This window comes from Notamacropus eugenii, chromosome 1, assembly GCF_028372415.1.
Source record: "Notamacropus eugenii isolate mMacEug1 chromosome 1, mMacEug1.pri_v2, whole genome shotgun sequence".
In the NCBI taxonomy this organism is placed as follows: domain Eukaryota; kingdom Metazoa; phylum Chordata; class Mammalia; order Diprotodontia; family Macropodidae; genus Notamacropus; species Notamacropus eugenii.
In genome coordinates, this window is record NC_092872.1 from 364,415,654 (window position 1) to 364,482,752 (window position 67,099).

At 36.5% G+C, this 67,099-nt stretch overlaps 1 pseudogene; it reads right to left on the reverse strand.

The window, feature by feature from the left end:
- Nucleotides 1–54,686: 54,686 nt before the first annotated feature.
- On the reverse strand, nucleotides 54,687–60,743 carry LOC140517637 (4-trimethylaminobutyraldehyde dehydrogenase-like; annotated as a pseudogene).
- Nucleotides 60,744–67,099: the final 6,356 nt, after the last annotated feature.

The following is a 67,099-nucleotide window of genomic DNA, read 5'->3' on the forward strand; positions in this document are numbered from 1 at the left end:
CTTCTCTTAAGCTGTAGATGGTGCTGGAGAGCAAGGGAAAGTCTCCCTTCACTTGTCTGCAGAAGACTTTCTTCTCTTCCAACTAGCTCTTTTGTTTGTATAAAGCTTTCCTCCCATCAGATTAGCTTCCCATATCAACAGCAGAGCATCTAGTCCGTTTCTGTCTGCCTCTCAACTCCACTGGCTTCTCACTTCCACAGTTTTATGAGTTCTGTCTTCTGTAAACCAAGACTTTTGCCTCTTGTTGGCTTCTCTGATCTCTCCTACACATGATTTCTTTGGTTGCTAACTCTTGATGTTTTGATCTGGCTCCTAATGCATTGAATCAGCACCTCCTCATGAATAGTGACAAATTGTTCAGTTTTTCATATTTCTATTTCTATTGGGTCACCCAGGTTCACAACCTTGGCATTATACTTGACTGCTCACTCTCCTTCACCCCACATATCTAATCAGTTGCCAATTCTTTTTTCACTTTTACCTCTATATCTCTCTAGTCTGTCCTTTGTTTCTATTTACATGGCCACGAACCTACTTCAGATTTGCAACACTTCTCGCTTGTACTATTATAATAACCTCATTGATGTTTCCTTTTATAGAGTGATAAAAGTAATTTTCCTAAAGTACAAGGAAAAATATGTAATTCCTTTACTCAATAAACTCTGGGACTCCCTTTTATCTCTAGGATCAAATATAAACTTCTCCATTAAGTAAAGTCCTTCACAACATGTCCCTATCCTTAACTTTCCAGTCTCATTATACATTACTACCTTTCTTGCATTCTGTGGGTCAGGCAAAATGGCCTTCTTGCTGTCCTTCACATATAGAACTCTCTCTCTTTTCTCTGTATCTTTACACTAGCTCTCCCCAAGGACTAGAATACTTCCTCATCCTACCTCTTAGAAACTCTCTCTCTTCCTACCATGCAACTTTAGGCCCACCTCATTATCCATTAATATTATTTATACAAGATATATGTACAGATGGATAGGCTTTATGAGTTGTCCATATAATTACTTATTATCTTTTGAACAATAGGCATTCTTTATCCACTTAGCTTTTCTTGTTAAAAAATAATCATTTTTTTGAGTGACTATAGAATTCAGTTAGGATGTTCTATAGTGTTCTTGGCCTTGAAGCAAAATTTAACATGTCATAAACAGGAGCTTCAGGAGGATTTATCTCTACATGGAAACAGCCTTTAAATCAGACTAGATCTCCTCCATGACAGGGGTGAACACCTTGGTGAGACATTTCTTCCTCTTTTAGTTTTCGTTTGATTTTAAGGATCAGTGGGCCATCAAACATTATGTACCTGTTGTATTTTTAAGGAATTTTGTATAGTTTTCACATTTGTGGGAGATACTTTGTTGGAGCATGTTAAGGCAGCGTTTTGCTTCACCAAATCCAATTTTTTTTATACTCAACAATGAGCACCATAGGACTTTATATTCTTTAAGTATTTCCATTCATTTCTTTCAGTATGAGGTATGGTTGTGTTCTATTGCAAAAGAGGGAAAGAGTTTGGATCGGTGGATTAATTTGTATAAAGAGCTGCTAGGTGATGAGACTCCTACCAATAGAGATCAACACCTTCTCTACAACAGAGAAATATAGAAAATTACCTTAAACACTGAGAAGTTAGGCACTTGCCTAGGGTCACACAGCCAGTATGTGTCAGAGGAAGAATGTGAGCCCAGATATTCCCGGCTGCAAGGCCATGTCTCTATCTACTGTGTCATTCTGACTTTGCCATTATGGAATATTGCTTATAAAAGTCATCCTGTTTTCTTCTAATACCCTTGTTGAAGATGACCTTGATGTATGTGCTGATTATTTTCAGAAGCAACTTATTAAAATGGGAAAGCAAACATACAGGTTGATGCCAATTGATTCACTCAGATATGCATTTTCACAACTCCTCTGCAGCCAACCTTGGTCATTTTAATTATATAGCATTCTATTTACTTATTTCTGTTGTTGTTCTTTCCATTTGTGTTTTTGTAGTCGTCATGTATATTGTTTTCCCAGGTCTCTTTATTTCACTCTGCATTAATTGATAGAAATCTTTCCATGCTTTCTTGTCATTTCTTTTATGTCACAATAGGTATTTTATTGCATCCATGTGCCAAAATTTCCTTCACCATCTTACAGTCAATGGAGATACATTTTGTTTCCAGTTTTTTGCAAAAATTGCTGCTATTGATATATTGATATATTGGGAACATTTTTCTTTCTTTCACCTTGTTAAATAGTAGGATCTCTCAATCAAATTCTATTGACATTTTATACACTTTGCTCTTCACATATCCAGTTCCTCTGATCCCTATCTGGTCACTGGACCTACAGGGCTCTGGAAGAGAAAGTGAGGCTGGTGACTTTGCACAGCTTCCCTCACTTAAATCCAATTCATTTCAAGCCATGACATCATCTTCCTGCTGTCATGGTCCTCTTCAAAAATGAAGGAGAAACCACACCACCACAGTAGAATTATAAGCCACATTAATAATTCCACCATAAGGGTACTTGTGTGCTTGCCTTTCTGTATACCTTCCAAAATAACAGTTTCAATATGGTCAAATTGTCAAATTGTGGAGGATGAGATAAAATTTCAGAGTTGTTTTGTTATGCATTTCTATTACTTTAGGAATTTGGAGTCATCTTTCATAGAGTTATAAATACTTTGAATTTCTTTTGAGGACTGTTTGCTCATATACTTTGAGCATTTATTTATTGCTTGTACTGATTCTTGAAGTTTAATGAAGCAATATTGCTCATAATCTTCTAATATCTTTCCCCATGAGATTTTACAAACTAATTTAAATTCTAAATGACTGCTTTATTTCTCTTCTTGGCAAGAGATAAAATGCTTGCTAAGGTGATTTTTTTTTCAGTTCTTGATCTTTTGATCTTTTCATTATGGCGATGGATTTATATTGGTGCCATATCAAATCATTTGTGTAAGATGCTTCATTATCCATGCATTTCCCACTGTTTTACAACAGTAACTTATTTAGATAAATCAAAATTGAGTTGTTTTAACTGCATATATTTGCAATTTCAATTTCATTTTTATTCTTCTAGTTTTGTCTTTTGTTCCTTACTTAACAAGTCAGTACTCTCATTGTACACATACTTGCTATTCAAGAGTGGCTCCCACATCAGTGATGAATGGCTTTCTGTCTGTTCAAATAGAATCAATTTCTTTTTTTGTATTATTATTCCATACTTACCATGTTAAGAGTCTTTTCTCAAAGAAAATAGTAAGTATATGTAGGCTTCTGCTTCTTCTACATGCCTTTGGTCTCTTCCATGCTTTTTTCCTGAACGGTATTTTCCAACATATGTTTCACCACTCTCACCTATGCTCACATGTGCACTGAAATCACTGAATATCAAAGTATATGTTGATTAAATATTGAGATCTCATCAAGTTCTTGGTACCTCTCCATCTTTTCCGACAAATGTCTCCTAACCAGTAACTTTCATAAAGTGTCCCTTTTTGGGACCCTTATTATGAGATGGGGAATTATCCTATGAAGTTATTTTTTCATTTTTCCTTTATACATATCATAAAAATACACTATCAATTCCTCTATTTCTCTTTCAAAGGAGGACTGTAAGTTAGCCTTCCATTAAGCTGTAACTACCTTTTGTCTTTGATTTCATTTTAGAGTGATAAACAGCTCCTTTTCCTATCACTCTATAAAACTGGAAAACATCCTCCCAGTACTGAGGGTTATTATGCTTTTGTTTTATTTAATTTCACTTGAGTGCGACCTCCGCCAAAAAAAAAATCATCACCAAGTGGTCAGCTTTCTACTGATCATCTCTCCATACTCATTTAGATAGTGCTTGAAAATAAGTCCTTGCTGGGACCAAGCAACCTTACCTGCATGGTAGATCAAATCTGCCAGAGTCTGTGTTCTACTGGAATAACCTTTGAAAGCTTGGGACACGATGATGCCACAATAAGACATTAGAGCAGAACTTCATGGAATTACTGTCAATTTTATAATTTAAAAATATAGCTTAGCAAAAAACTTGACTTTAAGGTACATCTAAAGAGGTATACTACCTGGAATGAGGAAGTGATAGTTTTGTTTGTTCTGTCTGCTTGATCACATCTAGAGTATTGTGGTCATTTCTTGGTGCTACAATTTCAGAAGAATCTTTATCTAGAGGATGCTGACCAAATTAGCAACCATGGCATAGTAGGACCAATTTAAGGAAGTAAGGATGTTTAGCCTAAAAAGAGAAAACTTGTGAGGGGGCAGATAAATAATCACTATATTCAAGGGCTTAAGAGTTGTTCTATGGAAGAAAGATTAAGCTTATTTTGCTTAGCCCCAGTGGACAGACACAAGAGTTAAAAACTATAGTTGATTTTAGCTTAATAAGAAAGATCTTCCTAACACTTAGTGCTATCCAACAACAATTATATATCTAGTACTGAGTGAGATGACCTGTGGGATCATCCAGTTCAATCCTGGAAACTGAAACCCAGAATGTCTTACCCAAGGTCACATTGGTAGCAAGTATCAGGGTCAAAATTTGAACCCAGACCATTTGAATTGTGTGCCCCTTCTACCGCAAAATGTTAATCTGAGAAGTAGTAGAGTTCCCCCTAATTAATTGTCTTCAAGAAGTGATTACATTTATAAATGTTGTAGAATATATTCCTGCCTGTGTACAGGTTGGACCAGATGCCCTCTGTGTTCCTTTCCAACTGAGAAAACATGTTATGCTGGGCAGTGTGTTAACTTTTTCTGGAACCTTAGACTTAGCCAAAGAGTATGTTGAAAGAGTTAACATGCCTCCCACATTTCCTAATTAGCTTCCTGAGTGTTGCTTACAAAATAGGATCATCTGGATTAATGTTTTAAGTGCCTTCGTGTGCATGGCTCAAAAGCCATTTGGTTGCTGAGTGAATGGGGGACTTTGTTCTTGTATCCTATTCCTGCCGCTGCTTATGTGGGGCTATAATACACCAGCGTCCTCTATAGTTAATCCAATAATTGCAAGCCCCTTCCCGAAGAAACTGAAAGGAAAAAGTTCAGATCTAAGACATAAAAATGGACCAAACTATGGCAGAGGTAAAAATGTCATCTAAAATATTTGCAGGTACTTTATAGACTCAACATCCTGTTTCATCATAGGCATTGTTTCATTTCATTAAGTATTCATAGACTCAAAGAATCACAGACTGTTAGAAGTTCAAAGAGAGCTTAGAGTATAGAATGTTAACATATTTTTCTGTGTTTATACTCTTAGCATTTAACACAGTGCTTGGCACATAAGGTAAATGTTTTCTCATTCATTTAATCATAGAATTTTAGCATTGGAAAGGCTTTAGAATCCTAGTATGTCAAAGCTGGGAGGAACGTTAGATAATATCTAGTTCAAGCCCCTCATGTTGTTGTGCAGTCATTTAGTCATCTCTAACTCTTCATGACCTCCATAGACCATAGCACACCAGGCCCTTCTGTCTTGCACCATCTCTCAAAGTCTGTCCAAATTCAGGCTCATTGTTTCCATGACATTATTGTATCCATCTCAAGCTCTACCATTCCCTTTTCTTTTTCCTTCAATCCTTTCCAACATCAGGGTCTTTTCTAATGAATCTTGTCTTCTCATCATGTGGCCAAAGTATTTAAGCTTCAGCTTGAATATTGGTTCTTCCAATGAATAGTTTGCATTAATTTCTTTAAGTACTGACTGATTTGATCTCCTTGATGTTCAAGGGACTCTCTTCTGCAGCACCAGAATTCAAAAGCATCAATTCTGCAATACTCAGCTTTCCTTATAATCCAACCCTCACAGTCATACATTACTCCTGGAAAAATCATGGCTTTGAGTATAAGTACCTTTCTCAGTAAGACGATGTCTCTGCTTTTTAGCATGCTGTCCAGATCTGCCATGGACATCCTTCCAAGGAGCAAGTGTCTTTTAATTTCATGGCTGTAGTTGCCATCTATAGTGATGTTTGAGCCCAAGAATACAAAATCTAGTATTGCTTCCTTTTCTTTTCCCTCTGTTAACCAGGAAGCGATGGCACCAGTTGCCATGGTCTCAGTTTTTTTAGATGTTGAGCTTCAAGGCAAAAAACTCCTTTTTTCACCCTTATCAAGAGGCTTCTTAATTCTTCTTCACTTCTTGCTGTCAGTGATATTATCTGGATATCTAAAATTGTTGATATTTCTCCTGGAAACTTTAATTCTGGTTTTTGATTTATCCAGCTTAGCATTTTGCATGATGTATTCTGTATTTAAGTTGAATAAAGTGTCAATATGTAGCCTCATATTACTGACAGAAAAATTGTGGTTTAAAGGCAGTAAGTGACTTGCCCAAGGTAATAAATTTAATATGTATTAATTTAGCTTGTGGCCTCAAATTTCAGTTCTTGGTTCACACCAGTTAGGATTGTTGAATAAGGCAGATGGAGTTGTTAATCTCTTAGCTCGGAGGGTCTACATCTGCACACATCCATGAGTGTGGTATGGAGAATTCACTCATTTTTCCCTTCACTAAGGTGTGATTTTTCTTTCCTAGAAGGTCACTCCCCTACCCTTCTTGTAAGTATGACTTTCTTTTAAAGCCCCCGATGGCTCTGCTGCCTTCCAGGGCAAAAGGCGAAACAGATGCTTTCTTTTACTCACTCATATCTATGATTTTACTGGCTTATGTTTACAGAAGTTTCTAGTCTGAGGATAGTTCTCTCTCTTCCCTCCTCTCCCTTTTTGTCTCATTTCTATGAAATACATGACTCCAAATCTTCATTCAGTTTGCACTGGCAGAATCTAAATTGGACCTATAAACCCTCAAACATTTATATTTCCTCCCTTTTGGGTTTCCTCCCTTCCCTCCCAATTTCCCTGCATACATATAAGTAAGTAGAACTGGCACAGGTTTGGTAACTATCTGGTTTTAATACAATTTCAAATGCATAACAAGAAACCTCAAAAATACCACTTAAAGAAATAGCAGTTCTAAAACTGGCCACTCAGTCTGAAGCCAAGAAGGGGCTCTCTTTCCTCTCTCCCTCCCTCAATCCCATCTCCACTGGGATTGGTAAAAACAGAAAGTAGAAATGCAGACCCCACTCTCTTCCAGGGGAACCAAAAAAGACACCAATTTATTTCTGTTCAATGAGTTGCTATCATGCCCCTAGACTGGCCTTTCTCTATATCACAACGTCCTTGGAATTTGACTTCCTTCCTTTTGCTATGGTCAAGGGGGTGATAGACTCTGCCTGGGATACTTCAGCATAAGATCTTCAGCCAGACCAGGAATGGGGAACCTGTGGTCTTGAGGCCTCATGTGGCTTTCTAAGTCTTTTGACAGCTTTCTGACTGAGTCCAAGTTTTACAGAACAAATCCTTTTATTAGGGGGATTTATTCTGTGAAGTTTGGATTCAGTCAAAGGTCTGCACTTGAAGACCCAGAGGGCCACATGTGGCCTTGAGGATGCAGGTTTCCCATCCCTGAGCTAGACTCTAGAGTCTAGAGAGTTTGCCTTGTCCCATATTGCCACCATCCCCAGCCATCAAGGTCAAAGTCCCTCTTCCTTCTTAATATAGAAAAAATTTGTCATTCTACCATGCTAACAAGAATTAAAGGAATTAAAGTGCTTTCTCTCATCTCTTACTTAGGGGTGAGTGTCTATTTTAATTGCAAAGCCTACAGTTTCATTTTATTTGTTGCCTTTGCTTATATTGTCATCATTGTAAATATTATTTTCCTGTTGCAATGCATCATTTCAAAATCTTCCCACATCTCAGGGAATTTGTCTTTATTTTTCATTAGGTATAAAAAATTACTACATGTTTTTGAAAGAACTATTTTCTTCAGTAAGCTTTTGAACCTCCTTTTCCATTTGGCTAATTCTGCTTTTTAAAGCATTCTTCTCCTCATTGGCTTTTTGAACCTCTTTTGCCAGTTGAGTTAGCCTATTTTTCAAGGTGTTATTTTCTTCAGCATTTTTTTGGGTCTCCTTCAGCAAGGTATTGACCTGTTTTTCATGCTTTTCTTGCATCTCTCTCATTTCTCTTCCCAGTTTTTCCTCCACCTCTCTAACTTGATTTTCAAAATCCTTTTTGAGCTCTTCCATGGTCTGAGCCCATTGAATATTTATTTTGCCTGTTTGGGATACAGAAGACTTGATTTCTATGTCTTTCCCTGATGGTAAGCCTTGTTCTTTCTCATCAGAAAGGAAGGGAGGAGATATATGTTCACCAAGAAAGTAGCCTTCTATGGTCTTATTTTTTTTCCCTTTTCTGGGCATTTTCCCAGTAGGTTACTTGACTTCTGAGTGTCCTCTCCACCCCCACCTCACCTCCAGATCTGCCCAGCCAGCGCTTGGGGTCTGAGATTCAAATGCTGCTTCCCAGCCTCAGGGCTTTGGGCAGGGTCAGGGCTGCTATTCAGTGTGAGATTAAGTTCAGCTGCTCAGGTGGGGGCAGGGCCGCCACACAGGGCTTAGTTCCCTCAGGGGGTTTATGCAGAGACCTTCAATAATGGATCCGAGCTCCTGCCTGCTCTGGGAGCCCCCCTCCGCTGCTGCCTCCTGAGGGGGCCTGAGTTTGGGGGTACCCCACTCCCCTCTCCTCGAATTGAAAAGCCCCTCTCACTGACCTTTGCTGCCTGCGGGTGGAGGGACCTGCATGGCTGCTGGAGATTCTGTCCCTGAAGCCTGCTTGGATCTGCTCTTCTTGGTGCTGCACGGCCAAGGCAGGGCTGGGCTCCGTTCCAGGTCTGCTGTGCAACAGATCTTTGGTGTCGGTTTTTCAGGTCTCTCTGGAACAGAAATCTCCTCCACTCCCTTGTTCCGTGGCCTCTGCTGCTCCAGAATTTGTTGAGAGTTGTTCTTTACAGGTATTTTATGGGCTGTGGGTTTGGAGCGAGCATATATGTATCTTTCTACTCTGCCATCTTGGCTCCTCCCCTTTACATGTTTTTGTATGTCACAGTTTATCAGTGTCACCAACTGATGGCTGCCTTATTTGTTTCTAGTTTTCTACAGAGAACTTCAAGTTCTCCTATGGGTATTTTGATATGCATCAGATTTTTCTTTTTGTCTGTTCACCTGGAGGTATATGCTTCATAGTAGGATTTCAGGATAAAAGAGTATTCACACTTTAGTTATATTTTTAAAGACATAATTCCATTTTCCCCCCACAGTGGTTGGATGAATTACCAGAAGCACCAACAGGGCATTTGCTTGCTAATATTTCATATTCTTTATTTGAGAATTGCTCATATCTTTTAGCCACTTTTGGTCTTGTGTATTTTTGTGAATTCCATATATATCTGGGACACAGATCCTTATCAGGGTTATGTAATGAAAAATTTTCATTTTCCCCCTACCAATCAATAATTTTTATTCTTTTTAGTGGCATTGATTCTGTTCACTTCATATAATTTTGTTCAATTTCATATAATCAAAGTTGTCTGTTCTATCTTTTGTGATCTTTAGTATTCCTTTTTTGGTTAAGAATTCTCTTCTTAGTCATAGTTGCGAAAGGTACTTACTCCTATTTTCTTCTAATTTTTAAAAACCATATTGTGACCTTTATATATATTATTAAGTTGCATATCCTTTTAATTTTAATTTTTAAGTTATGAAATAAAACAAGCATTTCCATAATATATTACCATTAGAAAGATGATTGTGCATGAAACTACAAATCTGCTATGCACAACTTCTTATTCTTTTTATCATGTAATTTTCATGTAAATTTCTTTTTTCTTTTTTTCTTCCCTCCCCCCCTTAGAATGGTTACCATTAAACATAAAGAGGTGTTTATATATGTGTGTGTCTGCCTGTGTGTAAATGCATATATATATGTATGTATGTATGTATGTATATATATATACATATATATATGTATATACACATACACACACATATATATATATACATACAATATACATCTGTTTATCAGTTCTTTTTCTGGATGCAGATATCATCTTTCTTCATATGTTCTTTATAGTTAATTTGGGTATTTATAATAGACAAAATAACTTACTTGATGAAAGTGGTTCTTAAAATAATATTGCTGTTAACAATAAGCCATGTTCTCTTGTTTCTTCTCATTTTGCTGCTCATTATTTCATACAAGTTTTCCTAAAATCATTTATCTCATCATTTCTTATAGCACAGCAATATTCTATCACAATCATATATCACAACTTGTTCAGCCATTCTCTAATAATTGGCATCCCTGTGATTTCCAATTCTTTGCCACTACAAAGAGAGCTGCTATAAATATTTTAAAGTTTTTTTAAATAAATATTTTAATTTAATTTAATTTTAAATAAATATTTTAAAACATTCTTTCTTTTTTCCCTAATCATCTTTGGAAATAGACCAAGTAGTGGTATTGCTGAGTCAAAAAGTATAGGTAGTTCAATAACACTTTGATCATAATTGTGGATTGCTCTCCAAAATGGTTGGATCATATTACAATTTAGAATTTACTGTGGTATATAGTGTAAGATGCTGGTCTAAACTTTTTGTCAAGTTACTTTTTAGTTTTTTCTGTAGTCCTAGTCAAATAGAAAGTGATTTAACAAGTAGTTCATGTTTTATGGTTTATTGAATACTAACCTACTGAGTTTTATTGTTTCTAATTCTTAATTATTTATATTGTTCCACCAATATACATTTTTTGTTTTTTAACTGATACTAAATAATTTAGGTGATTATTTACTTATATTTTGAGATCTGGAAGTACTATTCCCTTTTCATTCCTATTTTTTCTCATGTTTTTCTTTGAGGTTCTCCATATTTTATTCCTCCAAATTAATTTTGCTATTATTTTGTCTAACTCCATATAGTAATTCTTTGTAGAAGTTCAATTAGAATGGCATTAAATCTGAATTCATTTGGGTAGTATAATTTTAATTATATTGGTGTGGCCCAATCCTAAGCAATAAACATCCCTTTAATTGTCTTCATTTCTACAAAGAGTATTTTTGGATATGTCTTGGTAAACTGACTCCCAAACATTTTTTATATTTTGGAGTTATTTTAATGGAATTTGTTTTTATTCTTTGCCCTTGGTTTTTGTTATTGCCAGATAGAAATGTTGATTTTTTGCGATTTTATTCTGTACTTTACTGGAGCTATTGTCTTAATACTTTGTTTTTGTTTCTCTTTTCTGATCTCTGGGATTTACAAAAGAGATGTTAATTACTTGGGAGAAGCAATAATTCTGTCATGGTTTAATTAATGGTCACGAGCATATCCTTCTACTGAAATGAGACTGAGTCAGAATTCAGACCTTCAACATATGACGTCAGATTGATCTGGTTCCCTGTCTTTAGTTAGTTCTCTATCAGGTAAATGTTGGATTTCAAGATGTATTTCTTCTTGTATTTTTAATTTTGTAGGTTTGTAAAAAGGCTGTTACTACAAGGAAACATGCAAAAGTTGTAGCTCCTAAGAAAGCATGCTTCAATGTCCATTAAATATATTGAAATAACGTTGGTGTGAGAACTCTAGCATTTCAAGGTTCATTCAAGCCTACTATGCAACAAGATAATTCACAATAAAAGAAAGTAGCCTTGAAAAAAAAAACAACCCAGAATTGACAAATCACTGCTGCAAAAATCATAGTTCATCCTTAGAATACAAATTAACCCTGTAGAGGGAACTTGCAGATGAAAAACGTTGCTTTTGCTTCCTGTGTAGAGTAGGGAAGTTTTCTTGAGCTTAAATGAACAGTGAAAAGATCACTAAAAACAAATAGCTGTTAACCATTGTAATAAAGAAAAACAAACACGTTATAGTCAATTCAATATAAAAAAATGGAGTATAAAAATTGGGAAAAAGTAATTCTCCTGGATCAAACGTACTTTTTCATTCAACTCTATTCTAAAATTAGTGTCAGAAGAAGCCAAGTGAAGCTATAATGTATAGGAATCTTCATCAAACTATAAAATATAGTTCACCTTCACCTCAAACATATTTTGGAGGTTTTTATTTTATTTCCAAGTCTTATCTTGATTATGGGAAATGATAAACTCAAAAATGTATTGATATAGTGAAAAACATAATTGTTCTGAAATTATAGAAATTCCAGAATGGCAGTGAAATATTGTAACATAAACTTGTACAATGCTACATATCATTGAAGGTTAAGAAACTTCTCTAGGGTTGGAGATAAACATTCTTCAATGGGCAAGTAACTCACTTGTTTTAAATTCAAGAAAAGTCTATAAGTTACTATTAAGATTAGACTGCTTATATGCTTAACACTCAATATGATAAAAATGTGACTTCCTGATGAACAATTAAAGAATGTGTCAAAATACTGTGAACACAATGCCAAATCATATTTTAAAAAGGTGATTGCATCAGGAGAGCATACTACCTATTAAAGTTTTGTTAAGATGTGAAAACTTTTATTTACTTTTTTGTAAAGAGTAAAAGCTTGTAAGTTTTATGTCAATAAATTTAACTGTTTTAATTTTATATTAAGCTACCATTTATACACCTATCACCAAATATTACCTCACTTGATCCTCACAACAACTCTGGGAAGTAAGTGCTATTATTATCCCTATTTTACAGATGAGGAAATTGAGTCAGACTGAGGTTAAATGACTTGCACAGGGTCACATAGCTAGTAAGTATCTGAGGCTGGATCTGAACTCAGATCTTCCTAACTCTAGCCCAGAATGCTACCCACTGAGTCACCTAGCTGACCACATATACTGTAAATAAATCATCAGGTTGCCTGCAAATAAATATAATTTTTGTCTCTTAAAATGCTTATGTCTTCAGTTTATTTCTCTTGCATTATTCCTATTGCTATGTCAAATAATATTAGTGAAAGAGAGCATTCTTTCTATACTCCTGTATCTACTAGGACAGTTAATAGTGTTTCTACATTGCAAATAGTGGTAACTTTTGATGTTAAATATATACTTCATACCACATTTAAAAATGGTCCTTCTATGCCTGATTTTTTTTGTTTCTTGGCATAATAAATGATTACTATTTTCTCAGACATTCTCTGTGTCTTGAAGTAATAATGTCGTTTCTAGTTTTTGTTTTTAATGTGATAAATTATTTCAATCATTTTTCTAGTATTGAGCCACCCTTGTCTCCCTAGTATAAATCCACTTTGAACAGAATGAATTACTTTTTAATATATTGTTTCACCCTTTCACTTCGAATTTAACATTTTTATATCAATACTCATTAGTGATAATTGTTTATAATCTTATTCTCTATTTTATTCCTTCTTATTTTTCTATTAGTACCATATGTATATCAATAAAAAATTCTATAGAGAATTTTGTGAAATATAGAGAATTCTATTTGTTCAGCATAGGATTATTAATTGCTCTGTAAATATTTGATAGTTTTTCTAATCCATTTGCAATAGATTCTCCCCATTGTTGGTACTTTCTTTACAGCTACTTATATTTCACTTTCTGAGATTGGGATGTTTAAGTTAGTTAATTTTTCAGTTTTTCATTGGAATATTTTATATTATTTGTAAAATATAAATTTCACTTAAGTTAAACTAAAATGTCCTTTAAATTCTAATTTTGATGATATAATTTTCTTTGTTTTGAATTGACTCTACTTACTTTTTTATTTTGGTAATTTGATTTTTCCTCTTTTTCTATTGTCATTAAATGAGTTAAAGGTTTATCAATTTTTGTCAGTATTTCCAAAGAACAAGCTTTTAGTTTTATTATTTCTATATTCTTTTTTTTCCTGTTTTGTCTATATCTTCCCTAATTTTCAAGACTTCTTTCTTGTGTTTACATTAACTGGTTTATTGATTATTTAGTTTTTAAAAATTATGTGTTCTGTTCACTAATTCTCTCTTTTTCTAGCTTCTTTATTTTTAAAGATATATCTATTTAATATTATATCTTGCCCAATTACAATAAAACATTTTTAACATTTTTTAAATTAAAATTTTGTGTTCCAATACTCTCCCTGCCTTCCAACCCTCCCCATCTCATTGAGAGGGCAAGCAATTTGACATAGGTTTTATATGCACAGTCTTACAAAACATATTCCCATATTAGGGCCATTAGAAGTAATACTACTCATGTTGTGAGAGAAAACAAAAATAAAAAAGAAAGAAATTTTTTTAAAAAGTATTCTTTGGGGTGAAGTCAGGAGGACCTTAGTTAAAATCTGGCCTCAGACACTTGACACTTAATAGCTGTGTGACCTCAGGCAATTCGCTTAACCTCAATTGCCTTGCTCTCAACTCCAAAAAAAGAAAGTATGCTTTGATTTGCATTTAGACTCCATCAATTCGTTCTCTGAAGATGGGTAGCATTTTTTATCACAAGTCTTTCAAACTGTCTTGGATCATTGTATTGTTGAGGCTAGCTAAGTAATTCACAGATGATCATTGTGCAATATTGCTGTTACTGTGTAGAGTATTCTCTTGATTCTACTTACTTCCCTTCATATCAGTTCATCTAAGTCTTTCCAAGTTTTTCTGAGAGCATCCTGCTCATCATTTCTTATAGTACAATTGTATTTCATCACAACCATATACCACAACTTGTTTAGGCATTCTCAAATTGATGAGCACTCCCTCAGTTTCCGTTTCTTTGCCATTAGGAAAAAAACTGCTCTAAACATTTTTGTATATATAGGTCCTTTTCCTTTTTGTTTTTTATCTCTTTGTGATAAGATTTCATAGTCCTTTGGGCATAGTTCCAAATTGCTCTCCAGAATGGTCAAATCAGTTCATAACTCCTTTGACAATGCATTATTGTCTCAATTTTCTCACATCCCCTTCAACATTTGTCATTTTTCTTTTCTATCATATTGGTCAATCTGATAGGTGTGGAATAGTACCTCAGAATTATTTTAATTTGCATTTTTCTAATCAATAATAGTTCAAAGCATTTTTCATATGACTATAGATAGCTTTGACTTCTTAATCTGAAAACTACCTGTTCATATTCTTTAATCATTTATCAGTTGAGGAAGGGCTCTTATTTTTAATAATTTGACTTAGTTCTCTATATATTTGAGAAATGAGACCTTTATCAGAGAAACTTGTGTAAATATTTTTTGGTTATAGTTAGTAATAATAAATGTTTATTTCCTTCCATTCTATCCCCACCATTTTGCCTACTCTGTCTCTCCTTTCACCCTGTCCATCTGCAAAAGTGTTTTGCTTCTGACTACCACCTCCCCTAAGTTACTTTCCCTTTTATCAGTCACCCCTTTTTTTCTATTTCTTTCCCTTTCTACTTTGCTATAGAATAAGATAGATTTCTATACCCAATTGAGTGTGTATGTTATTCTCTCTTTGTGCCAATTCTGATCAGAATAAGGCTCAAGTACTCCCCACCATTTCCCCCACCTCTTCCTCCACTGTAAAAGCTTTTGCACCTCTTTTATGGAAGATAATTGACCCCATTCTACCTTCCCCTTTGCCCTTATCCCAGTGCATTACTCTTTCTCACCCCTCAATTTTGTTTTTCTTAGATATTTGTGTCCTGCCTGAGTTTCATGCCTCCATTTTTTTATGTTGTCCCATTGTTACTATTTGTCACAGTTGTTGTTTCCCTTTGGTATTTAGTCTTCTTTACTAAGTCATTGCTAAGTTTTTAATTAGATCTTTACCTTTTATTTATGCACCCTTCATTAATTAATATTTTGTTGCATAATGGTCTGTATATGATTGGTTTCGTTTTCTTCTTATTTATTTATAACTGTCAATGGTTCCTTTCGGTGTGATAAAATTTCAATGTTTATACTGGGAATTTTTGTTTTTGCTTTGTTTGATAGCATGATTACAACTCTGGTTATTTTGGATTCTCCTGACAAATAGTAAATTTTGTTCTAGCCTCTCATCTTTGTTCTGTGTGTGTGTCTTTGTTATTTAGGTAGGTTTCCTTTTTAAAACAGGTAGTTTATTTATTTTTTAATTTTTAACATTTGCTTCCATGAGTTTTAAATTTTCTCCACTTCCCTCCCCTCCTTCCTCCCCAAGAGGACATGCAATATTATAGAGACTCTACATTTTAGCCCACCTGATATGTGTGAATTGGTTCCTTGGAGTTGTTTTAATTTGTACTTCTCTAATCCCTAGGGACTTAGAGCATTTTCTCATATGACTATAAATAACTTCAATTGCTTCCTCTGAAAACAGCCTGTTCATATCCTTTGACCATTTATCAGTTGGGGAATGATTTGTATTCTTGTAAATTTCACTCGGTTCTCTATACAATTTAGAAACGAGGCCTTTATGAGAGACACTGGTTATAAAAATCCTTTCCCAGTTTTCTGCTTCTCTTCTAATCTTGGTTGCATTGGCTTTGTGCCAAATCTTCTCAATTTAATGTAATCAAAATTATCCATTTTTTCTTTCATAATGTTCTCTATCCCTTGTTTGGTCATAAATTCTTCCATTTTCCCTTAATCTGAAAAATAAACTGTTCTTTGCTCCCCTAGTTTGTTTATAGTATCAACTTTATACCTAGTTGGGCTTTATTCTGGAATATAGTATCAGGCATTGGTCTATGACCAGTTTCTGCCATACTATTTTCCAGTTTTCCCAGTAGTTTTTGTCAAACAGTGAGTTCTTATCCCAGAAGCTGGTGTTGAGTTTATTACATTGTAGATTACTATCGTCATTGATTACTATGTCTTGGGTACCTAGCATATTCCACTGATCCACCGTTCTGTTTCTAGGCCACTACCAAGTAGCTTTGATGATTGCTATTTTATAAAACAATTTAAGATCTGATATGGCTAGGTCATCTTCTCTAGTATGTCTTTTCATTAATTCCCTTGGTATTCTGGATCTTTTGTTCTTCCAGATGAATTTTGTTATTATTTTTCTAACTCTATAAAATAAGCTTTTGGTAGTTTTATTGGTATGGCACTGAATAAATAAATTAATTTAGGTGGAATTGTCATTTTCATTATATTAGCTAGGCCTATCTATGAGCATGTGATGTTTTTCTAATTATTTAGATATGATTTTATTTGTACAAAAAGTGTTTTGTAATTTTGTTTATATAGTTTCTGAGTTTGTTTGGTAGGTAGACTCAAATATTTTATAATGTCTACAGCAACTATAAATGAGATTTCTCTTTCTATCTCTTGCTGTTGGGCTTTGCTCATAATATATAGAAGTGCCAATGATTTATGTGGATTTATTTTATGTCCTGCAACTTTGCTAAAGTTGTTTATTATTTCAAGTAGTTTTTTACTTGATACTCTAGTATTCTTGAAAAATATCATATCATCTGCAAAAAGTGATAACTTAGTTTCTTCTTTGCCTGTTCTAATTCCTTCAGTTTCTTTTCCTTCTCTTATTGCTAAAGCTAACATTTCTAGTACGGTATTGAATAACAGTGGTGATAATGGACATCCTTGTTTCACCCCTGATCTTATTAGAAATGTTTCTCTAGCTTATCCCCATTACCTACAATGCTTAATGCTGGTTTTAGGTATATGCTACTTGTCATTTTAAGGAAGACTCCATTTATTCCTATGCTCTCTGGTTATTTTTTTTTGTAGGAATAGGTGTTGTATTTTGTCAAAAGTTTTATCCTGTATCTATTGAAATAATCATATGGTTTCTGTTAGTTTTGTTATTGATGATCAATTATGCTGATAGTTTTCCTAATATTGAACCAGCCCTGTATTCCTGGTATAAATCCTGCCTGATCAAAGTGTATCATTCTCTTGATAAGTTACTGTAATCTTTTTGCTAATATTGTATTTAAAGTTTTTGTATCTATATTCATTAAGGAAATTGGTCTATAATTTTCTTTCTGTATTTTGACTCTTCCTAGTTTAGGTATCAGTACAGTATTTGTATAATAAAAAAGAATTTGGGAGGACTCCTTCTTCACCTGTTTTCCCAAATAGTTTATATAGTATTGGAATTAATTGTTCTTTAAATGTTTGATAGAATTTGCTGATAAAGATATCTGCCCTAGAGACTTTTATTCCTAGGGAGCTTATTGATGGCTTGTTCAATTTCTTTTTCTGAGGTGGAGTTATTTAAGTATTTTACTTCTTCTTCTGTTAATCTGGGCAATTTATATTTTTTGTAAATATTCATCCATTTCACTAAGATTGTCAAATTTATTGACATTCAGTTGGGCCAAATAATTTCTAATTATTGTTTTAATTTCCCCTTCATTGGTGGTGAATTCATCCTTTTCATTTTTGATACTGGCAATTTGGTTTTCTTCTTTCTTTTTTTAAAATCAAACTACCAAAAGTTTATCTATTTTATTGGATTTCATAAAACCATCTCTTAGTTTTATTTATTAGTTCAATAGTCTTCTTGATTTCAATTTTATTAATCTCTCCTTTGATTTTCAGTATTTTTAATTTGGTATCTACAGGTATGTTTCTTGTATCAATCTATCACTCCCTTTCATTTTTATTGTATTGTCTAATACAGGTCAGTTAAGTTTATATTTTCCTCAGTTAGTGTCTCTACAATTGCTTTTTTTTATGAATTACAATGATTTTGTTCCTCTTCCTCTTTTTAAGACGGCACTTGTCTTTTTTTTTGGTCATTTTTCCTTACTCTACCTTAATACAGCTGTATTCCCACAAGTTTTTTCCCCCATCCTCTGGCTTGTTTGTTAATATTTCCTCTAATTTTTGGAATTTTACTTAATGATTCCTTTTTCTTTCTTCCTTTTACTAGTTATCTAATTCTTCCCCCTTTCCTTTATCTCTCACTTAAATGGTTAAGCAAAATCTCCTCTTTTCTTCCATTTCAACTTCTTTTGTTAGGTTTTTGTCATTTTATATATCTTTTTCTAAAGAAATTTCTTCATCTTTTTCTCTTTATTAGCTCTCTTCTCTGACAACTTTTTTCATTAATTTCCCTCTCATTCTTACTGTTTTAGGCTGTTATTCTTTGTCTTCATACTAATTTGTTTCTTCTTTATTCTCTTTTGTTTCTCATGGAATTGTCTTCCCTGGGGACCCCTAATATGCCAGTTCTGAGTTTCTTTTCCTAAATAATTTCTGTATTATAGTCATGTAGATCTTATTTCTCTTCTCCATTTTTTTATACTGTTATGCCTCACACTTAGAAATATAGATTCTTGTAGGAGTTAGTAAAAATAGAGGTATTGTCCCATGGTTAAGTTTCCCTATTTCCATGCTCATGTGGTCCAATTTAACTGCCTGCCAGGCCCATGATTATTTTTGTTTCTATTTGCCATTCAATCCCACCCACTGAACTTATCCTACTGTCCTCACCACTACCACTTCCCACTTCCTGCACTCACAAGAACTGAAGAAATTGCTATTCCTTTTCTTCTTGCCTCCACTGTGGTTGGAGATTCATCCTTCTCTTCCCTCAGTCTTGTGCCTCCAATCTCCTTTCTTGATTATCTTTCCTCCATGTTATCTCCCCCTCCCAAAGGAGTCCTGATACACTAATAGTCAGTGGGAGTTAGTATGCTGAGTATTAACTCAGCTTTCTCTCCACTCATCCTGGATCTTTAATGTTTTCTTATATCTTTAATGCCTAAGATAACTTTTTGTCTCACAATGATCCCTGTTTGTCCTTTCTCTTTTTTAATCTATTTCTGAAAAATAATATTCTAGGAACAAGAGAAAATATTTCATTGCCTAGCTTTTAAAAAGAAAAATAATTACATTTTTTATCTTATGTTTTTCATGTTTAATGCATATCCAATATTCTATCCATTTCCTTTCTTTCTTTCCTTCTTTTTTTTCCTTTCTTCCTTCCTTCTTTCTTCCTTCTGTCCTTCCTTCCACCTATATTTCTTCTTTGTGGGAATATCTCCTGTTTTACTGAAGGTCCAGTTTTTGAAATTAATGGTTAGATTCAATTATGCAGCATATTATTCGGGGTTGTATCATCTTCTTTGCTTTTGAAGTTATTTCCTTCTTTTCTCTTATTTCTCATAATTGCTAAATATCCTAAATTATTTTAATTGTCATTCCTTTATAACAGAAGGCATTTATCTTGGTTGCTCCATCCTTAAAAACATTCCATGTAGGTGTAGCAAATAGCTTAACAATCATGCCTAATGTTCAAGACTTTATGTCTTCCAATGTCACACTCCTCAATCAGTCAGTTGACAAGCATTTATTAATCTTCTAATATGTGCCAGTACTAAATGCTAGGAACACAAAGGCCAAAAAAATCCCTTCTCTTAAGGAGCCATAGTCTAAGGGGTGGGGATGAGGTGAGAATATGTAAAAAGCTATATACAAACCAGATGTAGAGAGGATAAATTAGAGATAATCTGCAGAGAGAAGACAGTAGCATGAAGAGGGATCAGGAAAGAATTCCTGTAGAAGATGAGATTTTAGCTGGGTTTTAAAAGAAGGTGAGGAAGTCATTAGGTGGCGAGAAGAAGGAAGAGCATTCAGTGAAAATGCCCAGAATAAGAAGGTGGAGTGTTTTATTTGAGACCAGTGTTCCCAGATCACAGAGTTTCATGGGGGAATGTGGTATAAAATGACTGCAAAGTTCAGAGAGCATCAGATTATGAAGAGGTCAGAATGCTAAACAGAGGATTTTTTTTTTTATCCTGGAGGTAATAGGGAAGCACTGGACATTACTGAATGCAGGGAGATATGGTCAGATCTGCTCTTTGGGGGATTAGTTTGATAGCTCACTAAAGGCTGGACTGGAGTAAGGAGAAACGAAGCTATTGAATATTCCAGGCATGAATTGAAGAGGACCTGCACTAGGGTGGTGGCAATGTCATTGGAGAGAAGGAAGTGTATATGAGAGATGGTACAAAGATAGAATCAATAGGACTTTGTAACAAATTGGTTAATAGGGTGAGGATGCACCAAGGTTGGGAGCAGTTGGAAAATGTCCTATAGTTGGAGATGCTAGACTGAAGATTAGAGCTAGATATCTTGCACCTACCACTCATATGTCATCAGTACCTCCTGACCCCCAGAGACCCCTCCTTCCCTCTGATTGGAGAGGATAGAGGGTGGACCCTGAAGAGCTTTTCCCAGATCCTCTGTTTAAGGAGGGTACCCAGGGAAGCCTTCTCATCGTTTCCCTCTCAGTTGTGTTCAGCTGGACTTCATCCTGCACCTACCCCTCACTCCTATTTTTTATCTCTATAAAAAGTATTGTATTTTCCCATTGAATTGTGAGTTCCTTGAAGACAAGGGCTGTCTTTTGTCTTTACTTGTATTCTCAGTACTAAGCACAGTCCCTGGCATATATTGTAGGTGCTTAATAAATGTTTATTGACTAGCTTACTAATAAATGGATTTGAGAATCATCAACACAGAGATGGTAATTAAATCCATGAGAGCTTATTAGATCACCAGGTGAAATGATATAGAAGGAGAAGAAAAGAGGGGCTGGGAGAGAGGCTGAATACAGTTAGAAGTAATACCTAGTGGAAGATCTAGCAATGGAGAGTGAGAAGAAGCAGTCTGATAGGTAGGAAGAGAACCAGGAGAAAGTACTATCATGAAACTCTAGAGATAAAAGAATATCAAGGAGAGGGTAAATGACAGTGCCAAAAGGTGCAAAGATGGATGAAAAATGTTTCTATTATAGCGGTTAGGAATAGATTTGGGGGCGCCTGGGTTCTTTTCTGCATATTCATTGAAATGTACACATGCACATACACCTAAAGTGGGATGCAATTTAAATACCATTGAATATAGGCTCAGAGCTAAATAAAACACTTCTAATTCTCTTGGAATTTTATACAACTTTTTTCTCTTTACCTCCACCTAGATGAAGTGCTTAGTTGTATTTTTCATTTTGAACAAGTCTCTCACAGACCTTCCACCCTAGGTACAGTCCCCCATCACCTGTCAGTTGGACTACCTTAAAGAATCTTCAGATTGGTCTCCCCAAATCAAACCTTTCTCCACTAAAGTGCAAGTCTGACTCTGTAATCTCCCATCTCTATTCAATACCTTCCAGTGGTTTCAAGTTTCCTCCAAGGTAAATATAAAGTCCTCTGTTTAGGCTCTAAAGTTTTTCACAAACTGACCCCTTCCCACCTTTCTGATACTTTGCTACTTCTGTGTTGCCAGTGATCTAGCTAAACTGACCTATTTGCTGTTTCTCAAAAATAACATTCCATCTCCCAACTCTGAACCTTTGTGTTAGCAGAACCCTGTGCCTGGAATGCTCTGCTTCCTCACCTCCATCTCTCTTAGCTTCCCTGACTTTCTTTAGAATTCAGTCCAAATCTCACCTTCAATAGGAGGCCTTTTATATGTTCTCCTCATTAGAATGTGAGTTCCTTGAGGTCAAGAATAATGTTTTTGCCTTTTTTTGCATCCCCAACACTTAGCTCAGTGATTGAACATGTAACTTAGCATTGTGAAGTTTCATATACATTATCTCATTTTATTCTCAGAATATCTGTATGAGATAGGAGAAGGGTAGGGATTTATCACCCCCCCTTTGGCAATTAAGGGGACTGAGGCTAAATGATCTGTTCAAATTTTCCTCAATTACATTCAACTGAACAAATATTTATCATGTTAGGAGGTAACAGATCTAAGTCTGGAGCACAACTTGGTCATTCTCAAGCCAATGTTCATTCTTTCAAGCCAGGCTACCTTTCCATATTTGGAAGCAGTTGTGTCAGAGGGTTGAAGGTGTGGAGAAATGTGCTTCAAAAACACTTGTACTGTGTTTTCCTGCTCTGGGAAATTAAGGAAGCAGTATGGTATCATGGAAATATTTCTAAATTTGGAGCTGGAGGGTATGATGATGATGATGATAGCTAGTATTCGTATACTAGCTATATAATTAATTTATATACTATCTATAGAAAACCCTAAGGTTTGGCGCAGCTAAATGGTGCACTGGATAGATTACTAGACCTAGAGTCAGGAAGACCTGACTTCAAATCCAGCCTCAGACACTTACTAGCAGTGTGAACCCAGGCAAGCCACTAAACCCTGAATGCCTCTAAAAAACTCCAAACCCCAAAGCACCTTAAGGTTTACAAAGCACTTTACAGATACTGTCTCTTTCATCCTCACAATAACCCTGTGAGGTAAATGCTATTTCCATGTTAGGAATAAGGAAACTGAGACAGGTACTAGGTAAGTGACTTTCCTAGGATCATACATATACTAAATGAATGAGGCTGAATTTGAACTCAGGTCTTTCTCACTATAGGTCTAACATTTCTGTCATAGTACTGTACCATCTAGTGGACTCAGGTACAAATCCTAACTCTGACTCTCAGTAGCTGTGTAATCTTGAGCAAAATATTTTACTTCTATGGACTTCAGTTTATTCATCTGTAAAGTGAGTGGATTAGATTTAACAGTCTCTAAGGTTCCTTGCAGCTCTCAATTCAATCTACATTTTCAAAAAAAAATATTAATATTTTAAATCTAAGCACAAAATAAAATGGGCATTTCCATATATAAAGTAAAAGAAAAAAGAGAGTTGTCCATGAAATTGTAGATCTTTATTATATGCGGCCTTCTTTTCTTTTTTAAGTATATAAGAAATGCAAGTTAGAGCTTTCAAAGTTGATTTGTTTCTCTGTGTGTATTTCTGGCCTTCTTTCTCCTTTTTTTCTCTGAATTAAGAAAAAAGATGCCTCAATGACCATTTTTCTTTTTTTTCTTTTTCTTTGTTCCTTTCTTTTTCTACTACCCTATCCCTAATCTGTTTCTTCCTCATACCTTCCACTGCAATTAGAAAAAGAAAAAACAAAATCCAAAATCTTTATAATAAAATACACAATCAAGTAAAATGAATTCCCACTTCCATTTTGGTTATGTTCAAAAATGCATACCTTGTTTTGCATCTTGAGTCTGTCACCTCTCTGTCAAGAGGTGAGTAGCATTCTTTATCATGAATCCTCTGAAAATATGGTTGATGTATTGATTAAATATGAATGTATATGTACATACATGTGTGCATAAAATATACATATATGTGTATGTGTGTATATGTATATGTGTGTGCCAAGCCTAGAGGCCTGTATTGGGCTACCCGAGTCTTTCTTACCTGTCCAGGTCTTCGGCTGGCCACGCCGGATGCACGTATGAGAGAAAGGACGTTCCAGAGTCAAACAGGGGTTGAGCTTTATTACAGGGTTTCAGTTACAAATGCAGGGAGTCTTCTTTCTTAGGACGAAGAGGGGGAGATTTCCTAAGGAGGCTAAGTTTAAGGGATTGGAAGTAGAAGTACAAGCGGGGAGAGAGGGGGAGGGGAGAGAGAAAAGAAAAGAAACGGAGCCCTACTTTTCTCTTTGGCTCCACACGTGCTAAGAGAGCTTTTAGGCTTCCTCAATCCTACTTAATCTTCAGCCACACAGTTTGCATCTCAATACCATGCTGTTAGGTAACTAGGTGTGCTCCAATCCGGGACGACCTCGAGGGCAGGGAGACTCCACCCATCAGGTATCTCCGGGGGAGAGGCGGAAATACCCGAGCTAGCCGAGCTAGCTCGGTCTGACCTTCTCGAACCCCCGCTGTTCATGGAGGGCCTCGTAAGACTCTAAGATTTAGAAGTCCCACTTTTACCTGCCCGAGACTGTCCACACGGAATTGAGCTTCCAGTCCCAACATGTGTGTATATATTTTATATATATTATATATACGTATATATATTTACCATCAAGTATGCTTATACCTTTGGCCTTTACTGGTTTGGAGAGGCTCAGTTAGTCTCACTCCTTCCTATGGTTCTATAAAGATATAAATAGGCTTTCATTTGTAAAAGGTAATTCCAGAAGAAATGTCTTAACTTTGAAATGATATCAAAAATAAAAACAGAGTTTTTGCTTTGAGTCCTGTTTTTGCGTGTTGGGTGTTCAGCCTGCCAATAGCTGTAAGTTATTTGGAAGCTTCCTGTTCCAGAGGCTAATTAAAGCCCTACGAACTTTAACTTCTACCTAGGGTTATCTAGCTAAAATATACAGCTAGGGAGGCCTGTTCAAAGTCATTGCCCCAGAGTTTATCTGTGTGTATGTGGATGTGTGTGTGTGTGTGTGTGTGTGTGTGTGTGTGTGTGTGTTTCCTTCTCTTTTCAGACTGAGATACACAGGAGAGTTCCCAGTTTGGAATATTAAGTTCTGCTCCCCCCCCCAAGGGAACTTTAGGGGAAGAAGGGGAAAGAACCTGAATCAGAGCCATGACATATATGACTTATCCTTCCTATCCCCCTCCTCCACTGCATGCATCAGCTAAAGAACTGTTTTGTAAATGCATATTAGATTTCTGTGTTTTGTTCTGTCTTACAGATACAACTTTCTTTGTTTTAGAAAATCTGCACCTTGAGGTCAGGGTCTTATTTCATCTTTGCATCTTTCCCAATGCTTAGGACAATACCTTGCACAAACTAAATGATAAATACATATTAGTCAAAAACTGTCTTTGAGGCAATGTGATGAAAGGCTCACTGAACTTGGTTTTGACATGAGTTTAAGTCCTAGCTGTCCCATTTATTCAACATGCGATTAGAAGACTTAGAGTCAGGGAAATCTGAGTTCAAATCCTGTCTCAGCTGCTTATTAGATACATGAGCCTGGGCAAACTACTGATCTCTTTTAGCTTCAGTTTCCCCATCTATAAAATGGAACAAGCACATCTACGTCCCAGGGTTATTGTGAGGATCAAATGAGACAACATGTAAAGTGCTGTGCAAACCTTAGTGTTCAATATAAGGTATTATCATCGTCATCATCAAGACTCAGTTACCTCTTCTACAAAAGAAGGATCCTTGCCCTACCTCTTAGACAATGCAAAGCAATTTACTTTACCTTAAATCAACACCAATTTTTTTTGGTCAGAAGAGAAGGCTGAGAATCAAAAAAAGTGATGTGAGATGCCCAGTGTCCCACAGCTAGGAAGCAATGGAGTTAGAATCAAATCTTAAATCTTCGGTCTTCAGATTCTATCTTCTCGATGCTATAACCCAACCCTTCCAGTCACATGCTTGGTGATTGAAATAAGAACATACATAAAGTGCTCCACACTAGAAAAATACTGTAAAATTACCCTTGACTCTTCATTATTTCAAAGATTTGGCATTTTGTTAATATATGCCACAGACTTCCCTAGTATTGATTGCAAATCCTCCCTGACTTGGTACAAGGTTGTGGTAGGACAGCAGTTTCCAGATGTAGCTTCCATTGTCCTGATAGAGCTTTCTTCCCACAAATCTTCCTTCAGACTCAGCTTCGTTAGGTGCTAGGTCCTGGCCTAAAACCAATAAAAAGCCTAAACCATGTGAACTTCAAGTCTTTCAAACTTGGTGGGTTCCAGAGATCACTTGACTAGCTTTACTTTGATGTGTAACTGGCCAGACAAATTTCTACATGGAGACTATGGGGATCGGGTACAGAGAAACTAAGAGCTACTGTATTCTTGCTGTATATCTTTGTTGAATATCCTTTCTGGGTTAGAGCAAAATAAACTTCCTTTGTTAAAAATTTAGTGCCTAGTTTCATCCCAACACTGAACCTGAACAAAGGGACAAATTTAGAGCCATGCCCCTAACAAAAGTCTTTGAGAATTGCTATGACCCCTCTCACCCTCAATTTCATCATTCTGTGACCAACCTGGTGAAGAATACCTAGGAACTTAACTAGTCCACCTATTGTGGAAATATATTTAATATGATTATACATGTATAACCTATATCAGATTGCTTGCCATCTTCGGAAGAGAGGAGGGGAAGGAGAGAGGAAGAAAAAAGTTTGTAATGGAACTCAAAATCTTATAAAAGTGAATATTGAAAACTTTCCTTATATGTAAGCAGAAAAAAATAAAATATTATTTTAAAAAAGAGGGAGAACTTAACTAGTGTGATCCTCAAATGACAGACGTATTCCATCGCTGTGTCTATGCTTGATCCTTTTCAGCGTGATAAGACCACCTGGACCTTGTATTTCACCTTCCACATCATGAGAAGGCATTAGAGATTTTAGTAGAGATATATAATGACATATTACATATAATATATCTTTATATTTCTAATGTATGGTGACAATAATGAAAGGCTGAAGATAGGATGAATAAAGTGCTAGATGGACTTTTAATCAAAAAGACTGGGCTCAATTCCCTACACTGACATTTACTAGTTATGCCATCACCAGCAAGTCACTTAATTTCTCTGAATTTGAGGCAATTCTCCAAGATTGCAAGTTTTAGATGGATTTTGATTAGCTACCGTTAGAGAGATTCTCACATTAATGAAATCATAGAGAATCATCAGTGTATTTATATGTGAACTACACACATACTTGCTCATTTTAATTCTTATGATCACTCTGTGTTAAAGATAGAATGAATATTTTTAATATTCCCATTTTACAGACAAGGAAACTAAGACTAAGCAGTTACTAAGGTCATTCATTGCATCCTGGGCCATCACCAGTTATCTTGACCTTGTCTTGTCACTGAACTTTGATGGCTCTGGAAGAGAGAGTGAGGCTGACAACTTTGTGTGACTCTGTTTCATTTAAATCCAATTCATGTATGAGTCAAGACATCACCCTATGGCATCATTGGTCCTTTTAAAAAAAATTACCAACAAGTTACCAATTATTTGTTAATAATGATGATGATAACAATAAAAACAAATTCTTTCTAGTACCCAAAACTTCCAAATGTATTCCACAGTTGAATGACTGATTCTTTTTCTCATTACAAACCTATTTTTAATCCCTTCTCTGTCTCGTCCTTGAAACACTCAGACAGCAAACATATCCTTTACCTTGATTCATCTTCTATAGGAAAGTATGTTCCTGCATCCTGACAAATATGGAAAAGTTTTCAGTGAAATAGAGTGCTAAATGATGGCTGGAGTCAAAAGGTCGTGGTTATGGTCCTGGGATTCCACTCTTACATTTTCTATAATTAAAACATTTTTTTCACATTTTTGGTGTTTGATAAATAATGAAAAAGACATGTCCTGGGGTACAGGAATACCAGATCTGCCACTGAGTGACTATGTGACTGGGTAAAGCCATTCACTTCTCTGAACCTTATCAATACAATGAGAGGTATGAACTTTCTATAGTTTTGACATTTTGATTTTTCTTTTCAATTTCTTCTAAGCCTCAGTTTACTCACTAGTTAAATAAAGAAAATACATTTGCATTTCCCACCTTACAGAACTGTTATGAAGATAAGACCATGAAAGTTCTTCCAGTGAGAATGATGAGAATGATCATGTAAGTTCTTTGAAAACCATAACAATGTGAATGTGACAAGCCTTTGGGGAAGCTGAAATGGATTACCTTAGGATGGGACATATAAAATGTCTCTTTTGTTTTAGTTTTAATTGCATGGGAAAAGATGGACTGATTATCATAGTACTTGGAAATGGAGAGGACAGGGTTATCTAATTGTCCCTTTTAGGTTTGGTGGTTTTGATTTGCTTAGTATTAAACAGAATATTGATTTTTCTACTTCTATCAATAATTCCATATCTCTTTGAAGAAGCAGAACTATTAGGATTTGAGACTTTTCTTTCGCTTCTTGATATAAATGAATCTATTGTGTTATAAGGCAAGTTCCCTAGGAAACCAAGGTGGATGAGTCTCTGCGGCTAAGAATATTCCTCTCACACCCTTTTTCCACCCTCTCCTTTTTTTTCTCCCTACTGCTCATGCAGAAAAAGGTTGGTATTAGGGGATAGAAGACAGGAGAAAGCAGGGGTAAAGAAGAAGCCCCCTCCAAAGCTAGGGCTCTTTTTATGACCTGAGAGGATTCTACTCTTGACATTTTCTAACTGGGGGAGAGAGTCAGCTTGGCTCCAATAAGAAGGCTATTGTAATAGTCCTGGTGAGAGGTGATAAGGGCCTAAACTACCTGTTAGGTCTGTGAGTAGAGAGAATGGGGTAGATACAGGAGCTACTTAAGAGACAGAAAAGATGAGATTTGGCAAGTGATCAGATACGTGAGGTGAATGAGAATAAGGAGTCAAGGATTACATCACGGTTATGATCTGGGTCATTGGAAAGATGGTCATGTCCTCCACAGAAACAGGGAAGCTGAGAAAAGGAGTGGGTTTGGGGAAAAGATAATGAATTCTGTTTTAGACATGTTGAGTTGAGTTCATTCATTTTCAGTTATGTTTATTCATTTTCATCCCTTTTTTTAAAATGTTCAATAGGCCATTAGTGATGTGGAACTAAAGATAAATAATTTATAATTCATCTACATAAAGATAATAATTAAGCCTATGGGAATCAGTGAGATCATCAAGTTTAAAAGTATAGAGAGTTAATCAATTGACAAGCATTCATTAAGCACTTACTGTGTTTCAGGCCTGTGCTGAGTAGTTGGAACAGACAAAGTTGAAAGCATGGTCCTTGCTTATAAGGAGTTCACATTCTAATGGGGGAGACCATAGAGCACAGACAGAAGGTAATCCAGGAAGGAAGGCATTTGCAGTGGAAGCACGGAGAAGGGCTTCCCTGCAGGAAGTAGAATTGACTCTTTAGTTGACTCTTTACTTTTCTGAGAGGGGGAAGGCATGGCAATTGGGGTTAAGTGATTTGCCCAGGGCACATAGTTAGCAAATGTCAAGAGTCTGAGGTCGGATTTGAACTCAGGTCCTCCTGACTCTATTTACTGCTCTACCTAGGTGCCCCTGGAGTTAACTGTTAAAGAGGAGACAGCCTAGTGAAGAGCCCTGGACTGAATCCACAGTTAGGAGACAGGGTATGGTTGATGATAGAGCAAGGCCAACTAAGAAGAAACATTTGGACAGGAAGGAAAACTAAGAGAGAGGAGTGTAAGGAAAACTCAAAATGGAGAGAATATCCATGGGAAGGTGGTGATAAAGTGTCAAATGTTATAGAGATGTAAAGACAGATGAAAATTGAGAAAAAAATCTTTGGATTTAGTGATTGAGACCATTGTTATTTTTGGAGATAGCAGTTTCAGTTGAACTGGAAATCAGACTCTAAATTGAGAAGTAAGTGAGAAAAAAGAAAGTGAAGGCAATGAGGGTAGACAGCTTCTAGAAGTTTGACTGAGATAACTTGAGGGAATAGAAGAGTCTAATGAAGTAGACCCGGCCAACATAGGTAGTAAGCAGCACAGCTAGGATCTGAACCCAGATCCTTTTATTCTAAATCTTGAAATCTTTTTAAATTTTTTTTTCTGCTTATAGTTCTAACTTTCTATGTTTTTAGGACTCTTTTAGTTTTAACATTACATATTCTTAAGTTTCTTCTAGCCTTTATACTCAAAGTTCAATATTTTCTGTTCTGAGATCCTGTCTAACAGTGTAATCTATGTGCTTAGAAGACATAATGAATGATTTGGTTCAGGGATGCTCAGGTAAGTGCACAATAACCAGCTTTCTGGGGGAAAACATTTTAAAATTTAATCTATATTATTAACATTTTCCCCATCACTTTCTTAAGACTAGAAAACCAACAAAAACAATAACTCAAGTCCTGATTAATAGAATTTGTTCATTTTTGAAGTATAAATGCTCATGCTGAAAGTCAGATGATCAGTTCTCTCAAGCCGGTTCAAACTGACTCCAGAGCACCCCTGGTTTGGTTAGTGAGAAAGCTCTGGGGAAATTCCTTCGTTCTATTCAGTCATTTGCTGAATCAAGGTCTTACCGCAGGCAATTTGGGGGATACAAAGATGAATAATACAGGGTCCCTGCTTTTAAAAATCTACCTAGTCTATTAAGGGAGATAAGAAAGGGGCAGAAACAGCTACAGTAAAAGGCAATGTGTGATAAAATTATAAGAGGTACAGACAAAAATGCTACAAAGATTCAGAAAAAAATCACTTTTCTTTGGATGTAGTTTAATGGGATTATTCTTTGCAAAGTCATCCGAGCTGCTTTGCCAAGCTTCTCATTCCTGGTTTTTTAAAAAGAATGAGCCTAAGGGAAGTAGAGAATTTCAATCTTGTTCTACTTTATTTTCCTGCTGTTATTAAGTTTATAGGCCTTGCTCTGGCGCCACCTAGTGTTGGTGTGTCCATTTTGGTTGGAATCTGTTGCACCCTTTGTCTTTTTGAGCTTTTGGGAGCTTTAAAGGAACTGGCTTTCTTTTTCTTACTTCAGTGGGGCAAAGAACAGATGACACACAGGGCCTGAATTCAGTTGCCTTTTTATTCCTGTGTTAAAGAGAGGTTTCCAGGGAGCCAGAGAACCAGGACTGTTTCTGCCACTAACTTTCCGAGTCTCTAAGGTCTTTTCTAGGTCTAATATTTTATGTTTCTTTGATCCTAAGGTCTCTTCTAGCTCTGACATTCTATTGTTTTAGGAGTCATATTTTCTTCTTCAGTTTCATATTCCCCAGTTCTCTCCCTTCCTTGACTATTCAGGTAAATACCACTAGTGAATACAGTAATGTGAGTGTTGTCACATCCTACCAGAGGAGAGAGAAAGAAATTAATCACTGTCCTTCACTTTTGTATCGACGTAGTATTTTAATTTTCCAAGTGATTTCCCATACATGAACTCATTTACTCTTAATATAGTCAGTAAATACAATGCTGCATACATATGGTAGTAGTCTCCTAAAAGAAGATTGTAAAATTAAAAACCTTAAATGGTAGACCAGACAGGTTTTATTATCATTTTACAAATGAGGAATGAATGAGGCAAAGCATATTTAAGTGATTCTTCAATGTTACTCAACTAGAACTCAGGCCTGATTCATGGTCAGTTGATCTTTCTACTATATTAATTTTATACAATACAAATATATGAACATTCACCATATATAAGGTACTAGGATAGATATTTTATGGGATATGCAAATGAGTAAGGCAATTCCTTGATCTCATGGAGATGACAGTGTAGGAGAAGTGATAAATCAAGCTAACAAAAACTATAGTGAAATACATGCCTACGGTCAAATCCTAGCTCTGCAACTTTATTACCTTTGTGATGTTAAAAAAATGTCACTTAACCTCTTTGGGTATCATTGTTTTCATCTTTAAAATGAAGGAATTGGTTAGAAATTCCTGGTATATGGAAACAGAAAGGAAAAAGTGGGATTGCACATAGCTGAATTGGAAAGAACTAGCAGCCCAGGGACAACTGGCCAAAGGGAAAAAGAAGGGTCAGAGCCACATTGGCTGAGCTCTCCCTCACAACTCCTCCAAATTGATCTAATAAACACACCAGAGTGAGTCCTGTTGGGGAAATCCAAGAAAAAGTCCCAGTGAGTCATTTTTCCAGTGCAGTTATACATGGTGAGACAGAGATTTGTGGACAATGGGGTTGGTATCTAGCCAGGAACTGTCACATAGAACATTACAGCACAGAAAGGAAATGTACCAGAGCAATATGAGGTCCCAAGTCAAGTAAAGAGGGACCTAAACTTGTTCAGGGTGCAGGAATAGATGCCACTGATAGCTCCATTGCCCATTACCCAACAATGAATGAGGAGCTAGTACAGAAGCAAACAGCAGTTGTGTGACTCTGACCCCCAGAAGCTGAGTGATAGTGTTGGTTCCAGCTGCCAACCCAGTCCAAAGCCTGCAGCAAAATAACCAAAGAAGAAAACCTAGACTGAACGAAAACGTACAGTTCTGTCACTCTGAACCAGCAGAGATGTCCAGCTAGCCAATAGTGGCAACAGTCAACAGCAGTCTACTGGAACTCCTCCATGGTCAAGCCCACAAAGATATTGGTCAAACCTAAACTCTGGTCAAGAACTTGAAGAACTCAGAATGGGAGGGCAGTAATAGGACTTCGCCCTGGAGAAGAGCACATTGGGACCACTGAAGGGGGGGGAGGGAACCTGTGACCTCAAGGGCACATATAGCCCTCTAGGTCTTCAAGTGTGACCCTTTGACTGAATTTGTTGATGAAGTTTGGATTCAGTCAAAGGGCTGCACTTGAGGACCCAACTCCTGCTAGCCTGAGGTGGTTCCAGATATCTAGGAATAGCTCAGGAAGCACAAACTCAAGTTAGACACTTCCTCTATAAATTTGAAGAACTTCAACAAAAAATAAGCTCCAAATTCAGAAAATGGGTTGAAAGAATGCGCAAATAAGAAAGAAAACCACCATAAAAATCCCAGATAAAATAAATAAGGTAAAAATCCCAGAAGGAAACAAGTCCTAAACATCTACAAGCAAAGCACCAAAGGAAAATACATCTGGAGTACAATTTCAAATAGAGTTCCCGTTAGAAATGAAGTAAGAATGTTTAAAAAGAGTTAAAAGTGGGTTTATAAATGCAATGAGAACACTAGAAAATAATGGAAAAGATATGAGAGCTATAGAAGAATTGGAAAGGGGATTAATAACTTGGCACAAGAGATATAAAACTTTACCTTGAAAATTAGAATGTACTAGATAGAAAATAGTAACTCCATGAGACAATAAGAAATATTAAAACAAAGAAGACTAAAAAAAATAAGAAAATTAAAATATCCCATAGCAGAAACAACTGACTTAAGGAGAGATAATTTAACAATCACTTGACAACCTGAATACTACATACAGAAAAAGAACCTAGGTTTCATATTTCAAGAAATATTTTTTTTTATTTGACTAGATCTCTTAGAACCAGAGGACAAAGTGAAAAAAAATTTAATGGTCCCTTCCTGAAAGAAAACCCCAAGTGAAAAATTCTAGGGACATTATTGACTAAATCAAGAATTTTCTGGCTAAAGAAAGAAAAAGACGCTACAAGCACCCAGAAAGGGAAATTTCAAGAACTGAATTACTACAGTCATGATCATACATGACTTAACAGCTCTACTACAAAGAGGGGACTACCTTAGTGATATAGTGAATAAAGCACTGGCCCTAGAATCAGGAAGACCTGAGTTCAAATCCGGTCTAAGACACTTACTAGCTGTGTAACCTTAGGCCACTCATTGAACCCATTTCTTCATCTACAAATTATATGGAGAAGGAAATGACAAACCATTACAGTATCTTTGCCAAGAAAACCTCCAACAATGTCGTGAAGAGTTGGACAAGACTGAACAATAACTATAAAGAATTAGAGATCCTAAACAGCATATTCCAGAAGGCAAAGGATATAGGCTTACAACCAATAATCATTTATCCAAAAACACTAAGTTTAATTTTACAGAGGGGAAAAATGGATCTTTGATGAAATAGAGAATCCCAAACATTTCTGATGAAAGCATCAGAGCTTCATAGGAACTTTAAAGTACAAGGACAGAAAACAAGAAAATATAAAAAAGTAAACATGCATGTCCCCTCGGAACCCTATCATCATTGAGGGAGACTATTTAGAGGGTCTGAGAGTGGCTCTGATCTTTTTTTTTCTCTCCAAGGAGCATAAAAGAAGAAAAATCTGTACTCTCTGCCTTAGAATAACAAGATCTAGTCAAGAAGACAAGATTCCTCTGACTTCAGGTTCAGCTCTTTCCGTCATTATATACTGTCCCCTGAGAAACTGGGTCTTGAAAAAGAGACAAGATTCAAAAGGGAGAGGTGACAAAAATGTACTCTGTGCATTTTAATATGATAGGTCAGATTAGAATTCATGATTATTTCCCTCTCTAAATCATTTGGGAAGCCTAGTGTATCTAAACCATATCCCCATCATATGAGCATGTTGGCAGATTATCAATTTTTCTGTCTCTGTCTCTCTGTGTCTCTCTCTCTTTCTCTCTCTCTCTCTTTCACACACACACACACACACACACACACACACACACACAAAATCTTCCTGAAAACCTTTTTCCTCCATCCTGCCCTCCCTTGGGAACTAGAATCTGATGCAAATATGAAGTTCTGGTATGTCTGAACAAGACTGAGCTCTCCCTGATTTCCTTTGAGCTTAGAACCAACCAGAACTAAGACAGCAGTTATGGACTTGAGTACTCACTGGTTGGTTCTCCCATTGTAAGTGACTTATGACCAAAACCTCAGTTCCATCTAATCACTTAACATCAGGTTAACTTTGGAAAAAAATGTTCACTTCAAGATATAGCAAGAATAAGTAGGTGTACATTTCCTTCACCACTGAGGGGATATATAATCTTTTCTATACTACCTTGGTCACTGGGGGGAGGGGGCAGGGGGGAAAATTGAGAGAGAGACTCAGCTCAATAAACATTTATTAAGTGACTACTATGTGTCAAGCACTGTGCTAAGCACTGAGGATAGAATTCAAAAAAGAAAGACAGTCCCTGCCTTCAAGGAGCTTACAATCTAATGGAGGGTGGAGGAAGGAGCGATATAATACACAAAAGGAGACAGCAAAACAGGTGTCAAGGGCAGAGCAGAGATTACGTGGTGCAGGGGTGTCTTGTTCCATGGAGTTGAAACCAGACAGCAGCAGATGCAAGAACTGAGAGTCCAGGCTCTGCCTTCTAGAAAGGAAAGCATTGGGAGAAGTTTGTTATTCCACCTTCCAGCCCTCCAACTAGAGGGGAGAGGAGGCTGAGAGAGGTGGTGTCAATCAAGGCTTCAGTCAGTAGCATGGTGAAGAGATTAGAAGTGGTGAACTTATCCTGGGAGGGGCATCTTTTCACATGGAGTTCAAATCAGGCACAGCAGCAGATATAAAGTGGAGTGGCTTCCTACACAACATTAGTCTAAATTTTTGTCTAGATGTGGCATGAGGCATAATTACCGGGTGAGTTCTTCTACTGGGCAAGTTTCCCAAAAATCCCTCCCAAAGATTGTTTCTTCCTCCTGTGGGCATTGATGCTGCATTGACTACAAAATCTGATCTAGATTCCAACTACTGGATTCAGGCAGCTAAAGTCTAGAGGCTCTACTCAATGATACTAAGTTCAGCACTAAAGTCTACACTTCCTTCATGTAGAATAGAAATGAATGAACAGAAAGGTCAAGGACTAAGACCTGCTCCTCAGGGCCTTATGGCTCTTTTCCTTATAGAATTATCTCTTACCATATGCTCTGATTAAAAGAGCAACTGAATCAAGTGAAGAGGGGCAAAGACAAAGTAACTGGAGCTGATGGGACTTTTCGAATGCTTCCAAAGTCAATCAGAAAGTCTCCTATTCACCACCTGATGATTAGCAGACCAGAACCAGTTACTGAATTCTACTCATGCTCCACTGTCTCTCCAAGGTACTTCCTTATATGTCTTCATCATTCTCTCAGAAGCAAGTTCCCAAGCACACTCCATATATAGAGATTACATCTGCCAACTAAGATGGGATCTGTCCATGCAGTAGACTCCAATTATATGAGCTGAAGCATGACTTGTAAAGAGTTTTTCTGCCTGAGAGCCTTGCTGTTCCCCAGATCAACTTAATTAGTCAACTGAACATCTACCTCAGGTTCTCCATGCAGAAGTTGAGAAACAGAGAGGGTACTTTGTCCCTTTTGTCAATTGGCTTGTCTCTATATAGACTGCATTGAAGTGGAAAGGGCACTGTGCTAGGATTCAGGAAATGTGGTTCAAGTTCTATCTTTGCCAGTAACTAACTGAGGGACTTTGAGCAAGTTGTTTCTTTTCTCTAGTCCTTAGTTGTACCTTCTGTAAGGGTCATGTCAGGGAGATAGAGCTGACTTTGGAGACTTGGCTTATGTCTTTCATTTTGCCTTGCTGGTACTCTTGAATCTTTGTCCTCTCTGTCCTGAAACAGAAAGCTAGAGAAGTCATAGCTATTAAATTCCTACTCTTGACTTGCTATTCTCACCTAATTCTCCATCACATAACCCCTTTCAGGAGAGTGGAACAGAAACATCTGGAAGAACATCTGGACAGAGCTCTTATGGATCGCTCTCTTATACAGAGTTAGTAACTGCAATGCATCAAAGGTCTTTATTACAGCTGTGAATAATGTAGATTGCTTGGCCAATTTATTTTTTTCCATTATATTTCTCCTTGGTCAATTAAGCTACAAATCATGCTGGAGTAATGGGTAGATGACTGAGATTGTTTTTGTCAGGATGCCCTGGTGAATAACAGTCCTGGAAGATGTCTTCTGCTCCCTAAGTACCAGAAAGCATATGTGCATCAAGACAAATCATATTCCTTCACCATGATTTTCAGGCTAATGTGTGCTGTCTGCCAGTGTTGGTAACACTGGCCGGGCAAATTCTTCAGCCACCTGGCTATGCTTTCTGACTTGCAGCTGAAAGTAACACCCTTATATAGAATGGATGAGCATGCTGCCAGAGTCAGCAAAGATCTGGTCTTCCTCCCTCTGACTAATGACCACTGGTCTTAGGCAGAGTTTACTTAGAGTCAGGAAGAATTAGTAACCTAATCATACCTGAGGAGCAAATGAGGAAACTCTCGTGTTTGCAAGTCTGGTTTCAGGGTTTCTTTAATGTGTATTTTTGTTACAAAATTCTGGAAAAATAGACTTGGAGTCCAAAGATCTTGGAGGCTCATGTCTCCCACTTACTGCCTGTATTATATTGGGTAAGACATTTAATCCCTTTGATTTCAGGGGTTTTATCTGTTAAACGGGAAAGGCAATAAGTCTGGCATTGAACAAGATGATCTCTAAGGTCCTTTCCAGCTCTAACATTCTAGGTTTCATTTTCTAATATTCTGTGGCTTAAATGTCCTTTCCAGAATTGTGTGGTTCTGTGATTCTATGAAATTCCTTTTGCATGGATGCTTTTACATCCCTTTCATTACTAAGAAAAGAAGCACTCTGAGGGCAGTCATTGCCTTCCTCTAGGCTTTGTGCTATGCCTACTATCCTATATCTCTTTATAGTATATTTATAAATCCATCTATAAATAAAATATGCTGTATACTGATGTAGCATATCATTTATCAACAAGAACACTGAAATGTGAATAGAGTGATAGGATTAGCATCAGGAAAATAGTTTTCTTAATGTACTTATTAATACATTTTTGCCTTAATGTGGTTAATAAAAAATAGACACACCAACAAGCCACAGAACATACTTAGAATCATAGGAAAATAGATCAAGAGCTAAAAGGGATCTAGGAGGTTATCAAATCCAACTTCTTTTTTCCATTATATTTCTCCATGGTCAATTAAGCTACAAATCCTGCTGGAGTAATGGGTAGATGACTGAGATTGTGGGAGGGAGAATACTGGGGCCTTTGGAGGTTAAGTGATGCCCAGGGTCACACAGCTTATAAGGAAGGGTCAGAGGCAGGATTTGAATGTAGGTTTCCTTATTCCAATTCCAGCACTTTATTGTACCAAGCTACAAAATATTAACCAATAAATAAAATAAAACCTAAAACCTGATAGATTGTATCCTTAATAGTATGTACACTTTTATAATTTACTATTTTGTATTTTCATAATTTATTGAAAACTATGCACTTTACCTTTAAAAAAGCAGTACCAACATATCCATTGTATTTAACCTGAAGTTTATTATAATTTAATGCTTTCAGTTGCTTAGTTGTAGGTAGTGTGTATCTGGTTCTTTTGGTAATGGTTTCTTCATTCTGCATCACTTTACGGATTCCTTCCCATATTTTCCTCTTAATCCTTCATATTCATTGTTCCTTGTGGAACAATACCATTCCATTCCATTCATATACGAGAATTTATTCAGTCATTTCCCAATCAGTTAACACCTTATACATTTCAAACATTTTTTTCCTATTCTAAGTTATACTACTCTGAATATTTTTGCACAAATAGGTGTTTTCTTATTGTCTATAACCCTCTTGGATGTAGCCCAACTTCTGGATCAAAATGCACCAACAATTTTCTAACTTTTATTGTATTATTACATATTTCTTTCCAAAACGGAGTCCTTGGCTTAAATGTCAGCTCTGCTGCTTACTACCTGTATGACCTACACACAAAGTCACTTCCTCTCCCCAGCCTTTGGTTTCCCCATCTATAAAAATAAAGGGTTATAATCCCTTGCAGTTTTCATCCTGTGAAATGATGTGGTCTGAATGTGTGAGTTTTCCAGATACTTGAATTTTAGCCAAAACTTATTATAACCAGTTTGAGTGAAATAGTTTTGAAATATAATTCACACTTCCTTGCCATAATAGAGGACATAACACTTCATATGATCTCATTTTCATGATTTAGAGTCTTAAAAAAACAGGGTAATTGTTTTGGGTTGTAATACATGATGTCCTCAGGGGCCCCCTATAGTAGTGTCCAACAAAGTTTAGTTGTTTTAATTGTTTTCGTTTGTTTGTTCTTAAAGTATCTTCAAGCTCTAAAATTTTGTGATTGTTTCCTCTCTTATCCTTGGCTCTCTCCTCTACCTGGTTTTAATGTCTGTGTGTGACAGTCTGCTCTCCAAGCACCAGTTCCACTCCATTCCTAATTATTTACTATTTGTTATTTTCTACAAAGAACTGAAGTTGAGAGGAGAAGTCAGGCAGCCAAATCAGTGACTATCATTTTATGCACAGTATGATTAGGTTTCATCTGCCCAGTCTTCACTTTCTTCTTTCTGTGGATGATGAGACCATTTCTTTTCTCCCTGAGATTTAAAATTTTAAACTCTATGCAGATATACATAATATTATGTATGTATTATATATTAATTATTACATGTGTATATTAAACGTATTATTATATGTGTATAGTGACTGCATTATTATGCATAGAAATCTATATATATATATCATATATACATATCTATCTTTATATCTTTCTATACACATCTATGTTTCTATTTGTCTACACATTCATATATCTATATCTATCTATCTATCTGTCTATCTATCTATCCATCTCCAGCTTACCCAGTCTCGTCTTAGTTCCAGTTCTGCAAGAGCAACCTGCCTTTGGCCCTTTTGAGCTAGATATTCCATAAGCAAATTTCTTCTTATAAGAAAGGTTTTTCATCTATATTCTCTGAAGGAGGGAAAATTTTTTTTAAAGATAGGGGGAGAAATTTTCAAGAAACAGATTTGATGGATTGCATTTCTAACCCCTTTCTATTAGTGCCCACTCCTTATGATAAAGTTTCACACATAATTTGATCCTACTTTTTGAGTAAACCCCCAACTGAATGATTTTAGCTTTAGCTGTGGGAAAAGCTGTGTACCAGAGTAAGAAGAGGTCCTGGACTATACTGGACCCGTAATAGGATACTGTGATGCAGTCAGTAGACAACTGGTGACTTTGTCACCAACTACTCAGTCAGGGGTTACAAATCCAGACTGGACAGAAAAGAGGACCTCCACAGGGTGTGAAGGTGCCATTACCAGATAGAGAGGTACTGAGCAGTGAACCAAGAAAAGTTGAAACTCAGAGGCAAGCAGTAGTGGTTGGGCTCAGAACACAGGAGCAGAGTGGGACCTCAGTTTCAGTATCTAGCCCAACCTACAGAGTAATAACCAGGGCAAGAATCCCAGAACATGGGGGAGTCTATGGTTCTGTCACTCTGAACCAGAAGAGCTCCATAACCGGTTGATAAAGGATGTGTCTAGCTGCATTTTCTTGCTTCTCTGACCAAAACCCAAGTCAGGAACTTGCAGAACTTTTGCTAGGGGGACAGTAACTCTTTGGGATTTCTGGAAGTTTGCACATTTCCAGATTGCCACTGAGATCATGGAAAATCAATCAAATTGGTCCAGACCTTCCCTCCACAAGTGTTACCAAGATCAACCTTACATAAAATCCAAAGTCAGTAAGTGGACTGGAAGAATGTGCATAAAATAAAATAAAACAAATGTAAAAGAAAAGAACCCCACCATAACGAACCATTATGGTGGCAGGGATGTTTAAGATAAAAATACAGAAGAGAATTGACTTCAAAACATCTACAAGCAAAACCTCACAGAAATCACACGTTGAGCACAAACTCAACTGTAATTCTTAAGAGAGATAAAGAAAATATTTTAAAGAGTTTCTAAAAGCTTTTAAAATGGAAAAAGAGTCATTAAAGAAAATAATTGGAAAATAAATGAGTTACAAAAGAAAGAATTGGAAAGGGAATTAATAGCTAGGCACAAGAGATACAAAATATTGGGGGAGGAGCCAAGATGGTGGAGCAGAAAGACACACATATGCTAGTTCCTAACCCACAGCCCATAAAATACCTGTAAAGAAGAACTCCCAACAAATTCTGGAGCAGCAGAAGACACAGAACAATGGAGTGGAGGAGATTTCTATCCCAGAGAGACCTGAAGACCGATGGGAAAGGTCTGTTGTGCACCGGACGTGGAGCAGAACCCAGCCCTGCCCTGGCCACATGGCACCGAGAGGAACAGATCCAAGCAGGCTTCAGGGACAGAATCTCCAGTAACAGAGCAGATCCCTCCACCCACAGGTGCCAAAGGTCAGTGAGAGGGTCTTTTCAGCTCGGGGAGCAGGGTGTCCCCATGACTCAGGCCCCCTGGGGAGACAGCAGCAGAGTCAGCAGCAGACAAGGACTCCCAAAGCAGGCAGGAGCTTGGATCCATTGTTGAAGGTCTCTGAGGGAACCAAGCCCTGAGTGGTGGCCCTGCCCCACCTGAGCACCTGAACTTAATCTCACACTGAATAGCAGCCCCGACCCCACCCAAAGCCCTGAGGCTGGGAAGCAGCATTTGAATCTCAGCTCCTAAGTGCTAACTGGGTGGAACTGGAGGCAAGGTGAGTGTGGAGAGGAAACTCAGAAGTCAAGTAACTGGCTGGGAAAATGCCCAGAAAAGGGGGGAAAAATGACAATAGAAGGTTACTTTCTTAGGGAACAGGTGTCTCCCCCCATCCCTTCAGATGAGGAAGAACAAGGCATACTGCCAGAGGAAGTCAAGGGCCCTGCCTCCAAAGGGGACTTAAACTTGGGTCAGGCAATAAAAGACCTTAAAAAGCAAGTTAGCAGCTTACTAAAGGAGAACCAAAAAGATGCTGAGGAAAATAGCAGCTTTAAAAAGAGGCTAACTCAATTGGAAAAAGAGGTCCAAAAAGCCAACGAGGAGAAGGAGGTTTTAAAAAGCAGAATTAGCCAAATGGAGGAGAAGGTTCAAAAGCTCACTGAACAAAATAATTCATTAAAAGAGAGAATTGAGTCCAGGGAAAAGAATGACTATGAGTTAAACCAAGAAGTTAGTAAACAAAACCAAAAATTTAAAAAAAAAATGAGGTGAAAGAACTCGTTGGAAAAACAACTGACCTGGAAAATAGATTCAGGAGAAATAATTTAAAAATTATTGGACTACCTGAAAGCCATGATCAAAAAGAGAGCCTAGACACTATCTTCCACGAAATTATCAAGGAAAACTGCCCTGATGTTATAGAATCAGAGGGCAAAATGGATATTGAAAAAATTCATCAGTCACCCCCTGAAAGAAACCTGATCAGAGAAACTCCTGGGAATATTGTGGCCAAATTTCAGAGTTCCCAGATCAAGGAGAAAATACTGCAAGCAGCTAGAAAGAAACAATTTGAGTACTGTGGAAATACAATCAAGATAACATAGGATCTCCAGCTTCAACATTAAATGAACAAAGGGCTTGGAGTAGGATATTTCAGAAGTCAAAGGAACTGGGATTGAAGCCAAGAATCACCTACCCAGCATATCTGAATATAATACTTCAAGGGAAAAAATGGACATTCAGTGATAGAGATAAATTTGAAGATTTCATGTTGAGGAAAAGACCAGATCTGTATTTAAAAATGTGACTTTCCAAGACAAGAATTAAGAGAAGCATGAAAAGGTAAACAGGAGAAAAAAAGAAAAAGAAAAATCATAGAAGACTCTCTAAAGCTGAACTGTTTACATTACTACATGGAAAGAAAATATTTTTAACTCTTGAATCTTTTCTCAGTATTTGGGTAGTTGGAGAGATTGTACACACACACACACACATACACATAGATAGATAGAGAGTACAGGGTGTGTTATATCAGAAGAGATGATATCCACACACACACACACACACACACAAATAAATAAATAAAATAAAAATTAAGGGGTGAAGGAGGAAAATACCGAGAAGAGAAAGGGAGCAATGAAACGGGGCAGGCTATGACTCATAAAAGAGATAAGAAAAATCTTATTCAATAGAGAAGATAAGGGAGAAGGGTGGGGAATAAAGCTACTCTCCCCACATGTGGCTGAAGGAAGGAATAATATACTCACTAAATTTGATATGAAGATTTATGTCACACCACAGGAAAGTAGGAGAGGAGGCAAAAAGTGGAGCAAAGGGAATGGGAGAAGGGAGGGCAAATGGGAGAAGGAAGTCACTAGAAATAAACACTTTCAAGAAGGGACAAGGTCAATTGTAGGGGGGAAAAATAAGGGGGATAGGGTAGGTCAGAGGGCAATAAATAACTATTACACAACATGATTACTATAGAAGTCCTTTGCAAAACAATACATGTTTAGTATGTATTGAATTGCTTCCCTTCTTAGTGGGGCTGGGGAGGGAGGGGGATGGAGAGAAGTTGGAACTCAAGTAGCAGAAACGAATGTTGAGAATTTTTACTGCATATAATCGGGAAATAAGAATTATAGGGATAGGGGTATGGAAATTTATCTTGCCCTGTAAGAAAAGAAGGAAGATGGGGATAGGACAGGGGTGGGGTGTGATGGAGGGGAGGGTACATTGAGGGAAGGAGAAACCAGAATGCAAGGTATTAGGAAGTGGGGGGAGAGGGGTGACGGGGAGAAAAATTGGTTATGTTATAAAGTGAGATAAAAGCAATTAGTATTAAAACAATAGACTGAATTAATTACTGAGAATAAATCAATGACATCTTTAGTTTGGAGAAAAGAATTTCAGTCTAACTTTCCAAGAGGAAGGTAACCTCTGATAAAATCTGGCATTGATGGAAAAGTCAAGGTTTTAATGGTAAATTTGATTTTATGATTGCCATTTAATCAGGAACTAGAACATGTATAGAAAGACATGTAAGCCACTTAAGACTTGCCTAAAAGATGTTCTTTAGCCAAAGTGAAACTATAATCATATTTTAAACCTGGTTATAGGAACTTGCCATTTTTAGATGCTATGGGACTACTAAGTGACTGTTCTTCTGCGTCTAACTCCAGGTATGGGAAGTAAGAAAGGCTATCCAAGTCTCCATTACATGATGCCAGTATGCTCATGAGATGCTGGTATGAACTGCATAGGTGATCTCAAGGGAAGAGTGGGAGAGCAGCTGTTCAGCACGGGCTGAGGTGGGATTCTCTGGACTCAGTTTCCCCATTGACACCTGGCAGACTCTAAGCCTGGCTGAATGCAAGTGGACAATCTAATCCTGCCTGGAATAGACATGAAGTTGGGGAGATATTGTTTCCCTGCAATGACCCCACTCTTGGTGGCAATTTCCTATAGTCAAAAGGTTTGTAAGCTTAATACCAGATCTATTCAAATATAGATTATGGGTAGAGGAACATCCGAGGCTGTCTAAAATTAAGCTATTAAGCATAGGACTTTAGACCAACAACATTAAGTTAGGGTCCTTTTATTCTTAGTAATACTGTGGAGACAATTGGATCAAGAGATTGTGAAGTTAGCAACATAAATATGTGTCTCAGTTGGCTTATGTTTAAAAAAAAAATTCTTTTGTGGTCCATATTGTAAATGCTTTAAAAAGATGTATCACCTGACCAAAAGTCTGAATTGCTTTATCTGTTATAAACTGTGTCAAAAATAAAAATAAAAATAGAAGAGATACAAAATATTGCCCAAGGAACAAACTCCTTGAAAATTAGAATGGGACAAATAAAAACTACTAACTTCATGAAACAAGAAGTAAAAAACACCTGAAGAAAATGTAAGATATCTCATAACTAAAATAACCTGTAAAATCTGTAAAACAGGTCAAGAAGAAAAAAATTTGAGAATCATTGGACTATTTAAATGCCATGACCAAAAAAAGATGTTTAGATTTTCTATTTTAAGACATCTTAAATGAACATTGTCAAGATTTCTTTGAACCAAAGGTCTAAGTACAAATAGAAAGAATCTATTGATCATCCTGTGAAAGAAATTCCCAAATGAAAACTCCCAGAAACTATAATCAAAATCCAGACATCTGTGGTCAAATAAAAAATACTTAAAACATAGGGAAAGAAAAAATTTAAGGACAAGAAGGCACAGTCTGCATACCCTACCCAGAAATACCACTATGAGCTCTGTATCCCAAAGAGATTAAAGAAAAAAAGGAAAAAGATGTATATGTACAAAAATATTTATATCAGTTCTCTTTGTGGTGACAAAGAATTGGAAATTGAGGGGATATTCATCAATTAGAGAATGGCTAATCAAGTTGTAACATATGATTGTAATGGAGTACTGCTGTGTTATAAAAATGATGAAGGGGATGGTTTCAGAAAAATATGTCAAGACCTATATGAACTGATCCAAAGTGAAATGAGAAGAACCAAAAAATCATCATATACTGTAATAATAATGTTGTAATGATGATCAACTGTGAAAGACCTGGCTGCTCTAATCAAAACAATGATTCAAGACAATTCAAAAGAATTAAAAAAAATAAATTTATTATTATTATTTATTATTTTGAAATAATAAGAAGTGATATATACCTTCAAAGAGAAATGGATGAACTCTGAGTGCAAATTGAAGGATAATTTTCTTTCTTTCATGATTTTTCTTGTTTTTTAAAAAATATGACTAATGTGGAAATATGTTATGCATGATTTCACATGTGTAATTGATATATTGTTTGCATTCTCAGTGGATGGGGAGAAGTGGGAAAGGTGGAGAGAATTTAAAACTCAAAATTTTAATAGAATGTTAAAATAAATTGAATTTTTTTAAAAAAAGAAAGTATAATCAGGGTCACTCACAATTTAGGAGCCACCATTGCAAAGGAGTGGAGAATTTGAAATATGATATGCCAGAAGGCAAACGATATGGGCTTACAGTCAAGAATAACTTATCCAACAAGGTTGAATTTATAATGCTAAGGGGGAAATGGAACTTTAATGAAATAGGGGACTTTCAAGCACTCCTGGTGAAAAGACCCCTGCTATATAGAAACTTGCAGGTTCATATATAAGAATTCATTTATTGTGACCCTTCATATTTGAAGAGGAACAAAATGACAACACTATGTTAAGGTCAGTGTACAATTTGTCTAACTATGGCTGATCAGGACAGTACAAGTTCAGAAAGCTCTACCACAGGTGGGGCACAAATAGACTGCATGAAAATTTAAGTTGGCAGTGTCTCTAATTTTGCACATCTCACATTTCTTTTGAACTACTGAAATTCTGCCTTGCTCATATATCACAGTGCCTTCTTTATGATGGCACACCATGCTGATTGGTCTTGTGCCAGTGTCTCCTGTCTCATAATCAATATCAAAGTTCAGAGAAACCTTCAGACTACCCTTGTGTTACATCTTCTGACCTCTGTGTGAACACTTGCCTTGTGTGAATTCTCCATAAAATAGTCTTTTGGACAAATGTACATTTGGCATTCAAACAACATGGCAAGGCCATTGAGGTTGGACTCTATGGTAGAGTTTGAATACCTGGAAGTTTAGTTTAAGAGAAGAACATGGTATCCAGTACCTTATCTTGCCAGGTGATCTTCAGAGTCTTGCCAAGAGAATTTAAATGGAATCAGTTCAATTTTCTGGTATGGTACTGGTATACTGTCCAGATGATCACACAGGCATACAACAATGAAATGAGCACAATGGTTCTATAGACCCTCATTTTGATAGGCAACTTAATGTCTCTTCACCACCACATTTTCTTTTGAAGGCTCCCAAACACTGATCTATCTCTAAAAATGCACGTGTCACCCTCATCAGTTATACAAACATGCCCAGAAATTATACTTCCAAAGTAAGTGAACTTATCCACAGCACTCAAAATTTCTCCATTTTCTATAACTGATGGTTCTTCTATGTATAGATGGTGTGGTACTGACTGGTGAAGAACCATTGTTTTCTTGGTGTTAATTGTTAGGTCAAAATTAACACAAGCAACAGAGAATCATTCCATCTTTGAGTGCACAATAATCTGTGAACAAAAACACCTCAACTCTCCTTCTGCTTTAGTCTTGACTTGTAACCTTTTCAAGTTAAATAATTTACCATCAGTGCAATAGCTGACCTTGATGCAGTTTCATCTTCAAAAGCAAGGAAGCAAGTTTGCAGGCCTGCTTCACTCCATTGGTAACTGGGAAAGTACAGGAGCATTATCCATTTTCCAGAACCCAGGAAAGTATGCTGTTGTGAAACACTGATGAATTTCTCCAGGCAATCAAATTGTGCTATGATCTTCCATTAAAAGGTATTAGACTGCTCTATAGCGTCTACTTTAGCTGCCTTCATGGCTCTTGGAACAAGTTGTTTCCATCTACCCATTCTGCCTTGGAATGCTGTGGATAAGTTCACTTACCTTCATAGTGTACCTTTTCTCTCCCATACTTTGCTTTGGAGCTTCCCAAACACTGAGCTAGCTCTGGCACTTAAACCTTGGTCAGATATCAAAGATGCCAAGGTCATCAACTGCCTCCTGGGCTATCACTAGTCAACCTCCCTTTTGTCCTGTCAATGGACTTTGATGACTCTAGAAGAAAGAGTGAGGTGGACAACTCTGAGCAACCCTGTCTCACTTGAATTCATATGAGTTAAGACACCACCATAATCTCATCGGTCCTCTTCATAAATGAAGGACAAACAGCAGCATCAGAGAGTAGCACCATACTCCCAGTGTTGAAGGCCCCAGTTTGGGTCTCATTTGGGGTAGCGGATCAAGGGGAGCATGTTGTTAACATGGCTATCATTCATTTTGGGCATTCAGTATCTGTGTAATATAAAAAGTAACTTCTATATCACTTGTTTTGCATAAGACTAAATAGAAGGAATCTCTTGTAGATGCCTGTACCAACTCATTTAGATTGAACAATACTGTGTCCAGAAGTAGTAAAAGATATTTCCTCCCTCGTAATAGTGATGAAGGTGTCTGGAGTACTTCGTTATATCAACTACCCTTCTAATAACCCTGTGTGATCAGTGAAGAAAATCATAACTGACAACTGAGAGTAGATCATTGGGAGCGGAATGAAACTGGTATGCTTATCACTGCAGTCATTTCCTGCTATTTTGGTGGCCCACATAGCTCAGGTAATATAAGGATGATATGGAATTATTGTTTTTGTCAATGCTTTTGTCTCCATTTCTGCGGCTGAGACTGGTCAAAGGCATTTAGTTCTATTTTTTAAAAAAATCTTTTGTTTTAACATCCCAAAATTTCTCCCTGTATCCTTCACTCCTCATCCTAGAAATATATCCCATATAACAATATTTGAAAAGAGAAAGAAAAACCAATCAATACATCAAAAAAAGTCTGAAAATATATGTAATATTTCATACCAGGGGACCCTCATCTCTGCAAAATAGTGGGGTAAGATGATTTCTCCAATCCCTTCTTTGGGACTATTCTTGTTCTTTGTAATTTTCATTCACTTTTGATTTATTTTGTGGTTACTCCTTCCATTTACATTGCTTGGCAGCCAGAGGTGGACAAGCCACTCACCTCAGGGAATTTCAGTTTCCTTGTCTATAGAATGGGGATGGGTTCTAAGGTCTCTTCTAGCTCTGATAACCAGTGTCAGTGGGTCTTTTTTGTCAGCCCAACCAGGTAGTTTGGTCTTCCTCTGGAAAGGGTAAACCTGAAAGATAATAATCCTCAAAGGTACTCAGTCATCCTGATCTCGGTCTGTTCTCCCTTCCCCCAATTCATGTGCCTGGATATATGTAGGGCTATGAAACTGAGGAGCAGTTCCATATCCTGTGTTCAGGTTGCTTCTGGTCTGATAGATTATTTCTATCTTCACTTCTGTCCACTGATTCTGATAGATTTATGCAATTTAGTCATAGTTTTTCTTTATTTCATTATCTCTTATGATACAACAATATTCCATTGCATTCATATGCCAAGATTTGTTTAGCTATTATTCCTCAGTAGGTGAATATTTCCTTAATTTCTAGGTTTGGGCCACTATGAGAAGAGTTTCTATAAATATTTTGGTAATATGTGTCCTTTTCCTTTTCCTCTGATCTTTTTGGGGTATAGGTCTAGTAGTGGTATAGCTGGGCTAATGGCAAAAAATCATATATGGTTCAGTAAATTTTTTACATTATTCTAAACTGCATTCCAAAATTATTAAACTAAATCATACCAGTGCAGAAATATTCCTGTTTTATTAGAGTCTCTACTGCATTTGTTATTCTCTTTTGGCATCATTGCCAATCTGATCACGTGATGCAAAAGTTTAAAGTTGCTTTAATTACCATTATTCTGATCATTAGTGGTTTATTCCATTCTTATTTTCAGGGAATCTGTTAATTGGGTAAAGTTTTCCATCTTATGTTCAAAGTGATATATTCTCATTCTAATCCTTCCCCATTTCTTATTTCACATACCTTCATTTTTCCCTTGAAAGCTTCAGTTTTTTCAGATACTCTTGTAATCATTTTGGACAAGCCATTTTTCCCCTCCAAAATTCAGGGAACTCTAAGCTCAGCTAGAATATGAAACCTTTAAGAAACGCTGCCTTCCAAATACTGACTTTCTTTTCCTTTCCCAAGAAATACAGTGCCAAGGTCTCTCCAATTTCCCTGGAATATGAAACCCTAGCCTGTGCAGAGAGAAAAAAAACATACACACACAACAGGAAATTTGACCTTTTTCTTCACAAATAAGGAAATAAAGGCCCCTTTATTGAACAGGTACTTTTTTCTGATTGAATAGAAAGAGGTAAAAAGGAAAGAGAAACAAGTTCAAGATCATAAGGTTTTCCTTTGATTTGTTGTGACCTCTAAGAGAGGAAGGTCAGGCTGTTGACAGGTAATAAGAACGAATCTATTAGTATTTGTAATTAAGAGTGAGGCTTTACGTATTTTCCTAATGATCTGACAACATTTCCCATCCCCATACTACCATTCATTTATGGTAATCAACATTGACCAGGCTATTAATAGCAGATGACAACTTTATACACACACACACACACACACACACACATACACACACCACATTCTTGTTTCTTATAACCCACTTGGGACCACTTTCACAATATGTGGGTCTGTTTTGCCAGGGAAGGCTTTAGAGGGACAATAGTATAGGTTTATAAAGAAGAAAATCCAATTTGCATTGGGCTTTAGGGATGTAAATTCTCTTTTTTGGGGAGTAGATGTTCAGAGAAATAGGCCCATATAGACAATCTATCTCTCAACTCTGGGCTCATATAGATTATTGGGTTCAGGGTGGATGATCATAGAAGTGGATTACCATTCAAAGCCAGTCAGTTAATAGGGCTAACTTATAGAGAAGAAAAATTTCAAGTGGTTTGCCAGCTTTTAACATAGAATATGTTGCTTACCAAGTTGATACCTTAGCTATAATTTTGCCCTTATTTTAATTTTCTTTTTTTCCTAGTGCATATAGCCTGAAACCCCAGTCAGTTCACACAGAAAATTCAAGATTTTTCCTCTTTGCTTTTTTATATCAAACCTCAATTTTTTTAAATTTGTTCCCATTCTGGGTATCTTTCCTCTGTTCTCAATCTTAGTAGTAGCATTTAAATCTAAATAAGATAGATTTAAATCATGATTCGTGTTGTTGCAGAAATTCTAAGAAATACTTAATACCATTTATAAAAATAACTCTTTATAAAGCGGTGGCAACCATCTCCAGTGGCCAGATGGAGGTGAGAAGGTGGGGATAGACATGGCTGCCTTCTTTTCCATTAGAGAATGGGTAAAGCAAGAGAGTAAGTGGATGGAGAGTAAGGGATCTCAGTCCCCCTAGGAAAGCACAAGTTGAAGTCTTTAAGATAGATACATCATTGGTCCCACTTCTGCATTTTGGATGGTCGTTAGGTCAACTATGTATTCTATCCATAGCTTCCTAGGGCAGGCTCCTTTCACTGGGGAGCTGTGATGCCTAAAAATGTTCATCTCAGAGAATAATTCAGGTGGGATGCTGTCCTGTATTCAACCTCCACCATTTTCTACCATTCTCCAAGGTAAAAGTGTCCTACCCTCTGGCTTGATTTGCTTTTTTTCCTCTTATCTCTTTTTCAAGGCCAGAGTCTGAGGCTAATCAGTTAGTTTATGCTCAGGTAAAGTCTGAAATTCACTCAAAACTTAGAGAATATTTGTGAAGAGATTTCCTTACAGCAAAGAGTCCTTTCCACATTTCCTTTTGCTCCATTCTAAGTCTTCTGGAAGAGCTCCACAAGATGGGCTTTATAGGAAAGAACATTTGGGTGGAGTCTTGTATATCTGTCACCTTTCTTTTTGTCAATGAACATTTAAGTCATTTTCTTTGCAGAATTCGAAATTATTTTCCAAAATGCTTGTACTAATTCAGAACTCCACCAACAATACATTGATGTTCCTGTCTTTCTATACTTCTTCAACACGACCTATTCCCATCTTTAATCTTGTCCAATTTACTGTGTGCAAGGTGACACTTCAGGGTTGTTCTGATTCATATTTCTCTTATTATTAGTGAATTGAAACATTCTTTCTTATTGTTGCTGATAGCTTGCAATTTTTCTGAGAATTGTTTGTTTATTTCTTTTAACCATTTGTCTATTAGAGAGTTGCTTTTGGTTACCCATATTTCTGTTAGATGTCTATACATCTTGGATGCCAAACTTTTATAAAAAATATTTAATTGAAAGATTTTGTGCCCAATCAAATGTTTCTATCAACCCAAATGCACTCAAACTATTGGTGTAAAAGCTTTTGAATTTCATGTAATCAAAGTAACCTATTTTATATTTTGTAATGACCTCTATTGTTTGGTTAAGAATTAATCTCCTATGTGGAAATGAATGTTGAAAGCTAAAAATAAATTAATAAACATTATAAAAAAAAGAATTAATATCCTACCCATAGTTTCAAGAAGTATATACAACATTTCTTTTCTAACTTTTAAATTGTCTGGTATTTGATACTTAGGTTGTGTATATATTTTGAAATTTTATTGAAGACACTATAAGATCTTGAATTAAGACTAACTTTTATCACATTGCTTTCCAATTCTCCCAAAAGTTGTTGCCAAATAGAATGCTCCATCTAAGAATATTATCTAATAAGGAATTCTCTGCATTATCTAAGAAATTTATGCCTTGGAGTTTATAAAATGCCAGGTTATTGAGTCCCATTCCTTCTGACTCTCCCTTGTCTAGTCTGCTTCATTGATCCATTTTTCTATTTTTTATTCAACAGCATGCGATTCAATCAATAAGCATTATTCAATGCCTACTATATGCCAGGTACTGTGCTAAATACTGGAGATACAAATATAAATACAAACTAAGAAAGTTCCTTTCCTCTAGGAGATTATAATCTGATGGGAGAAGATAATACACAAAAGGAAGGGGTAGGGAGAAAAGGTACCCTTTACAGGGGCATATTGGAAAGAAGTCCAAATGTAGTAGTTTCCTCTTTTGGAGAGGGAAATGAAAGAGTGAAATAGGAAAGGGGAGAGGAACTGTGTTGAGTCCCCTCTTTAAATAGAGTCTAGTTATTTGGGTCCAATCAGAAAGTCAGTGATGAAATGCGTGCATATGGTTTTGCTAATTGAGTTTGAGGTCTAGAGCTGCCATTCTCTCTTTTTTCTTAACTTTTCAGTTATTTTCTAGATACTATAAAATCTTGATATTCTAAAATTTTTGTTTTCTCAAGTGAATTTTATAATTATTTTGTTTAGTTCTATAAAGTATCCATATTAATAAATTAATTTCAGTAAAATTGTTATGTCTATTATATTGACACAACTGAGCCATTAAGCACTGAAAATTTCCCTAATTATTTAAGTTGCTGTTTATTTATTTAAGTAATATCTTGCAATTGAATCAAATTTATTGATTTATTTTTAACATTCTCTTTTAAAAATTTTTTGGTTTCAAATTCTCTTCCTTTCTCCAGTTCCTTCTCCACCCAGTAAGAAGGCAAACAACATATTGTCTGTTAAACATGTAAAATCACATGAAACATATTTTCATTTTAGTTTTGTTGCAAAAAAAGGTAAGAAAAATAAAGTGAAAAATTATACTTCAATTTTTACTCAGAGTTCACCTGTTCTCTCTCTGAAGGTGGACAGCATATTTCATCACGAATCCTTCAGAATTTATTTGAATCATTGTATTGATCAAAGTAGCTAAGTCTTTTGCAGATGATCGTCCTTACAACATGGCTGTTACTATGTACAATGATTTCCTGGTTCTGTTCGTATCACTCTGCAACAATTCATGGAGAACTAAAACATATTCACTTTCAGCCTTGCTTTTGCATTTTATTGGTAACATATAGAAATCCCAATGATTTTTGTGGGCTTATTTTATGTTTAAATTTTGCTGAAGTTATTGATCGTTTCAACTTTTTTGTTGTTGTTGGATCTCTAGGGCTAAGTATACCACCATATTGTCTGCAAAGAGTACTGGTTTTGTTTCCTTGTTGACTATTCTTATTTCTTTAATCTCTCTTTCTTGTCTTGTTATAATTAATATTTCTAGTACAATATTGAATAATAGTGGTGATGATGTACACCCTTGCTTCATTCCTTATCTAATTGGGAAGCTTTTGGTTTATGCTTATTAAAGATAATGCTTCTTTTTGGTTTTAGATAGATATTACCTATTTTGTGAAAAGCTCATTTTTTCCCTCTGTTATTCCTAGTCTAGTGTTTTTAATAGGAATGAGTGTTGTGTTTTGTCAAAAGCTTTTTTTTTAATTTATTGAGAGAATTGTATGAGTTTTGTTGTGCCTATTATTGATATGGTCAATTATGCTTATAGTCTTCCTAATAGCAAACCAATCTTATATTACTAGTATAAATCCTACTTCATCACAGTGTATAATCTTAGTGGTATATTACTGAAATCTTCTTCTTAGTGCTTTAATTTAAAATTATGCATCAATATTCATTAGGGAAATTGATCTAAAGCTTTCATTCTCTGTTTTGCTTTCCATACTTTAGGAGGAATCAAAACTATACATGTGTGTTAGAAGAAATTTGGTTGGACTCCTTTTTTTTAACCTTTTTTTTAAACAAATAAGTTTATAGACTATTGGAACTAATTATTCCTTAAGACTTCACTTTTAAATTCATCTAGTTCTGGGAGCTCATTTATGACTTGTTCAATTTTTTTTTCTATGATAAGGTTTCTTAAGTATTCTATTACTTTTTCTATTATTATGGACAGTTTATATTTTTGTAAATATTCATCCATTTCACTGAGTTTGTCAGTGTTCCTGGCATATATTTGTGCAAAATAGCTCCTAAAAATTGCTTTAGTTTCATCTTCATTGGTGATGTATTCACCCTTTTAATTTTTGTACTGGTAATTTCCTTTTTTCTTTCTTTTTAAAAGTCAAATTAACAAATTGCGTATCTGCTTTATTGAGTTTTCCATAAAACCAGCTCCTAATTTTATTGATTAACTCAATGATTGTTTTTACTTTCAATTTTCATTAATTGCTCCTTTGTTTTTCAGGGTTTTTATTTTGGTGTTTAATTGGAGATTTTTAATTTGTTCTTTCTCTAGCTTTTTAAATTGTATGCCTGATTCATTGATCTGCTTTTTCTCTTTTTAAAATTGATGTAAACATTTAAAGACATAAGTTTTCCCTTTATTACTGCATTAGCTGCATCCCACAACTTCTGTCTCAATATCATCATCTTTTTTTTAAATCTATAGAACACGATATTACATGTTTTTAACAGGGGATCTTCAGCTGAGAAAAGTGTATCACTCAATTCTAAACCCCTGAAGGACTAAAATTCCAAAAGCTGAACAGGACTGGGTCCCAATTAGAGTCCAGTTATGCTCAGTGTGAAGATATTCGTCTTGTGACCCCACCACATGGTACTATTTTCACAGATCTTTGCCTCAGCTCATCAGAAAAGGCTCCATATCACCCATCTTGACACAAATGGTCTTTAGCTGTGAATAATAATGATTGTCATATGGCCATTTTCTTTGCCAAATCTTGATATCGCATAGCCACCAAAGGGCAATTCCATCATGCTAACATTTTAATTATTGATGTAGCACACTCCAGCTTGAAGTTCAGCCACCACTTGTGAGCCCCCTGGATATCCCTTGTGAAGACACCAGCTCCAAGTCGAAAGGTGGTGTCATTAGCTCTCTGCAGGACCTCAGCCTCTGTGTTAAAGGGCAAAATGGACATAACTGGTTCAAAGATCTCTTTTTTCACTGAGGTCATGTCATCTTTGCAATTTCCTAGTACACAAGGTTTCATGTAGTATCCAACCTTTAGCTTTGGATACACTGGAATTGACAAGGGTTGGAAAAGGGGATGAGACCTCCAAGGACAGGTTATCTGGAATGAATTCACAGACTCAAGTATTCTTGGTGGTAAAGGTGGTAAAGATTTTTTATGCTTTTCAGCAGGCAAGAGTTCTTAAGGAACCTGCAACCTTTTAGGGGTACAGTTAAAGTTTATATAGGATATTCTATAGTAAAACATGTGCCAAATATGCTAAGGAGGTGATTCAGGGTGTGATTAGAGAGTGGTTAAGGAGTGGTTAATTCTTAAGGGAACATGCACTTTTAGCATCTGCTATGCAGATATTTTACACAGAGTTCATCTGGAAATAGCCCACGGTGTGGGGTGGGGCTACCTGGAGGTGTGGTTTTAGGCCTGAAATGTCACTAAGCCAACTAACAGTCAGGGTTGACTGAGAAATTGTCAGGGCTGACTAAGAAACACCCAGGCTGCTCCCATCAATGTCTTGTTAGACAAGATAAACATAAGGGAGTATACATACGTCTATGTCTAGGATACATATGATTGGTCATTGAGTAGCAAATATCACTATGTCCCAGTACACAGCTAAATCAAACTAATAGATTCTATAGGTGCAGCTGTCTACTGTACCAGGAAGAGACATCTAGGGCAGATTGACCTTGGTCTGGGAAGAAACTGTCTGAGACAGTGTTTTGAGGATAGGGAGAAATGTGATTTTTAGAGAGAAATGTGATTTTAAAATTGCAGTCCAAGCACAGGCACCCAAGCACCCCATCATAATATATAAGTCTCTACCACATAACACTGTAGCACCCTGGTTCTTTGCCTTTTCAAGGAACCCAAGGACATGTTGCAGATGTAGTTGGTTAATGAGGGGGCCCATTCTTGTGTCTTCCAGAAGGGGGTCCCCAGTCTTTATCTTTTGAGTTTGTTTTGCTACTTCCTCTGTGAATTTATTCATAATTTCTCTTTGCACAAATACTCTTGTGCCATTACAGCAAACCTCCCCTTTGGTGAGAAAGTTGGCCATCATTGATCCTTTCACAGCATTCTCTAAATCACAATCTGAGAAAATGATTAGGGGAGATTTGCCTCCAAGCAGGTTGGAGGTGACAGGTTTAACACCTTGAGAATACTACTCCATGATCTTATTGCCAGTGGGCATACTCTCAGTGAAAGAAACTTTGGTCATATCACAGTGCTGGCATAGAAACTGGCCTGTGGCAGCTCCACCGTGCACCACATCGAAGAGGCCAGGAGCACCCTAGCCTTGGTATAGATTTTGGCCAGCAGTAGTACTGACACAGGCATGAATGCAGAAGGTTTAAAGATCATGGCATTATCACAAGCCAAAACTGAGGGGGAGTTCCAATTAGCAATGTGGAAAAGATAGTTCCATGCTCCAATTCCAACACACACCCCAAGAGGTTCCATTCTGGAGTATCCAAATGATCCACCAAACAGCTGGACATCCTCACCTGTCATGGAACCAGTCAAGCCTGCATAATACTCTAAGCACTGCCAAAAAGTATTAATATCTAAACCTCAAAGATAGATTTCCCATTGTTGATGGTCTCCACCATAGCTATTTCATTCTTCCATTCTCTAATTATCCTGAAAGTTTCCAGAAGGATTTGGGAATGCTCCATGTCTAATTCTTTTCCTTCATATTTTAAAAGCAGCTTTTGCACTCTGTATTGTAAAATCTACTTCATTTTCTCCAGAACAATGGATATAGCTATTATTCAGCCCATAGGCCTTCTCCATGCTGGAGTCATCATTGAGCTGCACTTGTTTCCCTCCACAGTAATTGAGAAGCTGGGAGACCATGAAGCTGCCCATGTTCATGGCAGCTCAATGTGGGGTGGGAAGTGCAGCAACTCACCGAGAAGTGCCGCTGCGCCTCCGTGCACAGCTCAATCACATGAGGACTCATTGTCATTATCTTTAATGAATTATTTTCTATTACTTGTTTTTTAAGCCACTCATTCTCTAGGATTAGAGTATTTACTTTCCAATTAATTTTTTTTATTAATTTATTTAACTTTTAACATTCATTTTCACAAAATTTTGGGTTCCACATTTTCTCCCCTTTTGTCCCCTCCCCCCACCCCAAAACACCAAGCGTTCTAATTGCCTCTGTCTGCCAATCTGCCCTCCCTCCGTCCCCACCCCTTCCCTTTGGAAGGCAAGCAATTCAATATAGGCCAGATCTGTGTAGTTTTGCAAATGACTTCCATAATAGTAGTGTTGTGTAAGAACTAATTATATTTCCCTCCATCCTATCCTGTCCCCCATTACTTCTGTTCTCTCTTTTGATCCTGACCCTCCCCATGAGTGTTGACCTCAAATTGCTCCCTCCTCCCCGTGCCCTCCCTTCCATCATCCCCCCCACCCTGCTTATCCCCTTATCCCCCACTTTTCTGTATTGTAAGATAGGTTTTCATACCAAAACGACTGTGCATTTTATTCCTTCCTTTAGTGGAATGTGATGGGAGTAAACTTCATGTTTTTCTCTCACCTCCCCTCTTTTTCCCTTCACTAAAAAGTCTTTTGCTTGCCTCTTTTATGAGAGATAATTTGCCCCATTCCATTTCTCCCTTTCTCCTCCCAATATATTTCTCTCTCACTGCTTGATTTCATTTTTTTTTTTTAAGATATGATCCCCTCCTCTTCAGTTCACTCTGTGCACTCTGTCTCTATGTGTGTGTGCGTGTGCATGTGCATGGGTGTGTGTGTTATCCCACCCTGTACCCAGATGCTGAATAGTTTCAAGAGTTACAAATATTGTCTTTCCATGTAGGAATGTAAACAGTTCAACTTTAGTAAGTCCCTTATGACTTCTCTTTGCTATTTACTTTTTCATGCTTCTCTTCATTCTTGTGTTTGAAAGTCAAATTTTCTTTTCAGCTCTGGTCTTTTCATCAAGAATGCTTGAAAGTCCTCTATTTCATTGAAAGACCAATTTTTCCCCTGAAGTCTTATACTCAGTTTTGCTGGGTAGGTGATTCTTGGTTTTAGTCCTAGTTCCTTTGACTTCTGGAATATCCTATTCCATGCCCTTCGATCCCTTAATGTAGAAGCTGCTAGATCTTGTGTTATCCTGAATGTATTTCCACAATACTTGAATTGTTTCTTTCTAGCTGCTTGCAATATTTTCTCCTTGACCTGGGAACTCTGGAATTTGGCCACAATGTTCCTAGGAGTTTCTCTTTTTGGATCTCTTTCAGGTGGTGTTCTGTGGATTCCTTGAAGACTTATTTTGCCCTCTGGTTCTAGAATCTCAGGGCAGTTTTCCTTGATAATTTCATGAAAGATGATGTCTGGGCTCTTTTTTTGATCCTGGCTTTCAGGTAGGCCCATAATTTTTAAATTGTCTCTTCTGGATCTATTCTCCAGGTCAGTTGTTTTTCCAATGAGATATTTCACATAATCTTCCATTTTTTCATTCTTTTGGTTTTGTTTTGTGATTTCTTGGTTTCTCATAAAGTCATTAGCCTCCATCTGTTCCATTCTAATTTTGAAAGAATTATTTTCTTCAGTGAGCTTTTGAATCTCCTTTTCCATCTGGCTAATTCTGCTTTTGAAAGCATTCTTCTCCTCATTGGCTTCTTGAACCTCTTTTGCCAATTGAGTTAGCCTATTTTTCAAGGTGTTATTTTCTTCAGCATTTTTTGGGGTCTCTTTTAGCAGGGAGCTGATCTGCTGTTCATGCTTTGACTGCATGTCTCTCATTTCTCTTCCCAGCTTTTCTTCCACCTCTCTAACTTGATTTTCTATGAGCCCTTCTATGGCCTGAGCCCATTGAGTGGGCTGGGATATAGAGGCCTTGACTTCTGTGTCTTTGCCTGATGGTAAGCATTGTTCTTCCTCATCAGAAAGGAAGGGAGGAAATGCCTGTTCCCCAAGAAAGTAACCTTCTATAGTCTTATTTCTTTTCCCTTTTCTGGGCATTTTCCCAGCCAGTGATTTGACTTCTGAATGTTCTCTTCACACCCACTTAGCCTCCAGATCCTCCCAGCCAGCACTTGGGGTCTGAGATTCAAATGATTCTTGCCAGCCTCAGGGCTTTTGGCGGGGGCAGGGCTGCTATTCAGTGTGAGATTAAGTTCAGGTGGTGAGGTCGGGGTAGGGCGCCTCACGGCTCAGTTCCCTCAGGGGGTTTATGCAGAGACCTTCAACAATGGATCCAGGCTCCTGCCTGCTTAGGGAGCTCTGGTCTGCTCCCGTCTCTGCTGTTGCCTCCCGAGGGGGCCTGAGTTAGGGGGGCTCCCCACTCCCCTCTCGACCTGCCAAAGAGACCCTCTCAGCGACCCCTGTCACCTGTAGGGGAGAGACCCGCATGGCCACTGGAGATTCCGTCCCTGAAGCACGCTCGGATCTTTTCCTCTTGGTGCCGCAGCCGCGGCAGGGCTGTACTCAGCTCCCATTCCCGGCACCCAGTCCACAGCACGAAGGACCTTTTGCGAGAGGTTTGCAGGTCTCTCTGGAACAGAAATCTCCCTCGCTCCAATGTTCTGTGGCCTCTGGGTGCAGAATTAGCTGTGAGTTACTTTTTTGTAGATGTTCTATGGGTTGTGGGTTCGGAGCTATGTGTATGTGCGTCTTTCTACTCCATCTTGGCTCCGCCCTCCTCCAATTAATTTTTAATCTATGCTTCCAAAGTCTTTTTTTGGAGACAATTTTTTTTGTAGCATTGTTCAAAATGTATGCGTTTAATGTTTCTGGTTTTTCTGTGTTTGTTTTTGAGGTTCTTGTGCCGTAATACATGGTCAACTTTTGTAAAGGTGCCACATAAGCTGAGAACAAGTTATATTCATTTATATCCCTTTTCAATTTTTTTCAGAAGTCTACCACTTCTAACTTAAATTTTACTCATCTCTTTAGCTTCTTTATTTTCTTATAAATATATTGTTTAATAGTATTTTATTTTTTCCAATCACAGGTAAAGATAATTTTTAGAAAGATTTTGAGTTCCAAATTTTTTTCATGTTCCCCTCCCCACCCCTTTACAAGATAACAAGCAGTATAATGTAGGTTGTACATGTACAATTGTAAAATGTAATTCCACATTACTCACCTTGGGAAAGAAGAAACAGGACAAAAGGAAAAAAATTTTAAAAATTAAAGCAGTGTGCTTTGATCTGCATTAAAAATCCATCAGTTCTTTCTCCAGAATTTTCCATCATGAGTCTTTTGGAACTGTCTTGGATAATTATATTGCTGAGAAAAGATAAGTCAATCATACTTGATCATCACACAATGTTATTGTTACTGTGTACAATGTTCTCCTGATTCTGCTCACTTCACTTAGCATCAGTTCATGTAAATCTTTTCAGGTTTTACTGAAATTCACCTGCTCATCATTTGTATAATAATATTCCATTATTCCCCAATTGATGGGCATCCCCTCAGTTTCCAATTCTTTGCCACTACAAAAAGAACTGCTATAAATATTTTTGTACATGAGGTCTTTTTCCCTTTCTTTAAGATTTCTTTGGGATACAGACTTAGTAGTGATATTACTGGATCAAAAAGTATGTACAATTTGATTGTCCATTGGGTATAGTACCAAATTGCTCTTCAAAATGGTTGAATTGGTTCACAACATCACCAACAATGCAGTAGTGTCCGAATTTTTCTACATCTCCAATATTTTCTTTATCATTTATCATTTTCATTTTCATATTAGCCAGTCCAGTAGGTATGAGGTGGTACCTCAGAGTTGTTTTAAGTTGCATTTCTCTACTCAATAGTGATTTAGACCATTTTTACCTGACTATAGATAGCTTGGATGAATTTATCTAGAAATTGCCTGTTCATATCCTTTGATCCTTTATCAATTGGGGAATGACATATTCCTTTAAATTTGATTCAGTTTTCTATATATTTGAGAAATTAAGATACTTGCTATAAAAATTGTTTTTATTTCCTAACATTCTGGTTTTCTTTTAACCATGGTTGCACTGGTTTTGCTTGTGCAAAGGCTTTTCCTTTAATGTAATAAAAATTATCCATTTTGCATTTCATAATGCTCTCTTTCTTGTTTGGTCATGAATTCTTCTCTTCTTCATAGATCTGACAGGTAAACTATTCCTTGCTTTAGTTTATGGTATCATCCTTTATGTTTAAGCCACATACCTATTTTGATCTTATCCTGGTATATAATGTTAGATATTGGTCTATACCTAGTTTCTCTCATAATATTTTCCAGTTTTCCCAGAAGTTTTTGTCAAACAGTGAGTTCTTATCCCAGAAGCTGGAGTCTTTGGTTTTATCAAACAGTATTGTCATTTACTACTGTGTCTTGTGTACCTAATCTACTTCATCAATCCACGACAAAATTGTTTCTCTCTGGCTATTTGCAATATTCATACTTATGACCTCTTTCTTTGTAGACTTCTTTTGACTGCCCTAATAATGATAAAATTCTTAGGAGTTAACATGTATCATCTTCTCATATGGGGATGTAAATAGTTTAACTTTATTGAGTTACTTATGATGACTCTTTCATGTTTACCTCTTTATGCTTCTCTTCAGTTTTGAATTTGAATGATGAATTTTTTTTATTAAGTTCTGATTCTTCCATCAGTAATCCTTGAAAGTCCTTTCTTTCATTAAAAATCTATTTGCTCCCCTGAAGGATTACACTCAGTTTTTATGGGTAGCTTATTCTTAGTTGTAATTCTAGCTCCTTTGCCTTCCAAAATATCACATCCAGAAAGAGACCCTAAAAGGAAAACCTTAGGAATATGTTATCCAAATTCCAGAGTTCCCAAGTCAAGGGGAAAATATTGCAAGTAGCCAGAGAGAAACAATTTGAGTATTGTGGAAATACAATCAGGATAACACAAGATCTAACAGCTTCTACATTAAAGGGATCCAAGGACTTGGAATATGATATTTCGGAGGTCAGAGGAGCTAGGATTAAAACAAAGAATAACCAGCAAAACTGAGGACAATACTTCAAGGGGGAGAAATGGATATTCAATGAAATAGAGGACTTTCAATCACTCTTATTGAAAAGACCCTATAAGTGAGTCCCTGAATAGGTCTTAGCCGAAAAAGGCCAAGGTGTCCCATTGAATCTTGAACTGTCTCCAGTCATTCTGGTGAATATCTGGTCACTGGATCCACAGACTCAGGAAGAGAAAGTGAGACTGGTGACCTTGCACAGCTCCTCCCCCCCCACTCAAAACAAAGTCAAGTGCAAGCCATATCATCATTTCTCTGATATCATGGTATTCTTTGAAAATGAAGGACAAGCACAACAACAACAACTTTGAAAAGACCAGGGCTGAATAGAAAATTTGACTTTCAAATATAAGAATCAAGAGAAGCATGAAAAGGCAAACAGGAAAGAGAAATCATAACAGATTTTTTAAAGTTGAACTTTTTGCATTCCTACATGGAATGATGATATTTGTAACTCATGAGACCTTTGTCAGTATTAGGGTAGTTGGAGGAAATAGATAACCATGATGATATAGTCAGAGGGGAGAGATAGATAGATAGATAGATAGATAGATAGATAGATAGATAGATAGATAGATAGATGGATAGATGGGTGGGTGGTGCAGAGTGAGTTGAATATGAAGGGATGATATCTAAAAATAAAATTAAGGGGTGAGAGAGGAATATATTGGGAGAAGAAAGGGAGAGATAGAATTGGGCAAATTATCTTACATAAAAGAGGCAAGAAAAAGGGTTCACAACGTGGGAGAAGAGGTAGGGGTGAGAAGGAATGAGTGAACCTTACTTTCACTGGATTTGGCTTAAAGAATGAATTACATACAAACTCAATTGGGTATCTTACCCTACAGGAAAGTGGAGGATAGGGGATAAGAGAGGGGGGATGGTAGAACAGAGGGCAGATTTGGGGATGGGGTAGTCAGAAGCAAACACTTTTGAAAGAGGACAGGATCAAAGGATAAAATAGAATAATTGGGGAGGGGGTTAGAATGGAAGGAAATATAGTTAGTCTTTTACAACATGACTGTTATGGAAATGTTCTGCATAACTACATATATATAACCTATGTTGAACTGCTTGCCTTCTCAACAAGGGTGGGTGGGGAGGGAAGAAAGGAGACAATTTTGAACTCAAAGTTTTAAAAACAAATGGCAAAAAATAAAAATAAATGTTTTTACTTGCAACTGGGAAATAAGATATACAGACAATGGGGAATAGAAATCTATCTTGCCCTTCAACAAAGTAAAGGGGAAAGGGATAAGAGAGGGGATAACAAAAGGCAGGAAGAGAAAAAACTGAGAGAAAGGGGTAATCAGAATGCATGACATCTCAGGTTGGGGGCAAGGGGAGAGATAGGGAGAAAAATTTGGAACTCAAGATCTTGTGGAAATAAATGTTCAAAACTAAAAAAATAAATTAATTAAAATAAAAAAAGAAAAGAGAATGATGCAAGAAAATAATGAAAAGAGAATTAATAAACTAGGTACAAAGGCACAAAAAATGCTGAAGGAAAAATTACTTTAAAAGCAGAACTGTGCAAATATAAAAGAGGTACAAATACTCACTAATGAAAATAATTCCTTAAAAATTAGAATTGGACAAGTGGAAGCTAATGATTCCATGATTAAGAAACAATGAAGCAAAGCCAAAAGAATGAAAGAATAGATGAAAGTATAGAAGATCTCATTACAAAAACTGATGTGGAAAAATTGAGGAGAAATACTTTAAGAATTTTTGGACTGCTGGAAAGACATGATCAAAATAAGAGAGTAACTATATTTCAAGAAATTATAAAGGAAAGCCACATCAATATTTTAGAATGAGAGGGTAAAATAAAAATTAAAATAATCTATCAATCACCTCCTGAAAGAGATCCCAAAATAAAAACTTCAACTTTTTTTGATCATGGTTTTCATGTAATCCAGTCATTTTTATATAATCTATCCTGGATCCATTTCCAAGTCAGTTGTTTTTCCAATGAGATATTCTATTCTATTTTTTCATTCTTTTGATACTGCTTTACAATTTCTTGATTTCTCATAAAGTCAGTAGCTTTTATTTGCTCCATTCCAATTTTGAAGGAATTATTTTCTTCAATGATCTTTTAGACCTCCTTTTTCATTTGGCCCATTCCCCTTTTTAAGGCATTGTCCTCCTTATTGGCTTTTTGAACTTCTTTTGCCATTTGGGTTAGTCTATTTTTTTAAAGTGTTATTTTCTTCAGGTTTTTTCTTTTTGTTCTCCTTTAGCAAACTGTTGACTCAATTTTCATGATTTTCTTGCGTCACTCTCATTTCTTTCCCCAATTTTTTCTCTACATTCTTACCTATTTCTAACTATTCCAGGAATTCTTTTTGAGCTTTTGTCCAATTTTAATTTCTTTTCCTTTGAGGTTTTGCTTGTAGGTACTTTCTTGTTATTGTCTTCTCCTGAGACTGTATTTAGATCTTCACAAGTATTTAATAAGATTTGATATATTAATTGTCAAATATTTTATGCCTTTCTAACTTTTTAAAATGGAATTTATATTATTGTTTCCTGGATTTTTATATCAAAATATCAAAAATTATTTTTTAACAAGAATGTTGTTCATTTTGTTGATCTACCTATAACTTTGCTGAAAGTATAAATTATCTGTTTCTTTGACAGTTCCCTAAGATTTTATAAGTAAACCATTGTGTTTTCAGCAAGTAGAGATGATTTTGCTTTCACTTTACCTATCTTTATGCCTTTAGCTTATTTCTCTTGTCCTGTTGTTAACATTTCTATATTGGTATTAACCATTACCACAGGGACAGAGGATATCTTTAGTTACTCTAACACTTATTGGAAAAGATTCTAGTGCATTACCTTTGTGTGTAATGCTTGCTTTTCATTTCATATAGATATATTTTTGTCTTATTAGAAGATACCTTCACACCAAATTTTATAGTGTTTTTAAACACAAAAGAGTGTTGTACGTTGTCAAAGACTTTTTAAAAAATTTACTGAGATAATCATATGTTTTAAACGTTTTTGCTTTCTTTCAGTCTAAGAATGTTAATTTGCAGATTTTTTTTGATAAGTTGCTACTGTCTACTTGACAGAATCTTACTTAGAATTTTTGAATTGATATTCATTAATGTTATTAGTTCCCTCTTGGATCACTGCATTGTTGTGGTTGAGTGGCTTTCATAGCTCAATGAAACTATGAGTTATGCATTGCATGGTTAACCAAGATAAATAAGTCAAAGTGGAGATCATAGTGGAGAATTCTGACAAAAGGAGATCCACTGGAGAAGGAAATGGCAAACTACTCCAGGATCTTTGCCAAGAATACCCCATTGACAGTATTCAAAATGATAAAAGAGATGACACAAGAAGATGAGCCTCTCAGGTCACAAGATGTCCAACATGCTACTTGGGAAGAGCAGAAGACAACTACAAGTAGCTAAAGTACTAAGGAAGCGATTGGGTCAAAACTGAAAGGACATTGAGCTGAAGAGGTCTGGCAATGAAAGCAAAGTCTGATACTATAAAGATCAACATTACATACCGATCTGGAGGGTAAGATCCAAGGTAAGCTGGATGTGGTAAACCAGGAGATGGAACAATTAAACATCAGTATCTTGGGTATCAGTGAACTTAAATGGATAAAAATGGATTAATATAATTTAGGCAATCATTACATCTATTACTGTGGGCAAGAATCCTTGAAAAGAAATGGAGTAATCCTCATACTCAATAAAAGGGTGAAAAAAGTGGTACTGTAGCATAATCTCAAAAATGACAGAATACTATCTATTCTAATCCAAGGCAAACCATTTACCATCATGGTAATATAAGTCTATGGTTCAGCCATTGATGCCAAAGTTTGTCAGTTCTATGAACTGAAAAACTATTTCTACATTTTTAGAAATAACACCAGGAAAGATGTCACATTCACCATAGGAGATTGGAATGCTAAAGTAGGAAATCAAAAGATAATTGGAATAACAGGCAAGTTTTGCATTGGAGTACAAAATTAAGCAGGGCAGAGACTAATAGAGTTTTGTCAAGATAACTCACTGGTCATAGCAAACATTCTTTGTCAACAACCCAAAAAGTAACCACTGGTTGACCACCATGTGGTCAATATCAAAATTAAATTGTGTAGCAGTTCATTTCTCTTGTAATAAAATCAGTTTCGCATATGCTTCATTGCTGGGGATGGAAGCTCAATTCCATGTGGACAGTCTCGGGCGGGTAAAGGTGGGAACTTCTAAATCTTAGAGTTCTCATGAGACCCCCCAGGAAATGACTGGGAATCGAGGTGAACCGAGCTATCTCGTGTATTTCCGCCTCTTCCCGTGAGAAACGTGATGGGAGAGAGCTCTCCCCGCCCTCGAGATTGTCCCAGATCTGGGCACACTATTGTTATCTAACAGCACGGTATTCAGATGCAAACTATGCGGCTGGAGAGCTTAAGTAGGATCAGGAAAGCCTGAAAGTTCTCTTGGGCGGAGGGGCCACATATGAGGACAACAAGGCTCCGCTTTTCCTCTCTCCTCTCTCCCCTCCCCCTCTCTCCCCACTTATACTTCTACTTCCAATCTCTTATTGTAAGATCTTTGCCTCCTTGGGAGATTCTTCGCTCCCTCCTAAGGAAGAATTCCCCTTCACTTGTAACTAGACCCTGAAATAAAGCTCAACCCTTGTTCGACTCTGGAACGTCCTTTCTCTCATACGAGCATCCGGTTTGGCCAACCGAAGACCTCCGATAGAGGTAAGGGAAGACTCGGGTAGCCCTCAGGCCTCTAGGCCTGGCACTTCATGAAGTTGTGATTTCTGTTTCACAATTGTTTATAAACTTTGGAGCCAAAGGTGGAAAAGTTCTAAATGATCAGTAAAAACAAGACCTGGAGCTAATTGTGAATTGTATCATAATGCATTTCTTACTGCAAAATTCAGACTTAAATTGAAGAAAGTAGGGAAAATCATCAGACCATATAGTTATGACTTAAATAACATCCTTTATAAATAGAAAATAGAAATGACAAATTTAAGAGATTAGATTTAGTAGATAGAGGTTTTAAAGAAC